This window comes from Ambystoma mexicanum, chromosome 1q (genome assembly GCF_040938575.1).
Source record: "Ambystoma mexicanum isolate Mex_15411 chromosome 1q, UKY_AmexF1_1, whole genome shotgun sequence".
Classification (NCBI taxonomy): Eukaryota; Metazoa; Chordata; class Amphibia; order Caudata; family Ambystomatidae; genus Ambystoma; species Ambystoma mexicanum.
In genome coordinates this window covers 1200664576-1200736664 of record NC_090922.1, presented here as the reverse complement: position 1 = coordinate 1200736664, position 72089 = coordinate 1200664576, and positions in this window count along the sequence as shown.

The window sequence follows — 72089 nt, the reverse complement described above, 5'->3', positions numbered from 1 at the left end:
GGCACCAGTGGCAACCCCAGGCCAGAGGGGCAGAGGGGCACCAGCTTCACTGCCACCGAAGTTGGTGTCCTGGTGGAGCATGTCCTGGGGCAGTATGATGCCCTCTTTGGATCGTCCCGCGCCAGCAAGGAAGGACGGGAGAGGATCTGGGCCGACTGTGTGGTTGCCATCAACGCGGAGGGGGTGGCAACCCGCAACGTCTTGAAGATCAAGAAGCGCTGGGAGGACTTGAGGTCCAGGACCCTTGTGAAGGCCCGGCGCCTCGTGGAGGGGGGCCGGGGCCACATGAGTTCCATCCAGAAGAGGGTCCTGGAACGCGTACGCCCAGCGCTCCACGCCCAGATCCTTGAGAGGGAGACCCGTCTGGAGTTGAGCGGTAAGTGTCCAAGCATCACTGTGTGAGACAGGGCATGTTGCGGTGTGCTGGTTCTATGATACTTGCCTGTATGTGTGCCATGTGCCATGTATGCATGTATGTGTGCTGGGACATCATGGTAATGCATGCGCGACCAGTGATGTGTGACCCACATGGTTGTTGCATGTGTAGAAATGCGGCATGGGGAGCACTATGCAGATTTGGGACATGAGAGCATGCCAGTCTCTGTACCTGGACATGGATGGGGGTGAGGATGGGTGCTGATGCCAGGTACATATATGGTAGCCATGTCTGTGTGCCTGACCTGCATGTCTGTGACTTGTGCATGCCATGGATGCATGACTCATGTGTGTGACAATGCACAGATTCAGTGACGCACCCACCTTACCCTTGTTTTGCCTGTGTTTGGTGTGATTGTGGCCAGATGGATGTGACTGAGGTGTAGTGTGTGCATGTGATATGCATGAGCCATGATGCATGTGAGTTACATTTCATTGAATGTTTCAAGAGTCAATTGGACATGCATGGAAATGTGCATGGCATGCACCATGCCTGTTACTGTGTGTGTTTTGCCTGGACTGACCCATGTGTTGTGGAGGGACATGATGGAAGTGTACTTTGACAGGGGTGCTCATCTGCTATTGCTTCCTGTCTAGGGGACCATTGTACAGTAGCCTGATGCTTGTGTTCTTTGTCTCCCTCTACGCAGCGGCTAGTGAAGAAGAGGGCGGAGACGGCGCTGTGGAGCAAGGCGGCGGGGATGCCCCCACGGCTGCAGCGGAAGGGGTGGGTGAGCCCCCACAGGGGCCTGCTACGGCGGGAGACGGTGAGGAGCCATCCAGGTTGGTGGTTTGCACAGAGGAGGAGGAGGCCGACACTGGTGCACACATGGGCCCTGGTGGGAGCATCCCTGCTGGTGCAAGTGGTGCAGTCCAGGGCCAGGGGCAGGAGGCAGCACAGGTCACCGTGGAGGGGCCTGTGCATGTCGCTGTCCCTGACCCTGTGAGTGCACCACCATGCACCAGCAGGGATGCCCCGTCCCAGGCCCGTCCGCAGGTAGAGGGGATGTCCATGTCAACTGACTCCCCTCCACCTGCGGCCGTGGGAACCCCTGGCTGCGTGGAGCAGGTCCTGATTGGGGTCGCGATGCGCACGGCTGTGATTCGTGATGCCGTGCGTGCTTCCCGGGAGGAGCACGCACGTCATCACGAAGTGCACCGTGCCGACGTGGCCCAATTGGGATCGGCCATGTTCGGGGGGTTCCTGCATGTGTTGGCCAATCTGACGGCCCTCTCCTCCTCTGTGCAGGCTATCCACCAGTCGTTCTCCTTGCCGTCTTCCGGCCCAGATGCCACCATGGCCCCCTGTGGACCTGCCCCGACCAATGCAGCCAGCTCGGTGGGGATCCCATCCCTGCCACAGTTGGGAGTCGGAGGTCCAGCAGGGGTGGACGACACAGCAAGTGGACCCCAGCAGATGGAAGATGTGCCGGCATCATCGGGCAGGGCACGTGCACGACGGCGTCGGTGGTTACCATCAGCCTGGATGCCGTCGTGCTGGCAGAGGCAGTGGCGTCGCAGGCAGCAGCGGGCTCGACGTGGGAGGCATCATGGCTCAGGGCCATCAAGATCGGAGGGGCAGGCATCGGCCGGAGGGCAGGGCAACCCTGGCATGGCGGTGTGTTCCGTGTGGGAGGAGTTTGGCCAGCGGATAGGTGCGGAGCGGCAGCGGGCGGAAGAGGAGCGGCTCGCCATGGCCAGGGCGGAGATCTCCATGCATCAGGCATTGAGGCGGGCTGAGTGCCTCGAGGAGGCTCGCAGGGAATTTGGAGAGCACATGGGGTTGTCCCTGCGAGACCTCGGGGCCAGGACTGAGTCCCGCCTCCAGGACATTGACGTGGAGTTCGAGGATGCCCTGGCCAGCATCACCAAGTGAGCCGCAGGACTAGCCCGCTGCCTTTGTATATAGTTTTTTAGTTAGTTAGTGCTAGGTTTCCTTTATTTAATTTTTTTTTTTTGGACCGCTTGGACAATGGCCACTTCTTTGTACATATTTTTTTAAATAGTTAGTATTAGGTTTAATTTGTGGTGTTGGGCTCATGGACCCTTGAACAATCCTGTAAATATAGTTATTTTTTGTGAGATAAATTTTTTAACTTTCATATTGGTCACACCATGTCGTAATGGTTTATCTTTCATTTCATTCTACATGTGTTTACTTTGGACAAAATCTATTCATTTTTCTATCCTTTGTTTTTTGGTTTCTCATTTTTGTTCCCGGACATGGACCTTTTATTTGCTTTACCAGATAGTTGTCAGAGTTTACTTTATTTTTATTTTTTAATACATTTTGATATTATCTTACACTTGTGTCATTTTTTCTTTGGTTTCTTACATGCCATGATATGGGTTTTGACATTGACTTGCACCCATTGTGTATGTGTGTGTGGCGGACATGTGTTCTTTTGCTTACTTGCCTTTGGGGTTGTGTCATGTGATTGCATTCACTATGTGGGTGCATGCAATCCTTGCCTGGGTGTTTGTGCTGGGTATGCTGGTCATTACTGCCATTATTGTGTATCGTCAGGACCAGGGGCCAGGGGGACATGGGTGGGGGCCTGGTGGCAGGTTCCCCACAGTGCTGGGGGTGGGGGTGGTGGGAGACATGGGTTGGCCATGGGTGGGGGCCTGCTGGCAGGTTCCCCACAGTGCTGGGGGTGGGGGTGGTGGGAGACATGGGTTGGCCATGGGTGGGGGCCTGCTGGCAGGTTGCCCACAGTGCTGGGGGTGGGGGTGGTGGGAGACATGGGTTGGCCATGGGTGGGGGCCTGCTGGCAGGTTCCCCACAGTGCTGGGGGTGGGGGTGGTGGGAGACATGGGTTGGCCATGGGTGGGGGCCTGCTGGCAGGTTCCCCACAGTGCTGGGGGTGGGGGTGGTGGGAGACATGGGTTGGCCATGGGTGGGGGCCTGCTGGCAGGTTGCCCACAGTGCTGGGGGTGGGGGTGGTGGGAGACATGGGTTGGCCATGGGTGGGGGCCTGCTGGCAGGTTCCCCACAGTGCTGGGGGTGGGGGTGGTGGGAGACATGGGTTGGCCATGGGTGGGGGCCTGCTGGCAGGTTCCCCACAGTGCTGGGGGTGGGGGTGGTGGGAGACATGGGTTGGCCATGGGTGGGGGCCTGCTGGCAGGTTCCCCACAGTGCTGGGGGTGGGGGTGGTGGGAGACATGGGTTGGCCATGGGTGGGGGCCTGCTGGCAGGTTGCCCACAGTGCTGGGGGTGGGGGTGGTGGGAGACATGGGTTGGCCATGGGTGGGGGCCTGCTGGCAGGTTGCCCACAGTGCTGGGGGTGGGGGTGGTGGGAGACATGGGTTGGCCATGGGTGGGGGCCTGCTGGCAGGTTGCCCACAGTGCTGGGGGTGGGGGTGGTGGGAGACATGAGCAGGTGTGCAGGGTAGTTCCCTGTGGTGTGTGCTGCCTGCAGGGGCCGTGGAGGGTGTACAGGTAATGCCTGGGAGCTCACAGCCAAATCGCGTGTGCAACTTCCCGCTCACCCCTCAAATCCACGTTCCCTGCCATATCGCGTGTGGAACTTCCCGCGCGCCCCAGAAATCCACGTACCCGGCCATTTCGCGTGTGCAACTTCCAGCGCACTCCTGCAATCCACGTACCCGGCCATATCGCGTGTGGAACTTCCCGCGCGCCCCTGAAAACCACGTACCCGGCCATTTCGCGTGTGCAACTTCCCGCGCACCCCTCGAATCCACGTTCCCTGCCATATCGCGTGTGGAACTTCCCGCGCGCCCCAGAAATCCACGTACCCGGCCATATCGCGTGTGGAACTTCCCGCGCGCCCCTGAAAACCACGTACCCGGCCATTTCGCGTGTGCAACTTCCCGCTCACCCCTCAAATCCACGTTCCCTGCCATATCGCGTGTGGAAATTCCCGCGCGCCCCAGAAATCCACGTACCCGGCCATTTCGCGTGTGCAACTTCCCGCGCACCCCTCGAATCCACGTTCCCTGCCATATCGCGTGTGGGACTTCCCGCGCGCCCCTGAAATCCACGTACCCGGCCATTTCGCGTGTGCTACTTCCCGCGCACCCCTCGAATCCACGTTCCCTGCCATATCGCGTGTGGGACTTCCCGCGCGCCCCTGAAATCCACGTACCCGGCCATTTCGCGTGTGCAACTTCCCGAGCACCCCTCGAATCCACGTTCCCTGCCATATCGCGTGTGGGACTTCCCGCGCGCCCCTGCAATCCACGTACCCGCCCAGCCCATATCGCGTGTGGAACTTAACGCGCACCCCGGTATGCACGCACACGTTTATTTTTTCTCTCTGCGCGTGTCTGTGTTTGTGGGTACCCCTTTGTACATCATTTGTCCAGGAGGGCAACAGTATTGTACATTGGTCATGTCTGTATATAGGTGCTATTTGTTGGCGCGCCTTTTAGCGCACATTTCTTGCAGGCGCAGACACGCTACCGCCTGCTTTCTTGTGGCGGTCGTGTTTGTGCCTGTTTGTGCCTGTGCGCTGCTTTGAGCGTGCGCTTTTTTGCCCTATTCTATTCCATGAATACGTGTTGTATGCGAGCGTGTGGGCGTTCCGCGCACTTGCCTCCTGAACTTTCCCCGTGCCGCCCACATTCTTCCCCATTCCGAGTGTTGTGCCCCATTTTATTCCCCATTCCGAGTGTCCCGCCCTGTGTTCCGCCTACTTTAGAGCTGTGCGCTGCGCTCGGAGTGATGGCGCAGTGGCCGTGGCGCACGACGTTGGTTGACCTGTGCGCCGGCCTGCGCCGCGCGTTATTTCCGCGCACGTCCTCTGCTTTTCTTGCGCAGGGACTTCCATGAATCGACGTGCGCTGGTTTCCCTGCGCTTTGCGCTGATTTTCGGCGCAGCGCACGCATTGGCCCCTCTGCGCCGGGATTTTCGGCGCACATTTATTCCATGAATCGGCTTGTTAATATTTTCACAGTTAAATTCCTTAGCCATAAATCACTGTAAATCCAATGTGATTTTCTGTTCGCACAAAGTTTCTAAAGGCCCTGACCTCTCATTCTGTCTTTCAACTCTGAAGAGTTTCAGCGCGCTCAGGTACAACAGCACTTCTCTAAATCACTATAACTCAGTTATTTGAATGCAAACCTCTATCGTTCCTGATGTGATTCATTAATTATCTTGCCTAGTGTTAGGAAGTCAAAAATGTAACTCCGTAGTTGTTGGCCTTAATTTATTTATAATGGCTTAAAAGGAGAACAGTTCTTTTTCATTTATTTCAGACATGCTTGGCTCTTTTGAAGTGGAACCACCACGATTTAGATCACTTTGAATTATAGTATCTAGGCATCTGATTTTTTAATTTTATTTTGAGCACTTTAAAATTTTGGCTAAAAGCCACATTTTTTAGATCATCTTGAAAATACATTTTTTGTCATAAACAATATCATACAGTACGAAAAACCATATGACACATAAACTGAAATCAAACAAACAACATGACATATAACATGACATATAAACAAAAACCAAACAAACTCGGCTAGCCACATATATGTGCACCTCTTATGCCATCTCTCTCAGATGTATCATGCCCCTATTAATATTCCGACATGGAATGTAAGCTAATTTCTTTCAAAAATGTCTTTAATCATTTTGGTCTCCTATAGCGTTCTATTTTTTTCAAGACTTTCAATGCAGGCTTCTTCAAGCCTATATTAAAGTGTAGGTATCTGGGCATATCCTCTAGCTCGGGTATCCTCCCGGTATCTCTCTCTAGCTCGGGTATCCTCCCGGTATCTCCCTCTATTGCTCAGGTATCCTCCCGGTATCTCTTTATTGCTCGGCCATTCTCGAGTCAATATTTTATTTTCCCTTATATTTACATTATACTCTTGCTCTGACATTATTTTTGTTCATATCCCACCTCCCTCCGTACCTTTTAAGGGGGTTCCCCATGAATGATTTACAGTTGTTTCTAAAAAGCTGTTAAAACTTTAACTGAAAAATACTGTTCTAAAAGTGGTCTCCTAATGATTTCCAAAAATGGCCCCCCAAAAAATGGCCCCCCAAAAATGGCCCATGGGGGTACCCCAATAATCTCCTCCCCTATACCCAGGTGGCAAGGCCCTCTATCATGCTATCAGGCCTGCAAGACCCTCAGAGTTTTTTACTCATTTTTTGATTTCTTGGCTTTTTTCCAGATCTGGACTCTGACATTATTTTTCCCTGAAAAGTTGCAAAAAATATATAGTCCCCTTCTGCCATACTGTTCTGCCTCCCTATCCCTTCTTTTCTATCTGCTTGGGCAGCTGCAGGCTGCTCTCTCCCCATCTTATTTCCTGCTCCCCTTACTCCACTCTCATCTTGGCAGAACAGTATAGCCTACCTTAATCTTGAATGTCCTTTTGCTCCTCTGCACCTCTTCTGGGCTCTGCTAGGCTCTGCTGGCTCTGCAATGCTCTGCTGGACACTCGACACTCAGAAAAATACTCAGACAGCATGGCATGAGATGGAGACAGGCTTTGTTCATGGACATCAGGTTTATTCACGCCAGACTGACACACACACACTGCATCGTTGTCAAGTACAGGAACTCAGGCCCCGTGTTGAAGACGGAGCTGTTTTTATATGTATTCTGAGAGAGAGAGTCAGCCCCAATCTTTTTTTAATACATATCAAAGCAAAAGCTCTCCATTGGCATTCATCTCACACCTGGCGATTAGTCATTCTATGCTTAACCTTCAATTTGAGATACATTTTGGCACTTGCCACTGGATTTCCCGGTTCAGCGACCCTTATTTGTTTATGCAGCTGCGTCCTCTTGCCAAGAAACCCAGACACAGCATCGTTAGCTGTCTGGTCCTAGGCTGCTATTTGATTCTGCAGGGAACATTCGCATGATTAGAGCTCTGTGGCCTTGAAACTTTTCGTACAAGGGGCTGACTCATTGCAACACTGTCTACAAAGATGAGCTTCATTAAATACCTCCTATTGGTCATTAAAGGTGAGGTTCGAATTAAGGGGGTGGTCAGCAAATAATGAATTCTTTTATGTCTGGTCATATTTTAACACTTGGTCATTTTCTACCTGATTTTTATAGTACATATTTTATTTATTTATTTATTTATTTATTTATATTTATATAGCGCACAAGCAGCCCAGGGACATTGAGGCGCTGTTACTTGCAATAACTTAGTTACATGGTACAGGCATTCTGTATCCTTCCCTACATACTACACCATTCATGATTTAAAACATTTTGGATTTTATAAACATAACACAATTCAAAGCACTCACATTTTTAAGCACTATGATTTCAGTGTTTGCATATTTGAAGGCCTAGATCACCCACATCGATTTCTATGGCTAGTTTAAGTGGGGGATATGGAGGCTGCCCCCACTGTATTCAGCTGTCGGTACCTCCTCTTCAAAGTAATATCTCAGGGGGCACTTTCTAGATGCAAATCGGGATAACAGGAATAATTTCAATGTGTGTGGGACAGGCAGAGTAGAACACAGTAATAACTCAGGCTGAATAAAACACATAATAGCTCAGGGGGCACTTTCTCGGTGAAAATCAGGCTAACAGGAACAATCTGTAACACACACAGCGCACTTTTAGATGAGAGTCAATGTTGCAAGAGTATGGGGGTCATTACGAGGTTGGAGGTAATGGAAAAACGATGCCAGTAAAGGATTACCGGCATCGCATACCGCTCCAGGCTATTCCGACCTAAGATCCCAGTATTAGCGGCACCGTTAATAACGGTCCCTTTAATAGCGGCAAGGGCACGGGCACGCGGCCCATCATGCCGGCAATACCGGCATGCCGCTAATGGGAGGACATCACAAGTCGGGCGGACATGCAAATACCGGCACCATGAAGGCGCTAATAGGGGTTACCGGCATGCCAGCAATACCGGCATCGTGAACCAACTGTAAAATGCTATGTGCAGTGTCCCCAACTGCCACAGGTGCACACAATCAGCACAGGTAGAGTCAATGGAGTCTGAGCCAGCACAAAAGGAGCACAACCACACACCACACCCCTTCCCACAACAAAATGATTCCACTAGTAGTAGCAATACTGGGGATGGAGGACATGCTTGCATTGGAACACCAGCAACAACAACAACAACAGCAGGCACCACAGAGGAGACGCAGGAGGAGAAGGAGGGTGAGACAGGCCCAGCATGCACCACCAGTGCAGCCAGTGATACCACGCAGGCAGCCCCCAATCCCTCGCATCAGTCCATTCAACCTAACCTCTGAGCAGATCCACACCCTGTACCGTCTGGACCGGGACACAATCACCACCATCGTGGACATGATACACAACGACATTGTCAGCCTCGTTGAAATACGCACCACCATCCCCCCTCTACTGAAGCTAGTGTCGGGCTCCACTTCTTTGCCACAGGCACCTACCAGCACACAGTGGGGCACATGCATGGCATATCACAGCCCTTATTTTCTTGCATTCTGAACCAAGTGCTGGATGCCCTCCTCAAGCACACAAGGGACTACATATCCCTACCATGGACTCCCCAGGAGATCTCTGATACAAAAGTTGCCTTCCATGCACTGGCAGGCATGCCCAATAGTATTGGTGCCCTTGACTGCACCCACGTGGAGTTGGTGGTGCCGCATGCCCTGGAGGTGGTGTACCGCAACCGCAAGCAATACCACTCCATCAATGTACAGATGATATGGGACGCCAGCAAGACCATCACACATTGTTGTGCCCGATATCCCGGATAAACTCATAACTCTATGGTCCTGTGCAACTCCACGCCACCACGCTACATGGAGCGACATGCTGGACCACGTGCCTGGCTGCTTGGTAAGTTGCATGACAGGCACATGGCACTGAAATGGGGGGAGAGATGCACACACCACCATGGTGTCGATGGATGACAAACAGTAAACCACCCCACATCCCACAACACGTGCACCACTCATCAGCGGACCTCACCCTCTGTAACACCATCCAGCAACATGCAGTGAATATGCACTATGTTGCTGTCTCCAGCAAATCACCACACAGGACAAGCATCCCTGGGAGTGCATTGAACAAAACCACCAAGGGAATCCACTGTCTGTCACAGGGCCGCCACAACCACAGGAGTGCAGCATGTCACCATAGGAAAAATCTGCGCTGAATGCCTAATATTGCAGAACTTACTGCCAATGCTCCCAGTCAGAAAATCTTACAGAACACAATACATCACAAATGAGACATGAACACAGCTGTATGCGTACACAATGCATTGGCAACAAGAAGGCAGTGCACACCATGTATCATCTTGAAGATGCAACCCACACCATTAGTCCATGGCAAAGGACATATTGAGGGCATCAAAATGGCGTGCATACAACCAGGGACATGTGCATGTGACCAACGATAATCTGCAGGCATGTGTGACTAGTCCAGCTGTCCATCATGAATCGACTGACATATACCTTTTTTTGACTCCCACGCAGGTGATAGTTGCTATCCCTTGAAGCCGTGGCTCCTCACCCCTGTCTGAAACCCACAGGACAGGCACAAGGAGGACTACAATCGTTCCCATACCCGTACACGTGTGGTCATTGAGCAGACCTTTGGCCTGTTGAAGGCACAGTTCCGCAACCTTAGACGGTCGGGTGGGGCACTCCTCTACAGGCATGAGAAGGTGGCCAAGATCATCATGGCATGTGTCATGCTGCACAACATGTGTATCCGACAGAACGAACCCCTGCCCCCTGACATCGAACTGCCACCACCTGGTGATGATGAAGGGGATGAAGAAGATGTGGCTGCACATCATCGCAGTGTCAATGTACAGGAGGGACGTGCTGTGCGTCAGTCAGTGATTGCACAATATTTCTGACACACATGGCTGCAGAGGGTGACCTGATAGTTGGACAGAGGGCACTGGGTGTGGGAGTACATGTACACTATGCACTGTATATGAATAAATAAAACATGCGCAATGATGATTGTCCACTCAAGATATTTTTTTCACACAACGGGTGTATTTATATGTCCAATAAAGATAAAAGTGAACTAACCTCCACCACACACACCCTCCTCCCCCTCTCCCCCCAACTCACCCACACATGGTGTCCAAACAAGTGTCTATTGCCTTCATCAGGCTGGCCAGTCTACTTCCTGCCACTCCCTGCACCTGGTGGCAGCATGTCCGGGCGGCGCAGGGTGCGCGCCCTCCTCCATAGTGGGCTGGTCTGTGTGGAGCTCGAGGACGATGGGGTGGCCGCCTGCTCCATTTGTGGGGCCGGACGCTCAGCCTCCATAGCGTCAGCAATGCGGCTGAGGACCTGGCGCAGGGCTGATACCTTCTCGCACAGTCTAGTGGTGCTATCGACGATGATCTTCCCCAGAGAGGCGGTGTTCTCGCGCCACTCCTGCCTTGCTTGGGCATTGTCAGTCACAAATTGTAGCGCCAGGGCAGTTAGCTTCTCCTGCCGCTGAGAAGCATGCCCTGCCTGCTGCACCCCCCGCCGGTACACCACTTGAGGTGGAGGGTGCTTGTGTGTCATGCACATTTACAATTGGGTCCCCTATGGGACTCATGGCCCCTTGGGTGTACTCACCCCAGACTGCTCCGGGGTGGTGCTGTGGTCAGAGTCGACCGATGTGAGCTGGGGGATGGTGCTGGACTTGGTGTGCCGGACAGGTCGGAGGAGTCGTCCTACACGGGCACCCACACCTGTCCCTGCACCTCATCATCAGCCAGGGGTGCTGTTGCTGCTGCCTCCCGGACAGAACTGTTCTCTGTGGCAGTGTGACAGGAGTGATGGGTACAGTCTCGATGGCCCTTGGCGGCACCAGTGCCGTGGCATCCGGAGGTGGTTTGCTCTGCGGTGCCTGCCGAGGCTTGTGTTGGGCTTTGGAGGTGGAAGCCCTGTTCCCCTCATCCCCGCCCCTCTTCTGGGGTGTGATCGGCTGTGGGGGTGAGTCCTGGGCCTCCGTGTCATGATCTGAGCCTGTGGGGGTTGAAGAGAGGGATGGCATGGCTGATGGTTTGAGAAGCATCATGCATACATTTGTATTATTGCTTATCTACACAATAGAGGGTAATAGGCAGTGGAGTTTGGATGATCACGTTGCTTGCTATATGGGTGGGTAATGCAGGCATCCGTCGGGGTCATTCATGTTGGAGCGGATGTATGCTATGTGACATGCATATTTTTTGTGGCCTGCATGCAGTGTGACTTATGCCATTAACATCTTTGTGAGGTTTGTGTAAGATATGGCATTGCCTTGCTGCAGGCATCTGCATGTGTCTGTGCTGCGTACGACAACTAGACTGGGGATGTGTGTGTATTGGGGCATGGCTTGCCTCTTTAGACAGATATATTAGTGGACTATCATCAGACTCTGCATTACAGTGTTTTCTTAGGACACTCACCTCCTTCCGCCGATGAGGTGGCGCCACACTCCATGTCACCTACGCCTTCAATGGCCTCTATGCCAATCAGGCTGGCACATATCTCCTCCCACCGGGGCAGCTTTATCTGAGAGCTTCCTCCTCCGCTAGTTGCCGTGGCCTGGCTCCTGTTTTCCAAGAGGTTTTTGCGGACTCGCAGGCACAGGTCATCCCACCTCTTCCTGCACTCCTTAGTTGTGCAGGGGGTGTTGCCAACTGTGCTGACTTTTTGTGCCACTAGTGCCCAGATCTCCTTCTTCCTGATGGCAGCCTCCCTCTTGAGGCTCTGGGCAAATACTACATCGGCATTCTCTGCCAGGGTCTTCGCAAGCATGGTTAACTTGTCTTCATTAAAGTGCTCCTTGCGCTGGCGGGAAGCGCCTTTTTTCACTGTCTTGGGCATTGTATAGTTGTTGTTGGTTGATTTTGGCACACAGCAATATATTCCAGGTCCTGGGTGCTGAGGCTGGCAATGGATTGTGTTTTTAAAGATGGCCACCATCCTCTTTCCCGTTCCTTTGCGATGACGCTACTTCCGGTTCCGCTTATTTACAGTGACCGCTAATGCCGTCTTGATTGATGGCGGTAGTGCTATCTGCGCTTTACATGATGCTGCTAAGGGCCATTTTCGGGACTTTAGCAGCATGCCGGTAATGTTGTTACTGGCATGGCGCAAAGCTCGTGTCCGCGAAGTGGTAATAGCCCTCAATTAGCGGGCTCTTGACTACACGGACACGGTATTTGCTCAATGACGGTAAGGACAGTTACTTACCTCCAACCTCGTAATGACCCCCTATATCTCTAAGTGTGTGGAACAAATGAAATCACAGTAGTATCTCAGAGGGGACTTCTAGATGTGAATGAGGCTAAGTGGAACACTTTCTAGGTGTGTGGAACAGGCAAAGTATAACACAGTAATGACTCAGGCAGAATAAAACACAGTAATAGCTCAGGGGGCACTTTCTAGATGCGAATCAGGCAAACAGGAACAATTCTAAGTCACAGAGGGCATTTTCTAGATGAGAGTCAATGCTGCAAGAGCACATTTCAAAGTGTGTTGAACAAATAAAACACAGTAATATCTTGTCTCACTTCTAGATGTGAGATGGGTAAAAACACAGTAATATCTCTGAGGGTGCTTCTAGATGTGAGACAGGTTAACAGGAACGATTTCTAAGTGTATGGGACAAGCAGCGTAGAACACAGTAATAATTCAGGAAGAATAAAACACACTAATAACTCAGGGGCACCATTTGGATGCAAATGAGGCTAACAGGAACAATTCTAAGTCATAAAGGGCACTTTCTAGATGAGAATCAATGCACATTTCTAAGTGTGTGGAAAAAATAAATCACAGTAATATTACCCCCTTGTAACTTTCATGGAGTAAGTCAATCAAATGAGGACAGAAACTTGACAGGGTCAGGTTTTGTAATATCACAGTGGGCGCTTTCTACATGAGAGTCGATGTAGCAGGAACAAATTCTAGGTGAGTAAGCTTACAAGTCTGTAGTGGAATTAAATCACAGTATTATCTTACTAGGCACTTTAGATGTGGAACAGGCTAACAGGAACACATTCTAAGTCACAGTGGATGTAGCAGAATCAAAGTAATGGAACAAAATCTAAGAGAGCAGCAGGGGCAACTCAGTCACAGAGATATTACAGTGTGTACTTTCTAGAGGTGCATTGATGCAGCAAGAACAGTTTCTAAGTGTGACGGGGCAGGTCATGTTGCTATTATTGTTAAATGTAATAAAATAAAGTATGTATCAAAAGAGGTCAACGAAAATATTCTAAACAGTATGTCACATTTGATGTAATTTTTTATCTCATCAGTGATGTCATGCATGATATAATTAGTGATGTCACCAGTGATGTCACCAGTGATGTCATCAGTGATGCCATCTGTGATGCCATCATTATGGTCATACGCTGTGCAACAGTGGGAACATAGTTAACGCGGACCTGCTCGAAATGCGACTGCTGAATTTCAGAGTTTTTTTGTGTTAAATCTGATCACCTTATCACCTTAACTCTCTCTTAACCAAGTTATTTTTCACAGAATTTCTACAGTTTTGTTGCTATGTATTTTTCACATTAAATCTGATCACCTTAACTCTCTTGTAACTACATTTTTCTCACTGGATTTCAAGGGTATTGTTATACTATAGGTTCTTCTGGGCCTGCTAGCCATGGCCTTTCGGCCGTGGCCACTGTAATGTTGAACCAATAGGTTTCTTTGGGGCCTTTTAGGCATGGCTTTTGGCCATGGCCACTGTACATGTTGCACCAACAGGTTTCATTGGGGTCCACTAGCCATGACCTTCGGCGCAGAGACCCATTGCCTCCTCCCTAGGAGATGTGATCACTGATGGTGTAAAATTACTTTGTTCACTCTCTTTGCATTCCATTGGGATTCCCCCAATATTCCCCCGATAATGGTAACAAACTACACATACAGCGGCATTGAACTACCCATGCCCGCAAGATTCCCCTGGCATTCCCCCAATAACGTCAGAAAATCCCTAACTGTTCCCTGTCCTCAATGGCACTTACCAATTGCCCCCTCCTCTTTCCATAGACCCCCACTTCCCACAATTGCATTTTTCCTCCATGGCCCTCTCTTGGCCACTACCCGCTATCACTGTATGGTTTGTGTGATGCAATTGGTTCTCCGAGATGGACTTGATTGAAATGCGAGTTCTGAATTTCAGAGGTTTTGTTGTATTAAATCTGATCACCTTAAATATCTCTTAACAAATGGCTTTTTACTGAATTTCAAAGGTTTTGCTATACCTTACTTTCCTCAGGGCCCACAAGCCATGCCATTTGGCCATGGCCACTTTACATGTTGTACCAATAGTTTTCTTTTGGGTCCACTAGCCATGACCTTCAGCCATGGCCAGTGGTCACAGCCGGAATTGTTGTATAGTTTCTTGAGGTCCCACTAGCTATGGCCGTGACTTACGTACGTTTTACACCAATGACTTTCATTTGGGCCCACCAGCCATGGCCACTGGCCATGTCACACCATTCATTTGTTACCAAACACCCACTGCCCCCTGTTCAGTAGATGTAGGAACTGCAGATGTTAAACCTTTTTTGGTAACTCCTTATTCCTGCAATAATTTATTCATACATTAATTCGTTTTGACATGATTAAGGTCCCAACACGATGTTGGTTGAACACCCTTGGAGGTGCTATTATGCGTGTGTGTACTTCAGCCATTGCAGATATGTGAGGTTGGCCTAGATCCTGCTAGTCACCCATGTCTGAATGGTGTGCGGATGGGCACAGCAGAGGTATACTATTAACTAAACAGGGTTTGATTGTATTTAAGGAGACAGGGAATTATGTGGGAAGCTATAATTCTAATTTTTGACGTTAAAGTTAGCTTCATTTTTATGGCACTGGTGTTGTTCAATATTGTTTGTGTAATATGTGATTGCAGGGTGTGTGGTCTGAGTCCGTGCCTTCCACTAGGTTACGAAGATGGGGTGTGCAGCAGGAAAAAATGGGTTAGCTGTACAAACAACAATGTCTACATCCTATGTAACTTACACAATTGGTCTTAATGCATGATATGGATGACCAGCACAAAAGGACCAAAAGCAAGGGGGGGTGCTGTACACAACTAGGCCAAGTGTGAGACATGGCTGACAAACACAAATCGGCTAGAGGCAAGGTAATGCTACCTTACACTATTAGGCTTAATGCAAAATATGGCTATCTTACACAGCTATGTAAAATGCGAGATATTCTATTCTATTCTATTCTAGTCTAGTCTATACATTTTTTATATAGCGCCAACATGCCCGCAGGCATCGGGGCACTCACAAAACTTACAATAACACAGGCATGGGAACGAGGCAATAGTCAAAGGTGTGCCCTCATTTTCTTTTCGAATAGATATGTTTTTAAACCTTTCTTGAACTGCGCAATTGACTGGACCAATCCTAGTGACAATAGTAAAATGTTCCACATAGTTGGGGCCCATATATTTATGGAAATGCTCATTCCTCCAAACCTCTTCAGGGAGTAACACGGCTGGTACAAGACATCATCCTTGTTTGAACGCAGAGAGCGCCTAATTTGCACTCTCTTGATTCGAGAGCTTAGATACAAGGGAACATTATCAGCCAGATATGTGTATACCAGGCTGGAGGCTTTGAAATGAATTCTCTGTTGGATGAGGGGCCAGTGCATTTTCCCTCAGGCATCTGAAATATGTACCCTTCTGTCCATGCCACATACTGCACAGACGGCCCAATTCTATTGTTGACTAACGCAAATGGGCTAAAAGCAAGGTAAGGCTGCCTTATACAATTAAGCTTAATGTGAAATATGGCTAACACAAATGGGCTAAAAGCAAGGTAAGGCTACCTTACACAATTAGGTTAAATGCAAGATGTGGCTTTCACAGTAATCATTTCCAATAACAGAAATTTCTGCAGTAGAGTGGTGGTTTGCCGATTCCTGCAATAACTGGAAACATTTCTCAGAATGAAAAAGTCTTCCATGTCCTCACATGCACTCAACATGTTTCCCCCTTCTTTTTTCTAGGTCCACTCACTCCACTCATTTTCTTTCTCCCCCCTAACTCTCTTCGATTACCCATCACTCATCGCTTTGTGTGATACACATTTGTTTCTGAGCGCATCTTGTGGTGTTCCCGCTGTAATCTCGCAAGATTCACACAGTCTTTCCCTGATAAATCAAAAATGTTCTACCCGTAACTTGCTCCCCAACCCACTCCCAAATCCCCAACTTCAAATGGTGTCTTCTTTCCCACTCCCAACCTCTAGCCTGATGTGATTGCAATTGATATTGCAATTGGTAATTATATAGCACCTATGGCCAGGTCATCTAACTGATGTCGTTCAAAACAATCACTGCTCCTATAGAAGTGACTACATAAACAGAAGAGTTTTGAGTCTCCTTCTTCTTAAGTCGACATCATTAGGTTGTGGGGGAGTTCATTCCAAAGTTTGATGTCTTACAGGCCTTACATGCAAAATTTCATCCAAAACCATCGTACGACTCTAAAATTATTAGCGCATCATTTTTGGGATTTCCTATGGTTCTCAACATGCACCTTAACTATATATATATTTTTTATATTTAAAAAAAGTTTTTTTTTTAAGTTAAAAGTGTTAAGGTTGTGGTAGATCACGACACCCTGACAGGGATATTCTCTTGTGTGGGGTTACCTAAAGAGGTCATTTCAAACAGGGCCTCCAAAATCATATCTGCATATATGAAAGCGATGTGGGAGGAGTGCGGAGTTATTTACAAGGTCTCTGCAGCATTACATCACCAAGCCAATGGGCTTGTTGAGAGATTTAACAAGACCCTCCAAGGCATGATAGGTAGTTTGGAATAGCACCTGTGGAGAAAATGGGATGTTCTCCTGCATTTCCTTCTGCTTGCCTATCAGGAGGTGCCACAAAATGGTGTAGAGTTCAGCCCCTTTGAGATCCTATTTTGCCATCCTGTTATGTGTATGAGAAGGGTGGGATGATAACCTATCATGTAGTGTATTTTGTGCTTGGACTCAGATCCAGAATGACTCAGTACAAGGAGCATTGGCAGGTCCACAAAGCCACCATGACAGAGTATACTCCAGGATAATCGGTCTGTATTGGGGATCCTTTCAAACCCAGTACCCATCAAGATAAAGGGAGTGGGCCTTATGTGGTTCTAGCGAAGATCAGTGAGGTTAACTACAAAGGTCCCTGGGAAGACACACATGCTCTTTCATGTCAACCGCCTCAAAACCCATTACAGATGGGAGGACCTAGTTCTGCCTCAAGTGGCAGATGGCGAGACGGATGAGTCTAATTGTAGACTTGTAACACTCAGTCAACAGATGGGTCTCTGGAGGGAGTACATATCTCTCCAGACCTGACAGAACAGCAATTGTGGGACTGTAACAGCTGCTGGGCCAGCTCTTGCATCTTTTCTCAACGATTCTAGGTGAAATAGATGGGTGCATCCATGACACTGAAATGGGCATAGTATGTTGGTAAAATGTAGAATTGACTGTATGTCTGATAAGGTAATGGATACCATCAAGGGAGAAGTCTCCAAGATGTTGGATTTAGGGGCTATTTAGTCATTGCATTTTTTGTCCTTTGGTGCTACTACCTAAAAAGTCCATCAAAGGGAAGACTGAAGTCCACTTTTGTGTGGACTACGGATGGCTCAATTCTGTCACCAGGAAAGATGCTCACCATATACCTGGGACAGACAAGCTCATTGACAAGTTAGGCAGAGCCGAGTAAATGAATACCTTTGACCTCATGGTTAGGCTACTGACGGGATAGCATGACTGACAGAGCCAAGGAGAGGTCAGAATTTTCCACACCACAAGGGCACTACTTGTTTACAGACATTCCCTTTGGGTTAATCATGCCCCTGCCACCTTTTAGAGGATGGTGCACAAGCTCTATCGAACTTACAAGACTTCAGCATTGCCTACTTAGATGACGTTGCTGTCTTTAGCCTTGCCTGGGAAGAATATCAATCCCACCTGAAACAGTTGCTTCAAGACAGGCAGAAGGCTGGATTGAATTTGAAGAAGCCTTCTAAGTGCTAGATAAAGCAGGGAACTGTTACCTAACTAGGGCAAGCAGTGAAGGATTGGGACATCCCCACCATCCAGACACATTAGATAGTATAGGGCCTTCATCAAGAGGTATGGGTCCACTACCTTTCCGCTGAATAATTTAACATCCATTAGCACCCTGGTAGGGGGCACTGTCTAATCAGGATGCTCGGAATGTGGGCTGTATTGTATGGTACAATCTTGTGTTCCGGGCAGCCTAGGTGCTGCTAGCCAGTGCTCCCTTCCATTTCCCGCTCCTACCACCCCATTAGAACCATGTAGTTTCCTACGCGTATGATAAGAGTGTAATAAAAAAAGAAATAAAGAAACATACCTCACTGCATGGCCCTGTGCCGCACCATGCTTTCCCAAGTCCATATCATTGTGGATGACATCACAGTCATCAACAATGAAACTGGACTTGGGGAAACAGCAGCGCTGGGTCGCACAGCGAGTTAAGTTCTTTTTCCTTTTTTAATAAATCAAACCATTAGCACCTGTGTAAAAAACTATACAGGTGCTAAAGGAAATATGCTCCTCAGTGCCGGGCTGACCCCTGTTGATAATGGCACCACTTTGCTCGTGCCCTTAACTTGGGTGGTGGGCTGTTATCAACAGGGTTTTCCTGCCACCTCAATCATTTTCCAAAGAGGGACACCTGTACTCCTGCCAAACTTTCAAGACTTAAAACAAGGCTTGTGTGGGACCACAGTTCTAAAGATCCCAGATTATTGGCAGGAATTCATTATACAGAGACGACTGTGAATTTTTTATTGAAGCAGCGTTACCAGAGCTAAAATCTGATGGGGTATAACAACCATGCACCTACATTAGCAGACACCTGACAAAGTGAGAATGCAACTTGCCCACAATTTAAAAGGAGGAATTTACAGTAGTTTGGGTAATACACAAGCTGAATCCCTACATTTCTCCATTCAAACTGGCCACAAACTTCTCAGGTGGCTAATGGTAATGCCGGGAGAGAATTCCAACTTATTGCATTCAGCCATCCCTGAAGGGACTGAATATGGAGCTCCAGCATAAACATGGATCACAGCACTCCAATGCAAATAGCCTCAGTAGGTATTTTTCACCCTAAGCATGAGCCAGACCCTTACAAGGACGGACATCAACCTTGGTGTCTTGGAGACATGCAACAGAATGCCATCTGCTGAGGGTGGAATAGCTTGATTTGTAATGCTGAAAGGACAGCTAAGCAGACCCCCCTTTCATAAATGTTCCATGCCAAAAATATAATGCACACATATACCTTTGCTGAGAGAGTCTCTTGGTGTCCTTAGCACCCGCCCTAGTGGCACACAGCAGGTTCAAATGTCACATGTGCATTCCAGTGGTGACTTTTTAATGTTCTGCTCCACAGTTTTTAAAATGATTATGTGCATGTCTTAGTGAGTCTGGTCGCTGGTAAATATAAGCAATGCCTGGGCGTGGCATGGTGACTACTGAGAGCACAGAATTATACTGCCACATCAATCACACTGGTGTCAGCTGTTCGAGAAGGGCCCAGCTATCCCAGGACAGATGTGGACTTGTGTCTGGCCTGTCTCCACTAGAGACATGTAGCACTCTCCTATATGAAGGGTAGCACCTTCCTACAAGGCATAGGAACATTCCCATGGACACCTCCTTAGAGCTAGTGACACAATGGCAACATTGACATAACAAAGCCACTCTCACAAGAGGATGCTGACCACTGGAGGGACTCAGTCAGCAGGCATGGGAAGAGGCAGGGTTAGAGTAGCCAGAAAGTAGACATAGGTTGAAAGGCCCCACACTCTTAGTTTATGTTAGAGGTCTCTTCCTTTTCCTGTCCCCTCCATTTCCTTAAGACAGGATAATCTGGGTATGATGTTATAAGGCAAATGGCACTTTTTACAAATACCAGCATTCCATCCCTTCTAGCAGGCTTACTTTTGGACCAATCCCATCCAATATTTTGCCTTTATAAGGAGAGAGGCACCCCTTAATTATTTGATTCATCTTTGTACTATCAAGTGAAGACAAGGGATTCCCTTTTGGACCACTGTTGGCATTGCAGTCAATTCCAAAGTCCGCCACCGGTGAGGTGAATACAGAAGGCATCCAATGCGTAGATCTTTGCCCCCTAACTATCCCCAGGGAACACTGGGGTGGGCTGTTGTTGGACCATGGCCTCACTGCTTTCAACTGACATCCTTTATCTCTCCTCACACACTACATTAAAAACCTTGAAGTCTCGACACTAGCAACCGCTGGGGCCATCTCATATCTGGATTTCCTAGCCGGCTTTCTACTGATTTGCCCTGACCCATGCCTCCAATTTTCTGACTTGTGCTCACGACTGTAAACTGTCCTCTATCCTAATCCTTCTTGGCTTTCAGCTGCCTTTGATATGGTGGATCATTTCTCTCTTCTTCGTACTCTTGCTGATGTTCAAATCCAGGATATTGTCATTGGCTGGCTTGCCTCCTACCTTTCTCATTGTGCCTCTTATGTAAACACCCACCCTTCTGGCTTCCCCCAAGGATGGATCCTTGGCCCATTACCTTTCACACTCAACAGCTCCTTCCTCAGCCAGCTGATCTCCACCTTTGGCCACTCCTACCACCTCTTTGTGGATGACACATGAATCTTCGTCTTCCTTGCTTTTACTCCTGACCTCTCTGCCTGTCTCTCAACCATCTGGATGGCACTGAGTTGTAAGTTTCTTAACTCCTCATACACCGAAGTGCCCTACTTTCCTGCCCCCACCACCACTCACCCTCACCTACCTTCACCCATCTCATATATGTCTGAATCCCTTCCCAAGCCTTGCGCCCCTACCACATCATTACTTCAACCTCACTTGTGGCCAGGATTAACCTGCTCAATATGAGGACATTCTATCCTTTTCTTAAAACTCTACCAAAACCACTCTCATGCTGGCCTTAGTTCGCAGCATCCTGGACTACTGTGGCAGTCTTCTACTTCCACTACCCCTCTCCTCCTTTTCCTCATGTGACAAAATGTTCTAAAACTTGTCACAATGGACCATTTACAATCTTCCTCACTTTTCTCCCAACACTAACTTGTGATACTCTCCTCCCTGTACTCTCCATTCTAGTACACGTATGAGTCTCTTTGTGCCCCACAACCCTGCACTTAATCTCGCTTTTACTCCTTCTCTCTCCTCGCCACTGGAACTCCCTTTCTAATCATGTTAAAAACAGTACTACAATACTGTCCTTCAAATCTGCACTAAATCTCTACCCCCTTAACTATAAGGGAGCACACGGTTACTCCCGCATCTACCCCCTTCCCCGACTATCCTGCAACTAGTTCCACTGTACATACTACCCTGTATATATTCAGTCCTGTTGGGTTATGTAATATGTGTGTCCGGTCCTGTTCTGTTTCTAGTCTCTGTTTCATGCTTTCCGCACCATACACCGGTCAGTTGATCACTACCCACCCAGTTATCTATGGCACCTGCGACAGCATTGCTCTGTTGACAGTTGTTTTATTTTTGTAAGTGTGGCCGGTCAAAACACCCTATATCCTAAATAATTACACATACAAGTCAGCCAGTGAATGGGAATTGTTGCACAAAAGGAGTTCAATATAAATGAATTAAAAAAGCTAACCATCTTTGATTAAGTGTTATGTGACAGCTGATGTTCTGTTCATGGAGCTGAATTTCACACAACCACTGTGACATCACATCTCAACAAAATGTTATTATGCTTCGGTAGTGATGTCATCTTCATAGTGTAGGTGTCAAGAGACATCAGAATGAATTAAGAAAATCATGTACAGGTTATTATATCGACATTGCAGGCTCGAAAATGTCCTTGTAGAGGAAACAGATGTACAGTTTACCAAATATCTAAGCAATCATCTACCTGCTTTTTGCTTTTCATAAAAGCAGCCCCGAAAGACCAAACAGGAGGCATTTATTATTAGTCTTTGAACGCATAGCTCATAGCTCCAGTGCCTTTGGTTTTGGAGTCTTTCTAATATTGCTTTTTGGATTCCTACTGTCATTGGCTCGCACCCCGCTTGAAGATATATCCTGCCCCAGCCTGCACATCTGAAAGATGTGAAGGAGACATACCTTTCGGGCTGTGCCTGTTTCACCTTTATGATTGGGATCACTACTGGTTTAGAAGTAGTGTGAGGTTGAGCAGGCAATTTAGCCACTGCTCATCCCTAAATTCCCGCAGAGCACTAGGTATTCATCACAGGTGTATGAGTGTTTGGTGTGTGAGTGACTGGCACATGAGTGTGGTGTGCATAATATTGGCATGTGGCTTATGAGTGTGCAGTGTGTGAATGATTCCCATGTGTACTTCAAGTATGAGTGTATGGAGTATTTGTGTCTGATGTATGGCACATGAGTATATGACAAATGTGTTCATTTTTATGAGTGTATGGCTTATGAGTTTATGGCATATAGGTATGCCATAAGGTGCATGGCATGTGTGTTTGTCATATAAGTGGATTGTGACTGTGTGGCATACGAGTATCTGGTATATGAGTATCAGGCCTGTGGCATATGGGAGCATGGCATATCTTTATATGTCATGTGAGTGCATGTTGTGTAAGTGTATACTATGTCAGTGTATGTCATATGAGTATGTCGTGTGAGTGGCATATGAGTATGTGTTGTTAGGGTGTGTGGTGTAAGAGTGCGTAGTGTAAGAGTGTGTGGTGTAAGATCACATAAGAGTGTGTGGCATATGAGCATATAGTGTAAGTGTGCGTGGTGGAAGTGTATGTGGTATAGACTTTGTAGAAGTATGTGCTGTAAGAGTGTGTGTCACCAGACCATGTGGTGTCAGAATGTGTGTGATAAGAGTGCATGGCATAAGAGTGAGTGGTGTAAGTGTGCAGTAAGAATGTGTGGTGTAAGAGCAAGTGATGTATGAGTGTGTGCTGTAAGAGTGTGTGCCATAAGAGTACATGCTATTAGAATGTATGCAATAAGAGCATTTGTGTAAGTGTGTCTGATGTAAGTGTTAGTGGTGTAATAATGTGTGGTGTAACAGTGTTTGGAATAGAATTATGTGGCATAAGAGTGTGTGGCACAAGAGCATGTGGCATATGAGTGTGCTTCAAAAGAGTATGTGGCATCAGAGCATGTGGCTTAAGAGCATCTGTTGTAAGAGCGCATAGCATAAATCGGTATGGCATAGGAAAATTTGGTGTAAGAGAGAAGGAGGTAAGAGTGTATGGCATAAGAGCACATGGCATAAGAGCTTGTGGTGTAGGAGCCCATGCCATTAGAACGTGTGTTGTTAAAGTGTGTGGCATAAGAGCATGTGACATAGGAGCATGTGGCTTAAGTGCATGTGGCGTAAGTGCATGTGGCACAATATTGTGCAGTGTAAGAACATGGGCATAAAGGTGTATCATAAGAGTGTGTGGCGTAAGTGTGCATGGTGTAAATGTGCATGGCATATGAGCATGCAGCATAAGAGTGTGTGGAATAACAGTGTGTGACGTGAGACTTATGCATAAGTGTGTGGCACAAGAGTGTGTGGCCTTTGAGTATGTAGAATAAGAGCGTCTGGCATATGAGTGCATATGAGCGCATGGCATGAGTATGTGTGGCATAAGAGCATGTGACATGAGGGTGAGTGTCTTAAGAGATTGTGTCAAAAGCTTGTGTGAAGTTAGATTGTGTGGGGTAAGAGATTGTGGAATAAGTGTGTGTGGTTTAAGAGACTGAGTTGTAAAATGGATGAGGTTTCAGCATGTAAGTGTCTAACATGGTGTATAAGAAGCGTAAGAGTGTTTGGTGTAAAGCATGTGAAGTGCACATGTCCTATATGCCACCTATACGTATGAAAAATTGCAAAGAATTGAGGTTTGACTTTGATGGGAGTTTAAATAAAATAGGATGCGTATAAGGGTTTTACAGTTCATACATGTATGCAATTTACGTCTCCAAGATACCTCATATGAATATGAAAACTCACATCAAAGTCAGCTCTGACTTTAATGTGAATATTCTTACATATAGTAGTACATATAGTAGAGTACATGATCAAAATATACATCTCCTAGACGTACACACCCAGTTCGTATTGACGATGTACATTTATTCTTATACACCTTCTACGCATATTAAAATTCACATTAAAGTGACGTCTGCCTTTGGTTTTTGAGTTTGTATGCATATAGAAGGTGTATAAAGGTTGTGCACACACTGTCTTGGCCTTCTCCTTCAACTTGATCAGAAAAACCTTTTGGTCCACTGTCCTTTATTTTCATTTATATAGCGCACAAAGGACCCGAAGGCTTGATGGCGCATACAAACATACAACAAAAAACATAACAACATAAAACAGAAAAAGAGGGGTGCAAAAGCACGGAGAAACAGCAAATCACTATTAGCAAAAGACATGATAGAATACATCCTTAATCATATAATATGGGAGAATGAAAGGTCATTCGATCATAAAGTAGGCAAAGGCTTAATCGAGGCGGAGGGCCTAGAGTATCAATTTACAATTCGAGCTGCCCCTAGGGAGATATTTACATGATCTAAGATAGGTGGGTAGAGTGCTAAACCCGCAACCCACTAGGGCACAGTCACTAGATTGCTGCGAGCACCAGTCACTGAGGTCGATCCTGCGTACAATCTTCAGGTTTGTTGTTCTAACTACTCCAGGTCCAGTTCTTTGATGTAACCAAGCGAGTACCTTATTTCGCAGTGAGTCTCTAGATTCTTTACCTTCCGCCTTCTCAATATTAGTTATCACAAAGTTCCTTTGGTCCAAAATAAAAGATTTAGTACCCATATTGTTAATGCTGGGCACTTGTGCCTTCCTGGTATGTAGGCTCCTAAAGGTCAGCTGTTTGGTGTTAGGGCCTAAGGGTTGTTTGTCCTCCTATTCCCACCTCCTTCTCTTAACTTGTTTCCCAAATACCTGGTGGTATAGTACTCAGGCCAAACCTCCTCCCCCACCCCCAACACTTCCGGTTCCCTCTAAATCACCAGGCCTTGTGATTCCCTTATCCTTGGATGCACAGTGGTCAGTCCAGTGTCCTCACCTTTCATCTCCAGTGCCCCCTTCCTTGTAATATCCCCGAAAATCCTTGGTGTTCCAGTATTGCAATCTTCTTGCCTCTTTCTCTCTCTCTCCAATTTTTGCCCTAAAATCCGTAGCGTGTCCATGTACCCCACACTCATGTTATTCTTATTGCTGTTGGCCTCGGGGTCCGGTGGTGCTGGACTAAAATTCTCCCCTCTGCGCAAAGGTTTGGCTGTCAAGCCATTGTGGTCCAATTGTTCACGTAGGTTTGTTCAGTTATACCCCATGTCCTAAAGGTTTTCATTCTCCCTTCATATTTTTCTATTCCCTGGTATTAGCGTGGTGCCGCCTTCTAAATAACTTATTTGATTCCAAAATGTATATCTGGTGGACCATTTGAGGACAAATCCTTCCCTTGCTATATTCTTTTCCAAAATCCTTGGTGGTTCTGTCTAGTGGTCCAGCTCTGTTGGATGTATCAAATCAAAATGTGGCTGTGAGCATCCATGCAGACCTGTCCATGTCTTGCTGGATGCTCCCTCATCCCAGAAGAGGGGGCAGCTGTTTCTCCCCTTGGGCTGCCTCCTCGAGCTGTTATGGTCCTCGTTTCTGCCTATTCTAGACATCAAAACAATTCCTCACCACCACCATCACCAAAAGAGCTCGGCAGTGGACGGAAGGCCTGTTACTATCCCAACCATGCATGAGGCAATCATACCGTAATGGGCAGTCCACCTTGCATTGGCCTTGACAGGGGAGGTTCAGGTCTGTCTGTTTGGGGCCCCTGGGACAATAGGCCCAAGTACGGGTGCAAAACTGCATACGTAACCGGGCCCAGGATGTGCAGCTTCATGCTCTGCGCCAAAGCGATTGTGCAACATCTCCCTGTGATGCAGCACAGAAGTTGAGTAACTATTTATTTATTTATTTATTGTGTGTTTTAGGCCAACAGTGAACTTTTCACACAAGTAACTGTTTTAATAATACAGCAATAACTGAGGATTCAAAAACGAAGTAACTATTGTAGAATGTTACTACAAAGAAATTTTTGCTGAAAATAGAAATGGTTTGCTGAAAAAAAATTGGCATTATTCAAATTAAATCTTAGCAGAATCACTTCGTTTGAACAGCTCAACATTCAAAAGGGTCACTCTGAGATAATTTAGGCATTGTGGATTTACTTGCCAGTAAAGAGTGACATATTTGATGCTAACGTGTTTTTGCGTTTAGTTTTCAACCTTAATGATGTAACGCCCTGCAACATACATTCAGGCTTGGGGATAGTCTTGTTGCACAAATGGTGGCGTTGTTGTGTGTGTAGAGGGAAATTATTTTAGCACAAAATATGTAACATTCAGGTTCAGCTTTATATTCCTTGTCAATGTGTTCAACTAACGAATGAGACGTTCTTCCTGTCTACCATAAAAGGCCTCTGAACTATTTCACTCTATTTCACTGTGTGAAAAGGGGGGCCCCGGGGGGAACGCAAAGCGTTTCCCCCCGGGGAGTTTTTTGGCGATGCACATGGCCAGCGAGTGGCCGTGGGGCAGAGCGCCTCCTGGGGGGGTATTTAAGGGCTCAGGGAAGGTTCAGGAGGCAGGCGACGGTCAGGACTTGATGATTGTCCTGTCGCCTGCTCCCGAGCCTTCCCTGTAGCTGGGCCTAGGGTCGCGGTAGGAGAGGAGGTAGGGGATAGCAGGGGTTTTGGTGGCGGGGCTAGGTTTAGTAGGGGAGGGTGGAGGTGTGTCGGCGGGCGTTTGGTTTAAAAAAAAAAAAAAAAAAAAAAAAGGGTGGTGCTTGCGGACTCCGCATATTAGGGGGGTATTGTATATAAGGTACCCCCCACCCCTCCGCTTACCGGAGCAGCCGTCGGTGGTTTTGGATCAGGGAGGGCGGGTCGCGCCAGCTGGGGCCGCGGCTTTCCATGTGGTTTCGGGTTGCCGGGGAGGGAGCAGGAGCGCCGCTGTGAGGTGCATCCCTCGTTGGGCTTAGTGTGGTCACGGGGGTTTTTTAGGATCCGGTGCCGTCCCCGCTTCTCTTGATGGGCGTTAGGGGGCAGTGGGCCGGCTGGGGGGACTGTTGTTGGAGCCGTTGCGTGCCGGGCTTCCCTGGTCCTCGCGCGCGGTGCTGGCTTGCTGCAGTGGGGGGGCAGAGCGGTCCTCTTAAAGGGGCCGCTCTCTCTTTCATGTAGTGGGCTGCTAGTCTCTGCGGTGCGGCGGGTGAGCCACCAGGGGGCAGGCTGTGGAGGTGGAAGGGCACGGTGGGGCCCAGTTAGATTTAAAAAAAAAAAAAAAGAAAATAAATAAATGAATAAACGGAAACACGCAGCAGGCGAGAAGGGAGGGGGTTTGGGTGGGGGTTTTTTTCTCAGCAGCAGGGATATGATATGGCATTTGAAACGCTCCTATACACAAGTGTTTCAAGGCTGTGCTGTGGCTCCTGGTTTTTTGGGTTTGTTTCTTTTTGGGGGGCATTTGTCAGAAAATAAGGAGGAAGTTTTGTCTGGGCAAAGGTTAGTTTAAAAGAGGTTAAAAAAAAAAAAAAAAAAATATAAGAATAATAGCGAAATAAAGCATACAATGGTCTCTTTGGGGTATTAATATGTGGAATTAGGTTTTAATTAACATTCTGGGATACCTTATTTTCTTAGCTTAGTTCCCCTTTCGGGGCTTTCCTTTGCACTGGGTAAGTTCCCACGGGAAGGGCTGGCTCGGGGGTTTAGTGGCTAGGTGTAAGATTAAAGGGTTTATTGAGTGCACTGTCATTTTATCTGGGCACTATGGTGGGACAGGGAGCTAGTAAGAAGGGCTGGGTGGATGCCAGGGTGCTGAGGGAGGCCCTAGAAATTATTAACAGGGCATCTAAGGCCCAGCTTGAAGGGGCGGTAGTGGAGGTTTCGGGTGAAGGGGAGGTGGGGGGGGCAGGCCGCAGCGTAGGGCAGCTGCGGATGGCAGGAGAGTCATGTCAGCGGGGGTGATGGGGCGCAGAGTGGGGCAATCTGGACAGAGGGGAAAAGGGGGCAAATACCTGCGGAAGAGTGCAGGTGGGGAGAAGGAGGGAGAGGTCCCCATCAATTGAGGAGGTTGGAATGGGGCGCGGAACGGCCCCCCCCTGGGGAGGAGGAGTGAGGGCGGAGGGCGCTGTGCAGCCCCCGCTGGTCAAGGGGAGGTAGAGGGTTTTACAACGGCCCCTCCTTGGTCAGCGCAAGGAAAGCCTAGAGGGTGCAGTACAGCCCCTAGCAATGAGGATTCCAGGGTGGAGGTCGGAACGCCTCGCCCGAGAGAAGAGGACCAGGCAAGGGTTTCCCACAACCCCGCCGAGAAGACATCAAAGGAGTGGCGGGGCGGACGCCCCGGGCTCGCATGAAGATCATCAACTCAAACTGGGCATGAGCTCGCATCCGCAATGCTATTTAAGGGTAGGAGCCCTCTATGGAAGGAGAGGAGGAGCATCGGTGTGGACGCCAGACTACGGGCGGCAGGTGTGGAAAGAGGTGAGCGGGAAAGGGAATGGTCATCTGCATGGCAGAGAGGGGTTACAAGTAGGTGGACAGGGGAGGAACGGGCTGGTTTTCAAGGAGTAAGGAAGGAAGTTGGTGTGCAGGCCATTGGAGCCGAAGGGGTTGAAAAGAGCATTTTGCTCGGTGGAGGTCCAAACGGACAAGGTGGGGGAGCCATTGGTGCTCGAAGTGCAAGCTGGAAAGGATAAGGAGTGTGAAGTGAGAAGAAAGGGGAAAAAATGGCCATACATGGGAATAACAAAACCATGGGGGGCGCACTTGAGGGCAGCGACCAGGGAGAAGATTTAGGCAGGGGAATTGGTGGATGTCTTTAAATTGCTCCATAGGGAAGTGAGAGCAAAGGAGGGGTCTAAGGAGGTAGAGAGGGAAATGGCTTCACGCCCAAGGGTCCCGGTGACCATTGAGAATTGGACGTCGGCGTTTATTAGTTATGCCAGTGTGTGCTGTGAAAAATTTACGGAGCGGTGCGTGGCCCTGCTTAAATATATGTACGTACTTAGGAAGGCTTTCACGAGTTTTGGGAGTTTTGCTTGGGTACGCTATGATGAGGAATTCAGAGCGAGAAGGGCGGAGGATAGTTAGGCGGTCTGGGGGGAGATAGACATGGATCTTTGGCTGCAATGGATGGCTCCAACGGGGCCTGCCCCGACATTACACACAGCAAGTGGGCTGCCTGTGCCTTACCGGCCCTTTCTTGGTCGCCCTGCCCATGAGGGGGCGGGGGGAGGAGGCGGAGGACAGCCCTCAACAGCATGTTGGGCGTTCAATAAAGAAAGCTGCATGAGGTGGAGGTGCAAATTTAAACACGAGTGCAGCAGGTGTGTGGGTTGGCATCCGGTTACAGATTGTTTGCAGGCAGGGGACAGTGGGTCAGGGCGAGGAGCGGGGCAAGGAAGTGGGGGGGAAGGACCGCATGCCAGGTAAATTGGGATGTGCTGGTAGGTAGGGCTCAGTTATCGTAAAGGAGATGGGGGGCACAAGGTTTGATGAAAGGTTTGTTGGGAGCAAATTAAAGGGGACAGGAGAAAGGTGAGGAGGAAGATGCGTAGGTAGGGGAGGGCCCAGGGGGGAGGTATCGGTGGGAATTTGTTAAGGGAGAGGTAGCTGTCGTTGGGAGGGCAGGGACGACGGTGGTGAAGCCCTCACGCTTGCCGCACGACAAGGTGAGTAGGCTTCAGGCTGCATGGACGGAGGTGCGGGAGCGCCTCTGGTGCAGCAGGGGGAAGTGGGGAGATGGGTCTGCGTGGACAGGGGTGCACTAGGGCCCCTGGTGCAGCTAAATTAAAAAAAAAAAAAAAAAAAAGAGAAGCGAGGTGCCGGAAGAGGAATTTATGTGTAATGGGCTGCATGGACGGGGGCGCAGGTTTGGCCCCTGGTGCAGCGGTGGAGAGGAGTAAAGGAAAAAAGGGGCCTGCATGGACGGGGGTGCACTAGGCCCCCTGGTGCAGGTGGGAAACAGGTGGTAATGGACGCAAGTAGCTTGAAGATGGTGATATGGAAGGAACTGCATGGACGGGGGCGCAGGTTTGGCCCCTGGTGCAGCGGTGGAGAGGGGTAAGGCAGAAAAGGGGCCTGCATGGACGGGGGTGCATTAGGGCCCCTGGTGCAGGCGGGACAAAGGTGGTAAGGGATGCGAGGAGCTTAAAGAGTTAGATGGAAGGGACTGCATGGACAGGGGTGCAGGTTTGGCCCCTGGTGCAATGGCGAGAGGAGTAATAATCTAAAGGGCCTGCAGGGACGGGGGGTGCACGTGGGCCCCCGGTGCAGGGGGGACAAGGCAGGAATGTAAAGGAAGAAAAATGGACACAACAAGTGGAACAAATGGTTTATTGCTTGTAGGGGAGCTGTTTGCGACCTGTCTTACGTGGTTATTGTTTGGGGGCTTTCAGGGCTTCTGAGTTGGTCGGGGGGAAAAGGGGGGGTAGGGTGACTGCAAGGGGAAGATGTTCAAATTACAGAAGAAGGTTAGACATCAAGATTAAAAGGTCTAGGACGGTTATGAAGGGAAGGGGCTCTTGGGTTCGGCTGGGTCGTGGGAGCAAGGTCTTATGCCCAGTTCCAGGTGCTAGGGGTATTGCGGAAGGAGTTGGTGGCAGTGGGAGAAAAGGAAGAGGATTTTGGGACTCATTACTTTAGGATGGGCGCAGCATCTGAGGGTACCGGGCTGGGTTTTTCAGAAGACAAGGTGAAAAGAGTGTGACGTTGAGGTCTGGGAAATACAAGGGGTACGGCAGGGAGTTTGATAATGGGGATGTTGAAAAGGTGGTTAGGACTTTGTGGGCCAACTGTTGTTGAAATAATTTTTGACTTGTCAGTGATTTTGTATTTTCTTTTTCAGATGCTGCGCGAAAGGAAGGGGAGTTGGCGCAAGTTTTGAGTTGTTTGCCATTCAATTGTTAAGTGGGCTGGCAAGGAAGTGGAGAAAGGGGTTTGGAAGGTAACAGGGGTGCAGTTACAAGGAAGTGGTGGTGAGACGGCACGGGTTGGGGGGGCCTGCGGTGGGATCAGCTGCTTCCTATATTGGCAGGGACGAGGGAACGCTTGGGGTTCCAGAGGTGGTGATTATGCATGCAGGGGAGAATGACCTGGTGAGAGATTAGGGGTTGGCTCTGCTAGGAAAATGAAGAGGGACGTAGGGGGGGTGCGGGAAATGTGGCCTCAAGCAGTGGTGGTATGGACTAAGTTGTTGCCGCAATGAGTGTGGAGGGGAATGAGAAGGGGGGAGCAATGGAACGGGCCAGGAAGGGGATAAGCAGAGAAAGGGTACAATGTTGTGCCTCGGTGGCAGTGCAGGTCATGGACCATAAAGAAATAACATTTGAGGGTCTCCTTATCTTTAGAGAGGTTGGGGTACACTTGTCCGTGTATGGGAATAATCACTACCTGGCGGAATTTGGTGCTTAGCTGGGAGAATGGGTAAAAAGTTTGAGGTAGAAAAGTGGGGGGGGGGTTGGGGCAGAAAGAACTCCTCGGGGGAGGGTTTTTCTGGTGCCGGGGGCATGGCCCCTTTTGATGTGGGGGGAGGGAAGCACAATGGGGGAATGACACGGGAAAGGATGGGGTGGCGCTGTTTGCACAAGCAGGTCACCCCGGGGGAACAGGTATTGAGCCTGGAGGGGCATGGCCCCTGGGAGAAAGCGGGACGCCTGGAAAAGGGGCAAGGAGACGGTAGGATCCAAGGGATCATTAGGGAGGAATTGGGTTATTTAATTATTTAATTGTTGGGGGAAAATGAAAATGTTTAATTTATTTAAGTGGTGGTTAAAATATTCCTTTAGTTTGTTAGGCCATGGAGCCAGTTAAGCGTTTGATTGTAAGCTGTGGCCTGTCACATTAAAGCGACCTTTTCCACTTTTAAACGAGTCTGGGTTTTTGTGCATTAAGCCAAAACAGTTCAGAGACTGGAGCCTTTTACAGTAATAACATTCCTGGTTTTGTCTATGCGCTCTGCGAAGAGGAGATTTATCAGGAAATCAAACATGCCCATGCTACTACATGCAGTGGCCTGGAGACGCCAAAGTGATGAAATGGTTCCGGTCTGCACGCCCTCGAGCTTCTTAAAATGGCGGCTTTACATGCCCTGGCACTTATCTCGACGGCGTGTTTTCTTGCACCTTTTCAGGCGTTTCTCTCCATGGAGTAACATTTAAATATTTCTTACGCAACGGTCTCTTTTCAGAAGCTGAAGGTGGCTTCTTATCCAGGGGCCGTTTTAGAGCATTACTCAGAGAAAGGGTTCTGAGTTTGCTTATATCATAGCGGGTGTTTTCTCAAAGTATAATTTTCAGGTTCGAAATACTTTTTTTTTTAATTTAGGAGTGACGCATCACACCTTGCAGAGTCTGGATTATGAGCCTCGTGCACATCAAGTAGAAAATAAAAGGACTGCAGAACTGCATGGGCGTGCAGTAGCATCAACTGAAGTTATAATAGATGACTTGAAACTGAGCTATTGCAAAAATGAGAAAGGACATCTGTAGGCGTAGTGAGTAATCAGCATTCTTTGGAAGTCTGTTAAAAAAATATTGCCCACTTTTTCTTCCTAGATTCACTTTGGCCTTTTGCTTCCACATTTGTTCGGCTCTTTCTGCACTGGCTTTTCCTTCGAAAGTATCTAGGTTTTGAGAAAATCTATTGAACATTACCTGTGGAGACGGGGTGTCTGCCACAAATATCCACTCTGACACTGTCTAACAGTCCAAGGGTGTTTATTATAGCGTCTCCACTTGCAAGCGACTGTCAGCAGTTTGAAAGGGTCCCTTAGGGCCTACCAGGTTTTTGGGGGATGTTTGGCGCTAATCCCGTCCCTTTCTCTCTATCGTTTCCCCAGCTCTCTCCCCACCCCCCTAACCCAGGCGTCCCTAATGTGTGTTAGTCCTGTGAAGGTGCCATCTGTCTGTCTACTTTGGGATGGGACTAATGATGCATTCCCTGAGTAGATGGCTACGTGTCTCCTTAGGGTTCTTCTAGATGTCCCAAACGTAGTTTAGTACTCTAGGGACGTTATGGGATGGTGCCTCCTTCCACCCAGCTCCACCTGCTCCTCTTGCACACCCAGTGTCACCTAACTCTTTCCTGCACTATGCCCCAAGATGTCCTCCCCCCACCTTACTACTGTCCCTCTGATCTCACACTCCACCTTCTTAACTCTACCCTTAGTTCTTACCACTCTCTGTACTTCTCTACTCACTACTATCAGTACCACTGACTATCTCTGATGTTACCTTCTCCTACCTCCTTCCCTCTCTACTACCTCCTTGGCACCACTAACTTCCTGCTACAACTACCACCTCTCTACCACTACAAATGTTGTCACTCTACTAGTGCTGCCACCCCTTATTACTACCACTCCCCTTCTCTACTTCCACCTCTCACTACCACTCTATACTTCCACTACAACTATCACCTACCACTACTCTGACCACTTGCTCGACGCCAAATACCTCTACTTCTAATCTACTCCTACTACACTCACTCCTCCCTCCTCTACACAAACACACCAAAGGCCCCTCTTGCCAATAATCTCCACACACGGGTCTCTCGGAAATCCTCCTCCGCCTCCGGTCCTCACCCAACTAACCCACACTGCAGAACGCACATGCACTTAAATTTCTCACCCCATCACAGGATTGATGTTTACCCTCAAATCAATTCCTTTCCTCAAGGGGGTGTGGCTGGGTGGAGCTTGGGAGGCTTAAAAAGGCCTGTAAGCCTCACCCTCTTTCTCCATACAGTATTACTTCATTTTGATCTTGGCGTCTGTAGTGGCTCACAGGCACCCGTTATATTTAATAAGGTGATCCCTGGTGGTTTAGTGGGGTTTTCCACAAAACGGCTCTTGCGAAGGCTTTTGTTCATCCCTTAGGTTAGTAGTGTTGGCAGGGTTGAGTCTAGACTCCAGCAGGCAGACCCTGTCTGCTGGTACTGGGTTCTCATCGCCGCACTGGTTTTGTGGTGCGCTCTGTATCCCGAGGTTGTTCTTTGTACTGGGTCGCTGTATGCAGCCCGGCCTCTCTTCTCCAGCGTCTCCTTGTGGCGTTGGAGCTGCTGCATTGAAAGGAAAGGCAGGGCGGGGAGGGGGCCTGTGCTCACTCATTCTGGCACTGCATGGCGTTCGCACCAGGCTCCCTTTACCCCTGACAGGGCAGATTCTGCGTCCCTGTCACGCTGTTCTTTGGGGGGTGGTGGGTGTTGGCCTTGGTACAGTAAGGCTGGAGACTGACCAAAGCTGATAGGAATGGAGATCCATCAAAAATGTCTGACCTTATTGCCAATGTGGCCTGGATGCATCGATGCACCACACAGGCCCTGGAACTCACCATTCAGGTTTGTTCCCCACCTTATGCTGTTGTCAGAAAGATTCCATTGCCTTGCTGGTTTTCTAGGTAAGCAACCTAAGTTTTACCTCTCTCTGTCCTTGTGAGGAATTGCCATCTGACATGATCGTAGAATTCCTGCCTTTTTAAATTGTTCTTAATTAATACAAATGTACTTACAAATAATCTATTCGGAGGAAAATGACATATATGTCTTGGTGGCCAAAATATTGACAGCAGATAACTGCAACACACTCAATGTTTATATTATTATTATTATAAAAATGTATAAAGCGCTACTAAGGGTCATGGGCGTTTAGGCGCTATATAAAAGAACATTGAAGTCAAATTTACAGTTAACTATGAGTATGATTTCTATACCCCAAAATCAGACTGATAAAAAAGTCAAACATTTGGGAAAGGATACAAAATATTGATATCATTGCCAGGAAAAAAGCACAGAGGAAGATATAATCAGAACCTATTTTATGGATTATTGTCAACCATATATATATATAACTTTCCTTCAAACTCTTTCAGGAGAAACTTTTATTATAATGGCTTAACCAGTTACCAGTGCTATATGTATTGAGTGCCAGAAGGAATATACCAGAATATAAGCAACATTATAGAATATGTAAAAAAAGATATAAAAGAAACATCGAGACATTGGTTGATCGAATGTGAGGTATTGCGCAAAGAAAATCATGACTTCTTGCACCATTATGCTTGCGGTATGAGATTTATAGATGCGTCTGACCTATGGAAAGGATGCCTGGTAGGTAAAGCATTAGGATTAATATTAGTGCTAATTACATTGTGGATACATATTTATGAAATATATTTACCGCTTGACAGCGGTAAAATGTAATATTTTAACAAGTGTTTGATAAAAGTGCTATATAATGTTACTCTCTCTCATACCTTGCATTTTAAGAGATTATTGATTATGAATTGAAGATGGAAAAAAGTAGTAAACAGCAGTCTTAATATTTGAACTGCATACCTTTGAAAGTCATAAAATATTATTTATTTTTATATATGTAATTAAATGTGTCATGTAATGTGTGGAAAGTTTGTATGAAATGTGTCACAATAAACTATAAAACACAAAAACATTACTGAAATGATGCAGGTAATTCCATCTCAGAAGGGGTGATCTGCTAACCACATCTCGCTTTCATAAGCTCTATGCCAAAAGCATAGTGACATGCACGCTGCGGTATCAGTCTCCTGATCTGCAGCTCCTGCTCTTCACGGGCACAGAGCAGGTTCAGAGAGCACAGCTGCCCTTTTGACAGCTGCTGTGAGCGCAAAGTCACATCAGTGCAAAGGTGGCATTAAAAGTCTGCACCTCTTCAGAAACTTCAGAAACTATGCAGTCATGAGGATTTTTTATTCTGGTGGCAGTTTAAATATAAAGCCATACCTGAGTTTAGGGTATGTTGGATAGTAATTCACTAACTATGTGAAAGTCGCATCAGATGGATATCATACATGTATCAGCACTGTGAGCCCAGGTCAGCTGTGGAAGGATTGTGTTCTGTTCAGACAGCCTGGCCCTGTCAGCCTGCATCGCAGGAGAGTGAATGATTGTGCCTCTCCTTTGATCCTTTGTGAGGTTGGGTAACACATCTCTCCAGCAGGACTGCCTCACTACAGGGTCTATCCCGGGAAACAGGAATCAAAGGAACTCCCCTCCCCAAAAGATTAGCCTCACACCAGGGTGCTGCACACCAAAATGGCCTCAGATGCTATGGACAAGAGAAAGGGGGTGTAGTTAGTGTAGACAGAGGGAGCTCAGCATAGTTGGAGGTACATTACACCATCTTGTTTCTCTCTATATCTCTATTTCATTCCTGTTTCCTCCACTTTCTTTAGCACAAAGAACTTTGGGTATGGTGTCAAATTGCATGTCTCCAGGATAAGGATTGAACCACTTAAAGCAGGCTTGCTTTTGTTCAATCACCTGTGGACTCTTGCCTGCTACTTGAGCAAGACCTGCCTCTCTGCCAGCTACAGTGGTACCCAGGACCAAATTGGAGGTGAAGGACCTATGCCAAAGAATGAGAACAATAATCTATCTTTTCCCTGATCCCCTGGATTAGGACTCAAAGCAACTGAAGAAGCCAAGCAGATGATTCCTTGCGTTTCGACTGAGTTCAAACGTATTCAAACCAATGGAAACCTGTGGTCCTGCATTTAGCACATCTTAAAACTCTTCAGACCGCTATTGTGGCATCCTCAAACCAGCTGAGCACATCATTGCCTTGGCTTGAACCAGAAGCTCGCTGCCATGGAAGAATTCAAACTGCTGCGTGCTTCACTTCAAACCCGACCCAACGCCTGCTCCTTGCCTGGATCACTGTGACTCGCTGCATCCAAACCAGATTTAACCTGCTCGCACAGCACCAAGAAGTCTGATTCAATGCTGTCAATAGCAAGAAGATATTATTGACTGCTAACTGCCCCTCTGGTCCATCAGCCCTAGAGACTGGTTAGGTAATGCTTAAGCTCTTTTCTCACACATGAACCTATCCTTTTACAAAATTGTGGTTATGGATTGCCTTTCACCCCTGTTTCATTACTCAGAGTGCATCTTTCTATCTCTTACATATTCTGGGTTCTTTCCACAGGAGTGGGTTTTGTATAGTGTTGTTCTATTTAGTTATTATTGCATATAGTGTCTTCAATTAAAGTATATATGTTTTTTATAGAACTTTGAGTGGACATTCCTTTAATTTAGACTGTTGTACTTTTCTGTTTGGGCTGCTACTGTTTCTCATTCAATCCCCTCTTAAGAGTATAGCCTTCCCTCGGCCCAAGTTACTACAAATGGCTAAGGAGGTGTATCTCTTGACAATGCCTGTTTCACCTTTATAATTGGGATCACTTTTGTTTTGCAGAACTGTGACGGCTGGATAGGCAGTTTTGCTTCTACTCATCCATGTAGTCTTGCGGGGCAGAAGTCACATTTCGTCACAGTCCCTCTTTGTGTGTGTCTCTCTCTAGCTCTGCCTGTCTCTCTATCTTTCTCTTGCTCTCTCCATCAAGTCTGAAGGGGTGTGTTGGTATCTCCCTCCCTCCAGGCTCTCCATCATCCCACGGCTGTGCAGTGCACAAACAAGGCTCATGAGCTCACACCCTGCCAGCTATCCCAGCAGAGGAACTCTTACTTAGGTGATTGAGATAAAGTATACATTTAGAGCACAGTATTACCCCTTTGTCATATTTAGTAACAAACCCCCACCTGTATGTCTTGCATTGAGCCATTGGATTGCTTTTCCTGTCTGCTTCTTGTAGATATGTTCTTCTACTAGGTATCTCCTCTGCATGGTTCTTACTTTAATGGAATGCCTTCACCAATGTCTAAGATTCCTCTGGTAATCACGCTATATTGAGTTTCACCTTTCACACAAAACACACTATCTGAACAGTATTTGGTGGAAACATCACTCATGCTTTCAATTAGTTTCTTTCTCTATGAAAACTAGGTCAGGATGTATGTCTATTGCTGGAATTTAACCGGTGAAATTCTTTGTGCTTTATATTTTGACCAAATCCTTTACCGCAGAGTCTCCCCGCAACCACTTACTGTCCCTACCTGCAGTGGTGTCGCTGGTGGCAGCATGGGGGCGGGGGGATCCTCTGAGGCTATCACCCAGGTCTTTTGGTTGTAGTCCCGGATAGAAGCTCAGGGGCTACAATCAAAAGGCTAACTAGCCCCCAGTCCTGCCAGTCCTGACATTAGCACAACCCGGGATCGTTTCCAGACCTAGTAACACCCCTGCCTACCTGCCCTTCATCCCTCGTCCACAAATATTGTCTGACCCCCCCAGTCAGCATCTACATTTTGGTGGTAAAAAATGGGTAGATAAATTAGAGACACAAATTTGATTTTTTGTCAGTTGAGCAATAGACCATTTACCATTCGGGTAAACACACTTTTTAACTTCTCTGCTATTCTCGCTACACTTTCCTAGATTTCAGCAGTTTTATCTAAGAATGAAAATACCTACGTTTTATACGCTGGCCACCTGCTAATATTGCGTCTCTTTTCTTGGTTACACACAGTACTGGACCCTGGCTGAGTTCTCTTTTTCACAAAAGAGAAGGCCTATTTAGCCATAATCTAAGCTGCATCGAGTCTGCAGGTGGGTTCCGTCCATAAATGCATATTTGAACCTCTATGTGAAAAAAAAACCTTCAGAGTATGAACACAGCAATTCTAGTTGGGCCCTTCTGGAGGACTACATTCCACAATATGCTTTGCAGGCCCTTTGTGAAGTCTGTGTAGCAGCTACATCTGTAGCAGTCCACACCCTCATTTATTGATCTCTCTGGGTTCCATCCGACTTCTTGAGAGGGTCCTTAGCATTCTGACTGGCATTGTCAATTTCTCGCTGCCCTTCATCGGTATAACTTGAATTACGTTGGGTTAAACCTCACCAGATAAGAGTTGGTCCTCAATAGGTGCTGAACTAGAGCCCTCAGGCCAGGTACAGGTATGAAGACACTAATAGTTAATCTATGCCACAGTTGCAAACAGGCTTTAAATGTCTTGAGCATATGTCTTCTTTCCAGAATACTCTAAGGTCAATCTGTAGACCAGTCAGTTCGACTTAAACCTGTAAGGATGCCACCATCACCTTGCTCCTGCATGAATGGCTGTCACTCCTGTGGTGTTTCACTCTCCTGTTTCATCTGGGTATCTAGTTATCTGTATAACTAGACCACATGGAAAGTTTGGAACAAGAAATGCAACTCACCTATGTACACTATCTTGCTAATAACGTGCTCACTTTAAAAAACGTAACACTCCAAACTTCACTCAACCAGATAAGGTGTATTTTGGGTAGCAGCAGAGCGAGCATCCCTCACAGAAAAAGCAGATAGGTTAATCCTAGAGAGCAGTACTGACGGCTTCCTACACGAATACACTCTGGCAGCACTGTACGTTTCTACTACTTATTGGACAGGCATATTATGGACATGTGATGAAATGAGTACTGCTCTGTAGGAGCACGTGGAGTAGTTGATAAAACTTCTACTCAACCTCACACTACTACTAAACCAGCCAGCCATTATACCAATCAAAAAAAGTGAAACAGGCACAGCCTGTCGGTTATGCCTCTTTCACTTTGTAGGGAGGCGTAGGCTGAGGGCAGGCTATACTCGTCAGGAGTTGGTTCAGCTGGTACAGAAGCAAATCAAAACGATACTACTGTGGTTTCCCTCTTAAGTAGCAACAGTTGCAGGCTATGCAGGCATAGTAGATAGCGTGGTCAGGGCAATTGAAAGCTCCCCTCACAAGCAAGTGCAGGTGCTGCATGGAATGGCCCAGTCCAGGCTTCCCTCACAAACAGGTACTGCATTGGCATGGTTAGTGCATGATTCTCTCACAGACAGGCAGAGACACAGCCTGGGAAAAGCCAGAGGAAATGTCCTTTACATACAGGTACAGGAGCAGAATGGGCAGGGCTAGTGCTAGTTAGATATGCACTGCATATACGCAAAGTATTTTTTGACCTTGTTTCCTTTTATTTTCCATGTAATGTAACAATTCCTCCTTTTTGTATATGTGGTCTGTTAAGTATTACATTTTGAAGTAAGAGGACAATATAGTTTTTGGTTTCTTTTTCTATTTTGTTGTCCAGAGGTTTGTTGTATACCTTTAGGACCATTGTGGCAGTGCCTGGCAAATGCCTATCCCAAGCCTCCACAAAACAGCAAATGTTGGCTTTGCCAATACTTGATTGGGATGTCTGCTGCTGCTGCCATTGTAAATCTCTTCTGCGAGCATGCATGCATGGTAAACATCACTCAGAAATGCCCACAAAGGTGTGGTGAAGAGTACAGAACCCTGGGTGGCTCACGGGTTCCCGTACTATTGTCTACATGAATTGTCTACATGGACCTTTACTAACTCATGTCTGCCATGTGCAGAGACAATTGTGAATCACACTTATTGGGCTCGGAGGGAATGGTGAAAAGAAGTAGGTTATGCCATCTGCATTCACCTTTTTTGCATGAGAGAGGGAAATCGTTGAGAAATTCTGGGGACGGTTCTTTCTGGAGGCCCCCCACCTCTGATCTGACAATGAATGTGTTGTTAGCAAGAAATAAAAGCAACTCCAAAGGGGAATGTAATTAGCCCCTCTGCAAACAACTCAACCTTAGAATAATGCTGTCATGCTATCATTTAGTAGAAAATGTTCTTACGTGTGCCCCCACTAGGCTGAATTAAGGTTGTAATAAAGGACAAAGGAGCAATTTAATAAATGTTCTGTATTTAGGCTGAAAAAGCAATTTTTGGTGCACTTCAGTTTTTCTGGGAGCAGGGTCTGAAGTTACTGGAGAAATCAAGAGCAATGTTTGCCAATGTTCAGTAAATTGGGCATGCAGTTACATTGTTGTTACAGTGAGTAATGATGTAAGGAGGTTCTGGGCAATCATACAATACGGTGGTGTATGTTCAAGGTTGCTTTCTCTCATCATGGTCACGCTAGTGAACACGTCAGAGGGCCCCCAAATAACACGCCTCATTAGAGATGCATTTGAGCAATGCTACGAGCAGGTGTATGGACAAACTAATACCCATAAAATGGAAGAGGAGGATTTTCTCACTAGTTTGATCTCGGTTCGCTAGAATGATGCTCTTTCATGGATGAACCAGTGAAAAAGTAGCGGGCTAGGAACAGCGATTGTGTTAGGAACATCTTTAAGGCCCTGGTAAAAAATAATTTCCCATTGGTTTTTCCCAGTTTTTTTCCTAATGTTATATTGACAGTCCTCAGAAATCTTTTTAAAGTAATCCTCAAAGAGGGTAAAAGACCAGAAAATATGGTGACCAGCCTAATTTCCGAAAATGGGAAAGATTTATCTAGGTGCGCCAATTAACGGGTGATTTTGCTATAGTATAGACTTAACGATTTTAACAAAGATTTCCTCAGAACAAGTGAAAACAATTTGGAATGGACTGATTGAGCAGGCACAAACTGGATTTTATAATGCTCTGCACACCAGGATAATGTAACAGAGATGATTGCTCTGATAACCCTGAATATAATCAGCAATAGAGTGATGGCAGTCATCAATATTGAGGCAGGAAAAACCTTTAACATGATTACGAGGATCGTCCAATTTAGTGTAAAATGAATTCATGTCAGTTTGGTAAGGGCTTTGTAAATTTGTTCAAGCCTCAGGTATTCGACATGGCTGACTTTTATCACCTTTTATCCCCTTTTTTTTACCAATTGCTGTGATGATATATCGGGCTGACAATAAATGTGTCACTGGCAACAAATGCAGGGCATTACATGGATTTCATTATATGTAGATGATGCAATACTTTGTGAATGCATGCCAATGGTTTTCTGCTTGTGGCACAGCTCTTAGGAATTTTGGAAAATACAAAGAGGTGTCACCAGGTAAAATAGTGATTATTTTCAGACACAATGATTTGAGTGGACTAATGATAGCCTTGACTTTCTAGATATATAATTTTGAAAAATGTGTCCTATGTAATCTTTATGAACTTAACATACAATTTAGAAAAAGCAAAAGGGGACTTGAACAGAGGGGGTAACTTAAACGTATCACTTTGAGGAAACATTAATACAAATACAAAGTATGTCATCCTATGTTTTCTGTATCATTTTCGCTCGTTGCCAGCCCAACAACCTCAGAAAATCATTGAATGAATCAAATGGTTATTTCATGAATGTTTGTAGGGACTAAAAGACCTCAGGCTTTTCCTATAGAGTCTAAAAGCTGGATACACACTGCAAGTAAGGGAATTCTCTAGGTATGAAATGTTCTTTGAGATCTTATGTAGACAGTCTCAGTTGTTTTCCAGTGGGTAGGTAACCCCCCCTTCTTCAACAATGGATTACGAGCTTGTAGCTACTCCGGTTACCGGTAAGTAACAGTCTAAATGAAGTGTTTGAGGAGGAACAGAGTCAAACACACAGGGTGAAGACTTAAGCATTAATCTTGACATGGTTGCTTGGAGACAGATATCACTCACAAAGATTAAAAACTAGAGTTACATTTTAGTTGCAGCAGAAAACGATTGATTTTAGGATGCCCTGATCCCCAAACAGATGGAAAAGATGGGCTTGGGCTCTTCAGATTTGTGTCGGGCTGTGGTCTAATGATATATACACTGAATAATTTATCCAAAGATTGCACAAAGGTTATATACTTTTTGACAGGAGGTTCTGTGTCAATACAGTACAGAAAATTCCAAACATAAAGGAGCTATTGGCAATTACATTGGAGGCGAGTCACATAAACCATCTGCATACGGGTTTATTTATACATCTGTGTTTGTAGTTTTTGGGTAAGAAGGTATATATACTAAATTTTGTGTTTCAGAGTTGATTTTGAAGTTACTTATTGACTGGAGTTTACTGCGACACTGTTCTGAGACTGTGAGTTGAAAACCATGTTCTTCCCATACGACTAGCTGCTGAAAGCTTAACAGTTTTAACATTTTTTTTTTTTTAAATAACTCCTTGTATTTTGTCGTCTTTTCCTTTTTTTCCTTTTGCTCTTTTTTTGTCTTTGTTCTACGATACATTGCTATAATGATAATGTATGGTATTTTAAATGCGACAGGAAATGTACATGTTTCAACTTTGTTTTTTGCCAATTGATAGTCTTCAAGAGTACCTCAATGGTCGAAACACGTGTTGGTTAAAGCAATTTCTATACTAACTGAACTACAAGAATTATCTCAGGATTGGTAATACAATGTTTTGAGAAATGAAATAATTTCTTATAATTCAAATGAGGCAAGCAGTGTACTACGAAATGTCACGCTAGAACATTACAATCAATAAATACAATATGGGAAGGTATTGCTCTGCATAATAACCCCAGTGGCACAAAATAAGGAGCGAGTGTCCATACACCTACAGTCTCAGGTGGAAAATAATTCCAGGCCTTCATGAAGCAGGACATAATAGAGCCAGCCAAGGGGCCCTGTGGGTATTACACATGTTAGGGGTACCAAAGAAAAGCATAGCGTATACACATGCCAACATGCATGTATGCAATAGAATAGTATGAGGAGTCTATAGTACTACAACGAATGGTAAACTGTCTAGATAATTTAGGGCAATGTGAGAAACATGATCTACAGGTCATATAAGCAGCAGCACAAACATGTGAGGAACAAGGTGTAGGATATTGAGCTTCTTTAGGATATCTGCCGTGTCACTAAACACACGTCACATATAAACAAACATAAGGAATAAAGAGGAAGAAGAAAAGAAAATATAAATTAAATATAAAACATAGAAAGAGAAAATATATACAAAATCAAACACTATCAAGCTAATACTCTGCACCAAAGGTATACATGCCTTCCCCAGACCACCACACTTTGACATGTCAGACGTGGCATACTGACCCAAATGGGAAAGGTGGATGCTGAGATTTGAGAACCACCTGCAAGACTATTCTGACAGGTGTGCGATTGGGCTTCTCATGAATGTAGTGGGGAATGACGTTTAACACCTATTTGAAAATTTGACATGCTTGCTGCAGACAAGTCAAAAATGCATGCTGGCCTAAACGAATGTGCCAATGGCTACTTTTGCCCCCAGAGAAACATTGATTGTAAATAGTGTTGGGATGAGCATGTTCGAGGATTGACTGAACCACGAGCATTATGGGTGTTTTATTTTCCACAAACCTGTACAACTTAACTGGATACTCATAGAGGGAAGTAGTTGGTCACCCATGGGTGAAATGTAGGGCTCTGGGAGGGGGGGGAGGCATCACCCATTCGACACAGTGGTCTTTACAATGCCTCCACCACCTCACTGGGGCTTGGCAGGCCTCTTGGCGGCAGTTTGGCATGCCAAACAGTCATTTCTATTTCCAGCACCTTTTACTGGAAATCGAAAAAAAGTTACATAATTCTTGGTGTGCACTTGGGGAGGTAGGCTATGAGGAGTAGTGGGGGTAGAGTGCAGTATAGAGATGCATTTAGGAGGTTTGGAGCTAGTTTGCGCCCAAAAAGCATCCTGCAGAAAGTTGCTGGAAATAGAAAATGTTGCTCTCTGCCCCACACATTTTCACAAGACACTTTTTGCGGAAGCGTGCCTAGCTTCAGTTACAAATGGTACACATTCAATACAGGATGTCTTTACAATGAGACTGCACACACGTCTGGCTCACTATGACGTTAATATTTTCAACAACTACCAGGAAAGAGACTCCAGGAAGGAACCTTGACGCTCATAGTAAAAACAGATGCTGTAGTTGCTCAAATGGAATGCAGTGGAGCTCTAATCAATGAGCAAACACTGCAGGTGTCACAAGGGCACCACGAGAGGCAGGGCACAAGCACAACCATCAAGCTGTGAGCAGACTAAGCTGAGCAATACTCTACAGTTGTGTGGGCAAGTATTCCTACACACAAGACCCTGCCCAGACGTGGTGTACATAATCCACATCTGTGATAAAGTGACTTTGTAAGCCTCCATCTGCAAATCAGTGTTCAGAAGGACAACATAAACGCTGTGAGGCAAACACAGAGGGTAGGAATGCAAGGATAGGGAGAAGCAGGGCCTGATGAGGACAATAGAACGGACACATACATTTACATGATGAGAGAAGGAGAAGATGAAGCAAACAACAACATAGATCTCCTAAGTAGGCCCCAGTCTGTCAAATTTTGATCGGCACAGGGCCACAGTCAACATCATGTGCACCACAGAATACGAGACAGTAAAGAGAAGCCATCAAAGTGCACCGGTGTCCGTGTGGGCCACTACGTCATTATTAAAGAACCCGGAGAAATCCACCTCTACCACGCACTATAAGTCAACAACAATTGTGGGGGACATACAGGTGCTGAATGTTGAGGTGCTAGGAAACTGCCTGCTGAAGAGAACCACAGCATGGAAAATAGGGGTTGTATTGCTCACACTCAACGTGACAATACAGCATGTGGTCGTGGACAAATACCCATTGCTGTTCAAGTGCTTTGGGAAGCTGGGGCATGGGCAGGTAGCACTCTGCATTAATAAATAATTAACCACAGTGGCACAAAATAAGGAGCGAGTGTCCATACAACTACAGCCTCAGGTGGGAAAGAATTCCAGGCCTTCATAAAGCAGGACATAATAGAGCCAGACAAGGGGCCCTGTGGGTATTAAACATTTTACTGGTAGCAAAGAAAAGCATGGAGGGACAAAACTGCATCTGCGGCAACGTGCAAAAAGCACACATGTTTGCTTGTTGCACGTTGCCGCAGATGCAGGTTTGTCCTGCATACTTTTCCTTGGTACTCCTAAAATGTGTACTACGCACAGAGACTCTCCATACAAGCAATATGATCGTCTACCTCAATGGAGCAAAAATATTTTCAAAACTGGACCTCAACAAATGATACCACAAGCTGTAGCTAGGCCCAGAGTTATCAAAAAAGATGGGGTCCGGTTTTATGTCTCTTTTTCTACCGGATACAGTAGCCAAAAACCGCAAGAGACACTTGTTTCTCCATATGTTCACCCTTTCGCTCATCCAACTTCTCACAACTTCACATCATAGTTAGGAGTCTACTCGCGCCTATTGAATTTCGAATACTATTTAAATGGCATTTCAAAAAGTCTTACCTAATTTTTATCAAAAACATATATTAAACAACATATATATCTCTTGTGCAATTCACAATGGTAAAAGAAATATACCAAAAACAGAAGACAATGTGTAAAATTGGTATAATTCACAACAGAACCAATTTCTTTTGCAACAAATACGTGGGGCTAGTAATACAGTGCCATATTATCACCAATACATTGTATCAATTTTGAGGCACAGTATGTAAACTCTGGAAAACACACTTTACTGGTCTGGATCGTTTTATTTTTTAGTTCATATTTCAGAAACTGGTCATTTTTGCTCAATTGCACTTTTTCACAGCATTCATTTGACCAGGCTCTTTATGACAAAAAGCACTGGACTGATACCTTAAAAAAAACACTTCCAGGTAACACGTTTCTCAGACCCTATTTTTCATCCATAATATACTGTGCTTCCACCATAAAGCATGTTGACACTTGCCTGTTTCGGCCTTTACATGCAGGATCCACTCGTGCTCTGCCGAGTGCTCCTCATTTTTTCCTTTTAGGCCTTCATCAGGAAAGATATCAACATATAGCCCCAAACCAACAGAATTTTTGTTTTCAAAACGCAATACTTCCATACAACAATTTTCAGGTTTTCTTTATCGTTTTCAATTTTCAGCTCCTGTAAACAAAAATCATATTATACAATCAATTTTTTTGTCCAAATTTCTACAACACATCTCTCACGGATTGATATTTCATACATCAACCAAAGGCTGGAAAAAACCCAATTTACTTGGGACTTAACCCTTTTCACAGCATTCTATGCTATTGGCCAACTTGAGAGGATTTTTTTCACTCTTCTCCCATCCTCCTTAGACGGCAGGCATTTGTCCTATGAAACACAATCAAATACCCCATTGAGTGATCAATGTGGGATCTTATTGTGTGCGAGGGAGCTGTACGGTATATGTCATTTGTGCACCTAACTACTTAGCCTGGGTCTTCCTATGTGCTCTTCGTGCCTCTCATCCTCTTTATATCAGAGCTCTTCACTCTATGTGCTCCTCTGTGGGCCCTTCTGATCCCAAGCTTGATTTTCTGTAAAAAATAAAATGTATACACTCGCATCCATCGAGCAGTCTTGTTTTTATTATTCAAGTATAACTACATGTTGTGCTGACTTCTATCTTTGAGTATTCAATTCCTTCAAATGTTAGCGTTCCACATTTATCTAAACAACCTATCATAATAGCTCTCCTAAATCATCAGCTTGTCGTGTGTCAATCCTGTGTGTGTACCGGGTCTCAAGTCTCTCACTTTAAATACACAAATGAGGAGTCATAAACAAGACAACTCCCCCTTACAATGAGTAATACGTGTGGAGATGTTTCTTCCATACTTTATTGAGAAGGGACTCTCTACGATGGCTGTCAGCAACATGCCGTCTTCAAGTTTTAACCTTCCTGGGAATGTCACACCTGTGTAACCATCAAAATGTTGGGAAACACAGCTCGATGTTTTATCCGTGGTTCTGCTTGTCCATATTTTAAAAAAAGGGCTCTTAACGTAACTCACCTTAATTTTCCAGACCACTTATCCTAGTGGACCATCACTAGGCTGTTACTGCCGCACTCTGCTTGTTAAACACGTCCCTGGCAACGGAACCTAGTTCTCTCTCCCTTCCCGGGAGAGACACAGAGACTAGACTGTTGCACTCAGAAATGAGCCATGTCACACTGCCGGTTCCATTTTGGGCCGACGGCTAAATGTCTTGTTCCCTTCTTCTACCTCTGTCATGCATGTAATCCTCCTTCCAGCTAGTTATTTAAAGGGAATTTTTGAAAAAACTATTTTAGAAAAAAGCATTTTGCTGTTTAAACTGTTTAATCATAATGAATTGTGTGCAAAAGTCTTCAATGAAACTTTTCCATTCACTGGGTTCTTTCCCATCTTCTATCTGTTAATGATGGCTAGTAGTCTGTTCCCATTCCTGCGGTCCCTTTAGGTTGCTACCATCTGCCAAGGAATACTTACTGATTCCTTTCTTTATAACTCATGTAAATGCAGCTGTCTTGGAACAGAGTACGTTGGGTCGGCTTTTTTCTACTCACTCTGTTAATAATGGCCCCCACTCAACGCACACATTTAGGCCTTTTCTGACTGTTTCAAATTTTTGTATCAGTCTCTGCTACATTTTATGAAGTATTTAAATTCTATTACCTCCCACTATAAACTATAGCATGTCTTGTGCCGAGTGCTTTTTTTTGATAAAGTGTTCCACCAATGGTTTATCTTGCACCTTGTTTCTGACACATGACGTGTGTTCGCAGATCCTCTGCCGTACTTCCCGCTTTGTTTTTCCAAGGTAGACTAAGTTACATGGGCACTTGATTCCATAGATTGCATATTTGCAGGCCGATTCATGGAATAATTAGCGCGGCGCAAGTGGCCAAAAACGTGCGATTCGCAGTGGAATAGCGAAAATCGCAGTGCAAGTGCGAAAATCGCACGAAAAGCAGCGCACATCGATTCATGGAAGGCCGTGCACGAGAAAAACGATCGGATGTGCGCTAAAAAAGTGAGCGGCGCACGTTGGCGCACAGGCCATCGAACGGTGTGCGCCAGGTCACAGCGAAAATCGCACAGGCCACAGCGAAAATCGCACATAGCGCAGCGCACACAACAAAAGTAGGCAGAACACGGGGCGTAACACTTGGAATGGGGAACAACTTGCCAAAATGTGGGCGTCACGGGGGAAGTACAGGGTGCAAGTGCGCGGAACGCCCACACGCTCGCCTACAACCCGTATTCATGGAATCGAATAGGGAAAAAAAGCGCACGGTCAAACCAGCGCACAGGCACAAACACGACCGCCCCAAGAAAACAGGCGGTAGCGTCTCTGCGCCTGTAATAAATGTGCGCCAAAAGGTGCGCCAACAAATAGCACCTATATACAGCCATGATGAATGTCCTATATTGTGGCCCTCCAGGACAAATGATGTGCAAAGGGGTACCCACAAACACGGACACCCGCTGACTGAAAAATAACGTGTGCATGTATTCCGGGGTGCGCGGGAAGTCTCACACGCGATTTGGCAGGGTACGTGGATTTCAGGGGTGCGCGGGAAGTTCCACACGCGATTTGGCCGGGTACGTGCGCGGGAATTTCCACACGCGATTTGTCTGGGTACGTGGATCTCAGGGGTGCGCGGGAAGTCACACACGCAATTTGGCAGGGTACGTGGATTTCAGGGGTGCGCGGGAAGTTCCACACGCGATTTGGCCGGGTACGTGCGCAGGAATTTCCACACGCGATTTGTCTAGGTACGTGGATCTCAGGGGTGCGCGGGAAGTCTCACACGCGATTTGGCAGGGTACGTGGATTTCAGGGGTGCGCGGGAAGTTCCACACGCGATTTGGCCGGGTACGTGCACGGGAATTTCCACACGCGATTTGTCTGGGTACGTGGATCTCAGGGGTGCGCGGGAAGTCTCACACGCGATTTGGCAGGGTACGTGGATTTCAGGGGTGCGCGGGAAGTCTCACACACGATTTCGCAGGGTACGTGGATTTCAGGGGTGCGCGGGAAGTACCACACGCGATTTGGCTGGGTACGTGCGCGGGAATTTCCACACGCGACTTGGCTGGGTACGTGGATCTCAGGGGTGCGCGGGAAGTCCCACACGCGATTTGGCAGGGTACGTGCGCGTGAATTTCCACACGCGATTGGGCTGGGTACGTGTATGACAGGGGTACGCGGGAAATTCTACACGCGATTTGGCTGTGTGCTCCCAGGTATTCCCTGTACACCCTCCACGGCCCCTGCAGGCAGGCGACACCACAGGGGACTACCCTGCACACCTGCTCATGTCACCCAGCACCCCCACCCCCCAGCATCCAGGGGCACCCTCCACCAGGCCCCCACTCATGGCTCCCACCTCCCCCACCCCCAGCAGTGCGGGGGCACCCTCCACCAGGCCCCCACCCATGTCTCCCACCACCCCCACCCCCCACCCACCATGGGCAGCCTCCGCCAGGCCCCCACTCGTCTCCCACCACCCCCACCCCCCAGCATCCAGGGGCACCCTCCACCAGGCCCCCACTCATGTCTCCCACCACCCCCAGCAGTGCAGGGGCAGCCTCCACCAGGCCCCCACTCATGTCTCCCACCACCCCCACCCCCCAGCAGTGCAGGGGCACCCTCCACCAGGCCCCCACCCATGTCTCCCACCACCCCCACCCACCATGGGCAGCCTCCGCCAGGCCCCCACTCATGTCTCCCGCCACCCCCACCCCCCAGCATCCAGGGGCACCCTCCACCAGGCCCCCACTCATGTCTCCCACCACCCCCACCCCCCCAGCAGTGTGGGGCACCCTCCACCAGGCCCTCACTCATGACCAACTCATGTCTCCCACCACCCCCACCCCCCCCCAGCATCCAGGGGCACCCTCCACCAGGCCCCCACTCATGTCCAACTCATGTCTCCCACCACCCCCCCAGCAGTGTGGGGCACCCTCCACCAGGCCCCCACTCATGTCTCCCACCAACCCCACCCCCCAGCAGTGCAGGGGCAGCCTCCACCAGGCCCCCACTCATGTCTCCCACCACCCCCACCCCCCACCCACCATGGGCAGCCTCCACCAGGCCCCCACTCATGTCTCCCACCACCCCCACCCCCCCAGCAGGGTGGGGCAGCCTCCACCAGGCTCCCACCCATGTCTACCACCATCCCCACCCCCCAGCCACCATGGGCAGCCCCCACCAGGCCCCCACTCATGTCCAAATCATGTCTTCCACCACCCCCACCCCCCAGCAGTGCAGGGGCAGCCTCCACCAGGCCCCCACTCATGTCTCCCACCACCCCCACCCCCCAGCAGTGTGGGGCACCCTCCACCAGGCCCCCACTCATGTCCAACTCATGTCTCCCACCACCCCCACCCCCCAGCCACCAGGGGCAGCCTCCACCAGGCCCCCACCCATGTCTCCCACCACCCCCACCCCCCACCCACCATGGGCAGCCTCCACCAGGCCCCCACTCATGTCTCCCACCACCCCCACCCCCCCAGCAGTGTGGGGCACCCTCCACCAGGCCCCCACTCATGTCTCCCACCACCTCCACCCCCCAGCATCCAGGGGCACCCTCCACCAGGCCCCCACTCATGTCCAACTCATGTCTCCCACCACCCCCACCCCCCAGCAGTGCAGGGGCACCCTCCACCAGGCCCCCACTCATGTCCCCCTGCACCCCCACCCCCCAGCAGTGCAGGGGCACCCTCCACCAGGCCCCCACTCATGTCTCCCACCACCCCCACCCCCCCAGCAGTGTGGGGCACCCTCCACCAGGCCCCCACTCATGTCTCCCACCACCCCCACCCCCCAGCATCCAGGGGCACCCTCCACCAGGCCCCCAGTCATGTCTCCCACCGCCCCCACCCCCCAGCAGTGCAGGGGCAGCCTCCACCAGGCCCCCACTCATGTCTCCCACCACCCACACCCCCCAGCAGTGCAGGGGCACCCTCCACCAGGCCCCCACTCATATCTCCCACCCACCCCACCCCCCCAGCAGTGTGGGGCAGCCTCCCCCAGGCTCCCACCCATGTCTACCACCATCCCCACCCCCCAGCCACCATGGGCAGCCCCCACTCATGTCCAACTCATGTCTTCCACCACCCCCACCCCGCAGCAGTGCAGGGGCAGCCTCCACCAGGCCCCCACTCATGTCTCCCACCACCCCCACCCCCCAGCAGTGCAGGGGCAGCCTCCACCAGGCCCCCACTCATGTCTCCCACCACCCCCACCCCCCCAGCAGTGTGGGGCAGCCTCCACCTGGCCCCCACTCATGTCTCCCACCACCCCCACCCCCCCAGCAGTGTGGGGCACCCTCCACCAGGCCCCCACTCATGTCTCCCACCACCCCCACCCCCCAGCATGCAGGGGCAGCCTCCACCAGGCCCCCACTCACGTCTCCCACCACCCCCACCCCCCAGCAGTGCAGGGGCAGCCTCCACCAGGCCCCCACTCATGTCCCCCTGCACCCAGGTCCTCACAATCCCCAATCATGTGCGTTATGGTCAGCCTCCACAGCCAAAAGGCCCTACCAAGTAACCCGTTCACCCACATGGAAATGGAAATTACATGTTACACCCCCATTGTTCATAAAGCAAATGAACCCATGTCCGTCACACACAATGGTTGCAATTGAATGGGAAAACACCCAACATGACATGCATGAAACCAATGAGATGATACCACACAGTGAAGTATGAAAACAAAAATTTGTATTAAAAAAAATTGAATGCAAATGAAATGAAACAAACTACAATGGCAATGAAAAAAAGATAAGCTGCATGTCCGTCTAAAAAAATAAAAAATACAAATCCAAATCCAAAAAAATGTCCAAAGTCACATTAAAAATAAAATCAATCAGAGAGAGAAAAATACATGCAAAGACCATTGCTCCATGGTGAATAAATAAAAAAAAAAATAATCAAACAATCCAATGAAGAACTATGTACAAAACATCCAAGGGTCCATGAGCCCAACTGAACAAAGGAAACCTACAAAAAACCCTAACTAAAATGCAACTATATACAAAAAGTGGATCAGTGTCCGTCGACTGCAAATCATAAGAAGAAACAAAGGAAACCTAAAACTAAAGAACTATATACAAAGGCGGCGGGCAAGTCCAGCGGCTCACTCCGTGGTGTTCCGGGCCAGGGCATCATCAAACTCCTCGTCTATGTCCCGGAGGCGGTCCTGTTCCATGGCCCCGAGGGTCCGCAGGGACGACGCCATCTGCTCCTCCAACCCCCTGTGGATTGCCTCGAGGCACTCGGCCCGCCTCAGGGCCCTCCGCATGGAGTTCTCCGCCCTGACCATCGTGAGCTGCGCCTCTTCCGCCCGCCGCCGCTCCGCACCTATCTGCTGGCCCAACCGCAGCCACACGGAAGACACTTCCTGTCCTGGGTCCTCCTGCCCTCTGGCCGATGCCTGCCCCTCCGATGTTGATGGCCCCGAGCCATGATGCCTCCCACGTTGACTCTGCTGCTGCCTCCGACGCAACTGCCTCTGCCAGCACGACGGCATCCAGGCTGATGGAATCCACCGACGCCGTTTTGCACGTGCCCTGCCTGATGATGCCGGCACATCCTCCATCTGCTGGGGTACAGTTGCTGTGGTGTCCACCCCTGCTAGACCTCCGACTCCCGACTGTGGCAGGGATGGGATCCCCACCGAGCTGGCTGCATTGGTCAGGGCAGGTCCACAGGGGGCCCTGGTGGCATCTGGGCCGGAAGACGGCAAGAAGAACGACCGGCGTATAGCCTCCACAGAGGAGAGGGCCGCCAGATTGGCCGACACATGCAGGAAACCCCCGAACATGGAAGATCCCAATTGGGCCACGTCGGCACGGTGCTCTTCGTGATGACGTGCGTGCTCCTCCCGGGAAGCACGCACGTCATCACGAATTGCACCCGCGCACATCGCGACCCCAATCAGGACCTTCTCCATACGGCCACGGGTCCCCTCGTCCGCAGGTGGAGGGGAGTCAGGTGACATGGACATCCCCTCTACCTGCGGACGGGCCTGGGACGGGGCATCCCTGCTGGTGCATGGTGGTGCACTCACAGGGTCAGGGACAGCGACATGCACAGGCCCCTCCAAGGTGACCTGTGCTGCCTCCTGCCCCTGGACTGCACCACTTGCACCAGCAGGGATGCCCCCACCAGGCCCCATGTGTGCCTCAGTGGCGGCCTCCTCCTCCTCTGTGGAAACCACCAACCTGGATGGCTCCTCACCGTCTTCCGCCGTAGCAGGCCCCTGTGGGGGCTCACCCACCCCTTCCGCTGCAGCCGTGGGGGCATCCCCGCCGCCTTGCTCCACAGCGCCGTCTCCGCCCTCTTCTTCACTAGCCGCTGCGTAGAGGGAGACATAGAACACAAGCATCAGGGTACTGTTCAATGGTCCCCTAGACAGGAAGCAATAGCAGATGAGTACCACTGTCAAAGTACACTTCCATCATGTCCCTCAACAACACATGGGTCAGTCCAGGCAAAACACACACAGTAACAGGCATGGTGCATGCCATGGACATTTCCATACATGTCCAATGGACTCTTGAAACATACAATGATATGGAACTCACATGCATCATGGGTCATGCCTATCACATGCGCACAGTACACCTCAGTCACATCCATCTGGCCTCATACACCCCAATCACAGCGGATACAAGGATAACTAGGCTGCATCAGTGAATCTGTGCATTGTCACACACATGTGTCATGCATCCATGGCATTCACAAGTCACAGACACGCAGGTCAGGCACACAGACATGGCTACCATATTTGTACCTGGCATCAGCACCCATCCCTCACCCCCACCCATGTCCAGGAACAGAGACTGGCATGCCCTCATGTGTAAAATCTGCATCGGGCTCCCCATGTCGCATTTAAACACATGCAACAACCATGTGGTTCACACATCACTGGTCGCACATGCATTACCATGATGTCCCTGCACACATACATGCATGCATGGCCTATGTCACACATACAGGCAAGTATCAGACAACCAGCACACCGCAACATGCCCTGTCTCACACAGCAATGCTTGGCCACTTACCGCTCAACTCCAGACGGGTCTCCCTCTCAAGGATCTGGGTGTGGAGCGCTGGGCGTACGCGTTCCAGGACCCTCATCTGGATGGAACTCATGCGGCCCCGGCCCCCCTCCACGAGGCGCCGGGCCTTCACGAGGGTCCTGGACCTCAAGTCCTCCCAGCGCTTCTTGATCTTCTGGACGTCGCGGGTTGCCACCCCCTCCGCGTTGATGGCAACCACACAGTCGGCCCAGATCCTCTCCCGTCCTTCCTTGCTGGCGCGGGACGATCCAAAGAGGGCATCATACTGCCCCAGGACATGCTCCACCAGGACACCAACTTTGGTGACAGTGAAGCTGGTGCCCCTCTGCCCCTCTGGCCTGGGGTTGCCACTGGTGCCAGATGTGGAAGTGCCCGACATGGCAACCCCAGAGTCAGGAGTGGGTGGGCAACTGGGTCCTGGGGCTGGGCTGTGGAGCGATGTTATCCCAGTCGGGAGTCTTCAGTTCCAGCAGGGGTGGACACAGCAACTGGACCCCTGCAGATGGCTGATGTGCAGGCACCAAATGGCAGGGCACGGTGGCAGCAGGCAGGCAGGCAGGCAGGCAGCAGCAGCAGATGGCACGTGGGAGGCTGCTCGGGGCACTGGGGGGCAGTAATTCGGCCTTCTGGGCAGGAGCGTGGTCTTCTGTGTGTTTTCGCATGGCCAGCTTGATACGGAGTGATTGGGCACGTGAAAATCCTGCACGTCAGCGTGAAATTCGAGGAAAGGCCCTTAGTGCGTAAGCGCGTCAGCACGCATACGCGATTCTATTGGACCAAAGGCCCTCAGCGCATAAGCGCGTCTGTGACGTGACCCGCACGGGTGTTTCCCTCATAGCACGTGATGACGGAGCATACGTGGAAAGACTGCGCGTCAGAGTGTCATCGCGTGTAATTGGACAAAAGTGCGCATACACGCGATTGGCCTATGTACGTGTATTTCAGGGGTGCGCGGGCACTTACACACGCGAGTACATCAGCGCACGTGTATTCCGGGGTGCGCGGGAATTTCCACACGCTATTGGCCTGGGTACTGGATTTCAGGGGTGCGCGGGAAGTTTCACACGCGAGTACATCAGCGCACGTGTATTCCGGGGTGCGCGGGAATTTCCACACGCTATTGGCCTGGGTACTGGATTTCAGGGGTGCGCAGGAAGTTTCACACGCGAGTACATCAGCGCACGTGTATTCCGGGGTGCGCGGGAAGTTTCACACGCTCGCCTACAACACGCGCAAAGAAACACGTACGCCAGTAGGAAGCAGGCATACGTCGACCCGCGACGCATAAATTTGCGCGCAAAAAAAAAAAAAAGCTCAGGCGCCAGGATGAATATACCGTTCCTAGCAGCAGTGGCCGTGGGCTACCAGGGGAGGAGGAGGAGGATAGTCAGGGCCAGAATATTCACACCCAGAACCAGCCTTTTCGGGATGCCTGATGACCAGGTGTATGGGAGGTTCAGGTTTCCACCACACATAATACTGGACCTGGTGAGTGAGTGGGAGGATGACCTCACATCACCCACCCTGTGCTCCCAAGCACTCAGCCCCCTGGAGAAGGTCCTCAATGTACTGCACTTCTTAGCCACTGGATCATTTCAGCGGACAAGTGCCATAGTGGGTGGGTGTCACGCCCCGATGTATTTTGAACACACCTCACAAAACACACTCTCCCCTGAAGACTTGCCAGCAAGGATTGGGACAAGGTCAACGACGCAGAGTTTTGCCATCTCAACACTGGTTTCCATTCAATCGATGGCAGTTGCCATGGAGACGCGCTACGAGCATTCTACAGCGTCTCCGTTGCCGGCAACTAAAAGCTCCTCCTCAACGTGCTCGATCACGTGACGGTTGACGGAGTCATGTGATCACCAGTCAGCGCTTAAAAGGGACGCGCTGACTACCTTCGACGCTTCACAGCTGATCCTGTTGGGCGTACTACGGATTTCGAACTAGTTGTGCTACTGGACCTCGGATTGAACTTTGGACTCTGATTTGGCTTTTTCCCTCTCGGTATAGTTGTTTTGGAACTTTGCCTCTACTGGTTTTGACAATTTTTCTGTCCCTGGATTGCTATCGGATTATCCCTTGTCATGAACTATGTTCTTGGACCACTCTGATTGATCTACGTTCCTGTCTTCCACGTCAGGTGGTGATTTAATCCATCCCGTCATCCTTGCTGGCTGCTTCTGACACATTTCCTTTATTAAGTCCTGACCAACTTCGCAGGGTAAGCCTTGTTCCAGATTTATTATAGTCACCTGCAAACTAGGGGTTCTTTGTTTTGACCTAATCACGTGTTTTCCTTACAGCGGTCATCAGGGGCACCTTCCGGCATCTACAGGCATTCCTTGTTGCGACTGACGAAGATCACCACCTGTGGCCTCAAAGATCGCTCGGTGCAGTAACTTTCCTATCTGCCCGAGTGGTACTTGGGGACAGAGGTCCCATCGGCTACACGACCAGCAAGTCTTGACAGACTGTGAAGCCATTTTTTTGGTCGTTCAGACGATGGAACCTACTGCCGGGGACCCTGTGGCTGCTTTAATGCAAGCTGTTGCATCCCTTAGAACCGAAGTAGCGGCTGCTACTACCGCGATACATCATCGTTTAGACAATATCCAAAGTACCCGCAACCCTCTACCGGCAGATGCTGAATTCGGGGATTTGGCAACACCCCCACCAGTTCCCACTATACCTGCTACCCCACCTACTCCTGTGGTGTTACCTACACAGTTTCCATTGGCACCTCCAGAGAAATTTCAGGGTGATCCTAGAAAATATCGCACTTTCATTAATCAGTGCAAACTTCATTTTCTTTGCCGACCACTAGTGTTCCATGATTCCACTACAAAGGCAGCCTTTTTGTTATCCCATTTGACCGGGGTTGCAGCTACCTGGGCTAATCCTTTTCTTGAGAATAACCATCCAGCCCTTTATGATTTTGATCTTTTGGTAAGTGAATTGGCCAAAGTTTTTGACACCAGGTACAAAGCCCAGTCTCGGGATCTGGAGCTCTTGGAATTAGCTCAGGGCAGACAAACCTTAATAGAATACATCACACGCTTTAATCAATTATCAGCTGAGACTTCATGGCCCGAAAATAAGAAAGCTGTAGTATTTTACAAAGGTTTGTGTAACACTATGAAGGACGCCCTTTCTGTAATACCTTCCCTTCCTGATGCATATCCTGAACTAGTAGATTTAGTTCTTCAAGTAGACGCTCGAAAGACTGAACGTCGGGCGGAATCTGGCTTCTCAGGCAAATCCTTACCTTCTCCACCGGATAGTACAAGTGAACCCATGCAAATAGGTGGTCTACGAAGTCCCATCACTCAGACCGAAAGGGAGCGTCGGAGAACCGACAATGCATGCTTCTACTGTGGACTCAGTGGTCATTTTGTCAAAGAATGCCCAAGACGCCCAAAAAACAAATCCTCGGGTTTTCAGAAAGCTCGTCCTTGAATATGGGGGACAAGACGAGCTTGATTCATAACCCCAGAGTTCCTACTTTTGGCCCAATAAGACCAGTGGTCGTTCAGGCAGTTCTTCAGCCTGATAGGGATTGTTCACACACAGTACATATAGTAATTGATTCAGGGGCCACTGGTTGTTTTATTGATATACCTTTGGCCAAAACATTGAACCTTCCTTTAATAACCAAGGCACATCCCGAACCAGTTCAAACAGTGGACGGTTCCTCTCTCGCTTCTGGTCCAATTAAACAACAAACTGCCCAGATGGACGTAGTAATTCAGGGAAACCATAAAGAACAATTGTCTTTTGATTTGATATCCACACCACAGTTCGGAATAATCCTAGGTCTTCCCTAGTTGAAAAAACATAATCCCCTCATAGACTGGGGTACAGGACAAGTTTTGTTTGAATCGGATATTTGGCAACATTTTTGTCTATCGGAAGGTGAAGCAAACAATCCTGCAAGAGCACCTGGGGCCCTACATTTAGCTCCTGATGAGGAGAACGGTACATTTGAAACAGCTCATACAGTGGGCGCCACATTGTCAGGGGTACCCCCAGAATATCATGACTTTCATTCGGTATTTGATAAAACATCAGCGGAGATACTGCCTCCTCACAGACCGTATGATTGTTCTATTGAACTAGTCGATGGGGCATCGCTCCCCAAGGGACGCATATATTCATTATCACCATCTGAAGAAACGTCCCTTAAAGAATATATACATCATGCACTACAGTTAGGACATATCAGGCCTTCCTCATCACCCGTTGCCAGTCCCATATTCTTTGTTCCTAAAAAAGAAGGCGATCTCCGTCCCTGTATAGACTATAGACGCCTGAATGCAATCACCATTAAGAATCGTTATCCTATTCCACTCATCTCTACCTTGTTGGACAAGTTAACCAAGGCCTCCATCTATACCAAGTTGGACCTCAGGGGAGCATATAATTTGGTTCGTATGCGACCAGGAGATGAGTGGAAGACTGCATTCTGTTCTCGCCAAGGACTATATGAATACTTGGTGATGCCTTTTGGCCTTTGTAATGCCCCAGCCATTTTCCAACGACTGGTAAATGATATATTCAGTGATATTCTGGATGTTTATGTCGTAGCGTATTTGGACGACATATTGATATTCTCTCAAACATTAGCTGAACATGTCATTCATGTTAGAGAAGTACTCACAAGACTTAAGAAGTATTCTCTTTACGCTAAACCCGAGAAATGTCTGTTTCATACAGCCGAAGTCGAGTTTCTGGGTTTTCATATTTCACCGGGGGGATTAACAATGAATCAATCCAAAGTTCGAGCCATCACAAATTGGCCAGTACCTGTTAATCTGAAACAACTGCAATCTTTCCTAGGGTTCGCAAACTTTTATCGAAGATTCATTGCGAATTTTTCCTCCATGGTCGCACCATTAACTGCACTGACCAGTCCGTCAGTACCGTTTCTCTGGACTGATGCACATCAAACAGCTTTTGACTCCCTTAAAACCTCGTTCACCACGGCCCCAGTTCTGCAGCACCCAGACCCAGAGCTTCCGTATATAGTAGAAGCAGATGCTTCTTCCTTTGCTTTAGGGGCCGTTCTATCCCAGCCTTGTCCTAATACCGGAGCATTACACCCGGTGGCCTATCATTCCAGGAAGTTCACACCTACTGAAATTCATTATACGGTCACTGAAAAGGAACTATTGGCCATTAGAGACGCATTGTTGGTATGGAGACACCATCTTTTGGGAGCAAGACATCAGGCTATCGTCTACACAGACCATAAAAATTTACAAGATCTAGCATCCCTGAAATGTGTCAATAGTAGGCAAGTTCGTTGGCACCTCTTTTTTTCTGCATACGATTTCATCGTCAAACACAGACCTGGTTTGTCTCATGGTAAAGCTGATGCTTTGTCCCGTTCACCTGGGGGGATATCTCTCCCTTCATATCCTGATACTCTGCTAGGGAAAGGCCATATTGTTTGTACCTGTACTCCATCTCCTCCTATGTTAAAGGTCATACGCCAATGGGTTATACAACATCCTCAAGTATTGGATGATTGGGATACCGTTATGCAGGATGGATTGCCTTTCGTTCAAGGAAAATTGTTTCTCCCTACCAGTGACTCTCGTAACCAAGCCTTAGAATGGTCACATAATGCTCCAATCAATGGTCATCCAGGTCAGCGACGTACTCTAGACTTGTTGAAACGCTGGTGTTGGTGGCCATCGATGCGACGAGATGTGGAGACATACGTCAACACCTGTTCTATATGTGCACAATGCAAGACCCGGAAAGGTCGTCCATTAGGGTTGTTACATCCTTTGCCCATACCCCCGAAACCATGGCATACAGTATCCATGGACCTGATAACTGATCTACCGCGAGTACGAGGCTATGACACAATTTGGGTGGTTGTTGATTCATATACAAAAATGGCCCGTTTCCTACCATGTAAAGGCATTCCTACTGCTTCCTCATTAGCCCGTATGTTTTTTGAATCAGTTTTTTGTCTGTTCGGGTTACCGAATGTCATTGTATCAGACAGGGGATCCCAATTCACCTCACGCTTCTGGTTGGCCCTTACCAAACTGCTATGTATAGATGCTCGTTTTTCATCGGCATATCATCCCGAAAGCGATGGGCAAACTGAGAGAGTTAACCAGGTCCTGGAGCAGTTTTTGAGGTGTCTAACTTTGCAATTCCAGAACACCTGGTTAGACTCTCTTCACTTTGCAGAATTTGCCTACAACAACGCCCTGCATTCGGCCACTGGTTTTTCTCCGTTTTTTTCACTCTATGGCCAACATCCTCGTACTTTGCCCTTTCCTGACTTGAATCCTGTCAATGTCCCTGTATCAAGTATCAGTACCCCTGCGGCAAATGATTGTGTCAGAGATCTCGCATCCGTTCATGCACAAACCCTTGTCCATCTCCAAGAGGCCCAGGCGTCTATGAGTGCTGCCGCTAACAAAAAAAGAAAAGAGGCCCCGTCATATAAACCAGGCGAACGGGTTTGGTTGTCTACACGGCATCTCCACATACCGGGGTGTCGTAAACTGCTGCCCCGTTTCGTCGGCCCGTATAAAGTTTCTAAAGTTCTGAACCCGGTGGTCTATAGACTAGCCGTCCCCACTTCTTGGAAGTTACACCCCGTTTTTCACACTTCTCTCCTTAAACCTTGTACTGTTGATACACGCATTTCTTCTGCCCCTGGCCCTGTTACTGTGGTTTCTCAGGAGGATTATGAAGTGAGCTCTATTCTGGGATCCCGGATAGTCAGGGGAAAGTTACAGTATTTGGTAGACTGGTTGGGTTACGGTCCTGAGGAGAGGTCCTGGGTCCCGTCCTCTGATGTCCATGCCCCATTATTGGTGTCTAGGTTCCATCGGGAAAACCCTTCCAGCCCACGGGGTCGTGGGCCTTTGAGGGGGGGCTCTGTCACGCCCCGATGTATTTTGAACACACCTCACAAAACACACTCTCCCCTGAAGACTTGCCAGCAAGGATTGGGACAAGGTCAACGACGCAGAGTTTTGCCATCTCAACACTGGTTTCCATTCAATCGATGGCAGTTGCCATGGAGACGCGCTACGAGCATTCTACAGCGTCTCCGTTGCCGGCAACTAAAAGCTCCTCCTCAACGTGCTCGATCACGTGACGGTTGACGGAGTCATGTGATCACCAGTCAGCGTTTAAAAGGGACGCGCTGACTACCTTCGACGCTTCACAGCTGATCCTGTTGGGCGTACTACGGATTTCGAACTAGTTGTGCTACTGGACCTCAGATTGAACTTTGGACTCTGATTTGGCTTTTTCCCTCTCGGTATAGTTGTTTTGGAACTTTGCCTCTACTGGTTTTGACAATTTTTCTGTCCCTGGATTGCTATCGGATTATCCCTTGTCATGAACTATGTTCTTGGACCACTCTGATTGATCTACGTTCCTGTCTTCCACGTCAGGTGGTGATTTAATCCATCCCGTCATCCTTGCTGGCTGCTTCTGACACATTTCCTTTATTAAGTCCTGACCAACTTCGCAGGGTAAGCCTTGTTCCAGATTTATTATAGTCACCTGCAAACTTGGGGTTCTTTGTTTTGACCTAATCACGTGTTTTCCTTACAGCGGTCATCAGGGGCACCTTCCGGCATCTACAGGCATTCCTTGTTGCGACTGACGAAGATCACCACCTGTGGCCTCAAAGATCGCTCGGTGCAGTAACTTTCCTATCTGCCCGAGTGGTACTTGGGGACAGAGGTCCCATCGGCCACACGACCAGCAAGTCTTGACAGTGGGGTGTCACAGGCCACGCAGTCACGCTGCCTACACCAGGTCTTGAACATCATCACTGCACGCCCATCAGTCCGCAGGCACATATACCTGCCCAGAACACATGCAGAAAGGCATGCTGCCGCCCTGGATTTTTACGGTGTGGCATGATTCCCCAAAGAGCAAGGTGCCATCCACTGCACCCATGTGGCTCTACGTCCCCCCAGGGCATCTGAGCACATCTATAGGAACCGCAAGCACTGGCATTCCATCAACGTGCAGGTAGTATGTAATGCCAAGGGAATCATCACCTCAGTATATGCCAACTATCCCGGGTCCACCCACGACAGCTTCATTTACCGAATGTCCACCCTAAGCCGGGACCTAGAAGCTGGTCGGCATGGCGATACATGGCTGCTTGGTGAGTATGAATGCCACTGCACATGCATGCATGTCAGATACTGAGCAAGGTCACAACCCCACCAATGATACCAATCACCACCTCCACAGGGGACAGTGCCTACCCTCTCAGCCCCCACATGATGACGCCAATTCGGAACCCCACCACGCCACCCGAGGTAAGATATAACACAGCCCACATTGCAACCCGGGGCATAGTGGAGCGCACATTCGGAGTGCTTAAGTCACGCTTTCGCTCCCTTGACCGTTCTGGCGGGCAGCTGTTATACGCTCCCCCAGTAGTGTGCAGGATCATAGTGGCAGCATGTGTCCTGCACAACGTTGCAACACGCCGGGGCCTGCCTGTGGACATGGTGGTGCCCCCACATCCCCAACCACATGCACGCCCGCTGCGCATGGGAGGGGAAAGGGCACGGGGGGAGGCAGCCCGTACACAGCTAGTGGCTAATTACTTCACATAGAAATCACACCCCTGTGGAGTGCACACTGCCCTGGCACATACCATCTGCCAATCAATGATGACTCAACCTGACACTGATCCTGAATGTCTGGAGAATCAACCGTCAAAACCATATCAGCCTGAGATTGTTTACCTGGAAGTGTTACAATGTGTGCATCCCTACCTACACAGACACCACCAATGCAGTTTCGTGAAAAAACACATTCATGCAGCTAAAATGAACACCCACTTGCAAAATGCAACATGAGGACAGTGCCATGTCACCCAACCCATCCCCAGCACCGCCACACGACACACCGTGCCATGTCATGCTATGTGCAGGTAAACAAAGTAATCCCCACAACATGACACAAGTGTCACAATGTACAGTGTCCCTAATTGAAACTCGCGACACCTGAAATGCTCACAGTAATGCAGGACCAACAACACACTTGAGCAGGTATTTCGCAAAAACACTTATCATCTACTGACCCTCAAAACTACCATTAACATAAAATTATGAATGTAAGGAATTAGTAGTCTCACCACCTGGAAATGCCTGCACTCCCACCACTTCCAACTGTATGGTGTTGCCGCCATGCAGAGTAGTAGGTGCACTGCTGCCAACATGGACCCCATCTCCAATGTAGAGGGCCTTGTGTAGACATGAGGAAAGGACCTGCAAATTAGGAGGTAGACACGGATGATGAGTTACACATCAATGCAACATGCAGTGTACAACACAACAGCAATATGCAATAGGAATGTATACACAGTATTGACTAGACTGCCCACACATGTAGTGGGAGTCCAATGTCACCATGTACGTCAATGTCACTTGGGAACACCCTTTGCAAGCCCATGGAAACGGGAAGCAGGAGGGGTGTGTGTGACATAAACCCAAGCATCTGAACCAAATACATGACAAGCCTGCATGTGCCCAGCCACAATGCAGCGTATGCCCACGGGAGCCACACAAGGCAACACATTGTCCCAAATAAATAATAAAAAAAAAAAAAAAATTCAAAAATGGCCATTAATGGGCCCGGGGGGGGGGGTTGGGGAGGCCACCCAGGAGGTCCGAGGACAGGGTGCACACCAAATCCCACCTGTGTGGATCTTGCGAAAAAAAAACACCTCCATGGGATCATGGCCCACACGGCTACCCTATTGTGGGAGTATCACTGCTGTCGCTATTATCACCCTGTGCAGCTGCATCCGGAGGTGGTTGCACTATGGGAGGCAGCCCACGCAAGGCCCTAGTCTGTTCCTCCATGGCTGCAAGCATGCGGGTGTGGTAGGTCTCGTTCTGGAGGATGAGTGTGTGGAGGTCCCCATGCAACAACTCACGGGATGCCCGGACCTCTGCCCTAGTTGCCTGCATCTCAGCTGAGAGCGTACGGGTGAGATGCTCCAGCTGCTGTTCTGTCCTTCGGTTTGTTGAAGCCTCAAGCTCAACAAGAGTCGTCCTGAGGTGAAGGAGTTCCAGCCTCAGTGCTTCCCTGTGGCCCTGGGACTCTATGGAGATGGCTTCCTGCAGAGTCGCCAGTGCCGCCCGCCTGTCCCTGTTGGACGCCAACATGTCCTCCCTGTGTGACTGGCAGATGGAGTCGGTTGCCTGCTGTAGTCGCTCCATCAGCCTTTCAGGGGGGAAAATGGAAGTGGCCACCCTATCCATGGCCTGAGCCATCATCTCTGATGATGCTGCCTGTTGGGTTGCCATACCGTAAATGGATTGCTCCCATGCGGTATTGCCAGGTGGCGTACGGCCACCACGTCGGCGGGCACCACCCCTGTCTGGGGCAAGGCGAACTGCGCCTTGCTGTGCCGGCACTGCCTGAGGCTGCAGGACTGCATTCCCCCTCTGATCTGCTGGCCCAGGAACAGGATCAGATGTCGTGGAGTGTGACCCTGCATCCGTAACCACCAAAGGCATAGCTGCCAACACTGACATCCCCATTGAGGGTTCTGACCCTGGTGCAGGTGGGTGGGACAGAACAGAATCCCTCCCAGGAACACTCACCTGCGACGGCACGTAGGTCTCATCATCCGAATCAACACCTGAGTACAACTCGGGGGAGGTGCAGCCAGAGACACCCCTTGAGAGCACGACCTGCAGCAGTTGTGGGTTCTCACCCACCACCACACCACGTCCCTCACTGGTGGTCGGTCGGCCCTCGGACCCCTCCTGGGTCTGCACCATCTCCACAACCCCAGCAGTATCAGGTGCGTCTTCCCCTGCAAAGACATAAAAGCAAACAAATGGAAACAGGCATTAGCACCATGGCACACAATGAGGGCTGAGAAGCAACAGAACCAGTACTTGATTGACACATGTCCCACATGACTAAAACCCTCCCATGCATGCACCCTCACTGCGTATGAAGGGGAGGCAAATGGCACACATTGATGACACCAAGATGGAAGATGAACACATTTGCTGCATGCTGCCTAGCAGTGGCATCACACATTGGCCTGTGATTGCCAGGTGAAATACACATGCCATCACACAGATGGCATGTACCATTGCTATTGGGTGAAGATGGAGAGGAGGGCAGCACTTATTCATTCAGTCCCGTTCCCTCATGTAATAGCTTTTCTAATTCAAACAGGTCTGATTTTTCACCTGGAGCTGCCAGTCCAAAATGGTCCGATTGCACAGGGACATGTCTAAACAAAGGATATCCAGGTAACAAAGTCACTCCACTTTACCATAGCCATGTCAGATATGTGACTAGAGGACTGAGAAATGCCTAGTAAAAGTGGTGGAATGCAAACAATCTGCCTGAATGAACAGTGAAAAATAAGCAACAATGTTGGTGCAAGGTGACACTTCAAGGGCAACTGGCGTGCTGTTGGGCTATATGTCTACTGTTGGCAGAAGGGATATTGCTATGGCCAAATGCTGCTGCGCAGAATGTATTGCATGAAGCACATGGGTGACCCAAACGACTCAGGCGTACACACCCTCACCTGGCACACTAACAGAAGCCCTCACACACACACCATGCACATGGATGACACACACATGCATGCGCACTCACCTGACAATGCCTCATAATCAGGCAGATCTCCCACGCCTTGGATCTGTTCCTCCATAACGTAGGTCCCAGCGACTGACTCATGTGGAGTGAGTTCCATGTCTTCTACTGGAGACCCACCTCCAGTCACTAGAGTTGCGGCATGACTTGAGGCCAGCTTATTCTTTGCCCTGCGCTTTAGGTCATTCCAGCGCTTATAGCAATCATTGGCTGTGCGCCTCACGATTCCAAGGGCACTTACGATGTCCGCAACGGTCTGCCAGTGTGCCTGGCGTTGTGCAGGTGTGGTCTTGGATCCTGCAACAATGACCATCTCATTATCATGTGCGGACACATACTCGACATGTGCATTCAGTTCGGCATCCGCGAAGCTGGGCTTCCTCGACGGGCCGGACTGTGTAGCCGTGTCTGGGGCATCAGCCTGTGCCGGACGAGCACTCTTCCTCTTCTGCTTGGAAGGTGGTGGTGATCCTGAGTGTCCTACGCTGCTCTGGACACTAGGGGCAGGAGCCCTGGTGGACTCTGTATCAGGAGTGTGGGATTGCACACTCAGCATGGGAGTTAGTGCAGGCATTGGCTCAAGTGTAATGGTGTCAGGGGGAATGTCAGCAGGATGGACTAGGACCGACACTGTCCTGGCTGGGTGTGTGAGAGCTGGGGTGGATGGAGCCGCAGCTGCCCCTGCAGCCTCTCCACCCTGCCTACTTGGGGCAGCAGATGACCTTGCTGCCCCTGATCCACGTGGCCTGATGACATCAACGTGCACCGGCGCACGTGTCCTAGGCCTGCTGACCTGGAAGTCAGCCATGGAGTCAGCCAGGTCTGGTGCCACAATGGGCTGGTCCAACAAGGGCTGAGCATGGATGGTGTCAGCCACATCAGCCTCAACCGGGGGGGGATTATGGGTGCCCTTGACTGGTCCTCCACACATGGGGGGACAGGGTCACCCTGCAAGTAACGACCACGTCCCCTACCGGATCCACCACGGCCACCACTTGTGGCTCGTCCACCTTTGCCACCCTTACGGATTCCTCGCCTCCCAACCATGGCACTGATGTTAATGTGCGTATGGGAGTGGCTGTAAACTATTGTCCTGGGCAATTGGGGGTCAAAGGGGTTGGGTACCAGATGGTAATTGTACCCTAGTGCTCTAGCAAGGCTGAATGTGACCCCTGGGGAAAGATGACGGGTCACGCAACGCACAGGAAGCCCAGAAAAGGGAGATGATGTGCACGCAACCCCTCCTAGACCACGTGTGCGGAAAAAAAACCTGCACTACGCTGTGGCACCCAGTAACACAAGAATGAACGTATGCGTGTCACACACAGCCTAGAATGACCTCTGAAGGGGTAGGCTACACACGGGGCAAGCACAGATGTTAGATACGTGCGTGATTCACCGTCTGCCAGGAAAAAGAGCGTGAAAAAGAAGCGCGTTTGGTTGGCAACACCCCCGCCAAAAGAAGATTTGTACGCTGTCTGAGGAGACAGGACAACAGTAGAAGGGAACACTGTTTGAGGGAACAGGCCCAGGAAAACCAGAAAAAGAGAAAAAAGAGAAAAAGCTGTCAGAGGTAACATGGAGTACGAACTTGAAACGCTGTGAAGTAAATCGCCTGCGAAACAACAAGAAGTAAAGAATTCACCCACTCGCTCTCCACGAAAAGCATGTACAAGGAAATGGTGTTCTACACGTACCCTTTATGCAGGCCCACATGTCCAGCGTCACTTACACGGCGTGTACACGCTAGGGCCATTTCCACCAATTACACGCTTTCTCACTTCTGCGTGTAGGGCCATTTCCACCAATTACACGCTTTGTCACTGCCCCGTGTACGCGCTAAGGCCATTTCCACCAATTACACGCTTTGTCACTTCTGCGTGTAGGGCCATTTCCACCAATTGCACGCTTTGTCACTTCTGCGTGTAGGGCCATTTCCACCAATAACACGCTTTGTCACTTCCGCGTGTACGCGCTAAGGCCATTTCCACCAATTACACGCTTTGACACTTGGACGTGTCTTTCATTTTTTTAACACGCAACATTTCCAACGTGTGCCCTATTCAACGTGCACGTGACTTAATAGACGCGCATACGCTGGTGACGCGTTTACGCGCTAAGGGCCTTTCCTCGAATTACACGCAGACGTGTTGGATTTTCACGTGCAAAATCACTCCGTATCAAGCTGGCCACGCGTTCACACACGGAAGACCACGCTCCTGCCCAGAAGGACAAATTACTGCCCCCCAGAGCCCTGAGCACGCTCCCACCTGCCATCTGCTGCTGCCTGACTGCCTGCTGCCCACATGCCCTGCCATTTGCTGCCTGCACATCAGCCAGGGGTGCTGTTGCTGTGACCACCCCTGCTGGAACCGAAGACTCCCGACTGCTTTTCCATCGCCCCACAGCCCAGCCCCAGGACCCAGTTGCCCACCCACTCCTGCCTCTGGGGTTGCCATGTCGGGCACTGCAACATCTGGCACCAGTGGCAACCCCCGGCCAAGGAGGCAGAGGGGCACCACCTTCACTGCCACCAAAGTTGGTGTCCTGGTGGAGCATGTCCTGGGGCAGTATGATGCCCTCTTCGGAAGGTTGCGCGCCGACAAGGAAGGACGGACTTGGATCTGGATGGACATCGTGACTGCCATCAACGCGGAGGAGGTGGCAGTCCGCGACTACGAACGTGTCAGGAAGCGCTGGGAGGACTTCAGGTCCAGGACCCTCAACAAGGCCCGGCGCCTCCTGAAGGCAGCGGATGCTAAGGGGCGCCGGGGCCGCTTGTCAGAAGATCAGATGAGGGTCCTGGAACGCATATCCCCAGCGCTCCACATCCAGGTCCTTGAGAAGCAGACCCGTCTGGAGTCGAGCAGTAAGTGTACATGCATACTGATTGTAAGCTGTGCGTGTGGTGGTGTGCCATGAGTGTGCAGGTTGAACATGTATTTTTATGTGGCCAAGTAGGGGGGGTGTACAGGGCCGTGAGGGTGACACATGTGAGGGGTCTCATGTGTGACACATGGATGGTGCTTGTGTGTGTGGGCTTGCATGGCACAGGATGTGGAGGAATGATTGTCAGGTGTGACATGGATGTCGATCAAAACACTGCGACAGTTGGCGGAGGTGTACACATGCATGCAAGTTTGGTGTTGTGTGTGCATGTGTAGTGTACTCCCTATGTTGCATGTGATGTGTGGATGACCTTTGGCTGCTCATGCTGTTGTATGTGAATGGATGGTGCTGGCTGTTGCAATATGGCTGTGGTATGGCTCATGTGTGCAAGTTGAAATGACATGTGTGTTGGGGATTGTGATGCCATGTCTGAGGTTTACCAATGCCACTCATGTATAACTGTCATGTGTGTATGAGTCCATTTTACAGTGCCCTGATGCCTGTGTTTTCTTTCTCCCTGTCTGCAGCGTCAACTGATTAAGAGGGCGGAGAAGGTGCTGTGGAGCACAGCGGCAGGGGTCGCACCACCAGCCGGAGACGCAAGGCCCGGATCCCCTCCCAGGTTGTGATCTCGTCGGGGAGTGAGGAGTCCGGTGACGCGTCCCAGGCCGCAGCTGCCGAGGGGAGCTCCAAGAGGCGGAGGTTGGAGTTGGACTCCTCGGCAGCAGAAGGGGCAGCTGGGACCCCACAGGGCCCAACAGAGGAAGATGGCACGGAGTCATCCAGGTTGGTGGGGGGTTTGGTGGAGGAGGAGGCCGTGCAAGCGACAGTGGCGGGGTCTGGAGGTGGGGATTCCACTGGTGCTAGTGGTGCAGTGCAGGATCAGTGTCAGGAGGCAGCACAGGCTGCCGCGGAGGTGCCTGTGTGCAATCCTGTCCCTGCTCCTGTCACTGCATCATCTTGCACCAGCGGGGATGCCTACCTCCAGACCCATTCTCAGGGAGAGGATTGGCTTACAACATCTGGCCTTCCTCTCCCTGCGGATGTGGCTATCCTGCACCAGGTTGAGCCTCTCCAGGGTGGGGTGGCGTTGCGTCAACGGGTCATGCGAGCTGACCTGCAGTCTTTTCATGATGAGTCTGCACGTCTTCTCGCATGGCTCGTTGACCGCGTTGACCCACTGGGACAGCTCACCAGGGCTGGATTCCTCCGTTTCCTGGACCTTGTTCCGACCCCCTTCTCCACAGAACCCCCTATGCCCCAGTCGTCCTCCATGCCATCTTCCCACCCATGTGTCACCTGGGTGCCCTGTGGAGCTGCCTCCGACCGTGCGGCCAGGCTGGTGGACAACAGATCCCTGCCACAGTCGGGAGTCGGACGTCCAGCAGGGGTGGCCACATCAACGACTGCACCCCAGCTGGAGGAGGATGTGCAGGCACCATCGGACAGGGCACATGGACAGCAGCAGCTGCAGCAGCAGGAGGCTGTAGGTGGGAGCCACGATAGCTCGGGGCCTTCAACATCGGAGGGGCAGGCATCGGCCAGAGGGCAGGAGGACCCTGGACGGGAAGTGTCTTCCGTGTGGCAGCGGTTGGGCCACGCCATAGATGCGGAGCGTAGGCAGGCGGAAGAGGCGCGGCTCACGATGGTCAGGGCAGAGAACTCCATGCGGAGGGCCCTGAGGCGGGCCGAGTGCCTCGAGGCAATCCGCAGGGAGTTGGAAGTGAACATGTCGGCGTCCCTGCGGATCCTCGGGGCCATGGAACAGGACCGCCTCCGGGACATAGACGAGGAGTTCGATGATGCCCTGGCCCGGAACTCCACTAAGTGAGCCGCTGGACTGGCCCGCCGCCATTGTATATAGTTATTTAGTGATAGGTTTCCTTTGTAGTTTATTTTTATTTGGAGTCGACGGACACTGCTCCACCTTTTGTATATAGTTCCATTTTAGATAGGTTTTTTGGTAGGTTTCATTTCTTCTCTTGGGATGATGGACCCTGAATACTTTGTACATAGTTGGACTTCGGATTTGGATATTTTTTTTACTATGAATATTTTTTCCCATGGAGCAATGGTTTTCTATTTCTTTTTTCCCTTCATTTCCTTTTCATGGACTTGAACTTTGGAAGATATTTTTTTGGATTATCATTTATTGATTTTAATTTGAAAAGGGACAGCCAGCTTAATTTTGTTATTTTTTTACTTGTGTATTTTGGTTAATTTTGATTGCCATTGCTGTTGTTTTTAATACATTATTTGGACTTTTTCATTCTTCAATGTGTGGTTTCATCTCATTGTTTTCATGCATGTCATGATATGGGTTTTCAGGTTCACTTGCAACCATTGTGTGTGTGTGAGACACATGTGTTGATTTACATTGTTTCCATTGGAGTAGTATCATGGGCACATGTAATACTTGGTTGTGTCTTTGGGCTGTGGTGGCTGGCCATGAGGCACATGCTTGAGGATTGTCAGGGCCTGTGGGCAGGGGGACATGAGCGGGGGCCTGGTGGAGGCTGCCCCTGGATGCTGGGGGGTGGGGGTGGTGG